The 72,089-nt window shown below is 43.2% G+C and overlaps 1 protein-coding gene and 1 long non-coding RNA gene across 4 annotated transcripts; one reads left to right on the forward strand and one right to left on the reverse strand.

Moving 5' to 3' along the window:
- Positions 1–570: 570 nt before the first annotated feature.
- LOC132485986 (uncharacterized) lies at positions 571–53,144 on the reverse strand. 3 transcript variants are annotated; one of them, XR_009531430.1, is made up of 9 exons: positions 53,060–53,144; positions 49,305–49,483; positions 20,922–21,017; positions 15,547–15,632; positions 7,621–8,813; positions 4,894–5,111; positions 3,266–4,004; positions 2,722–3,163; positions 571–789 (listed from the first exon to the last, which is right to left on the reverse strand). It is a non-coding gene; the product is annotated as an uncharacterized LOC132485986 (long non-coding RNA). The 3 variants fall into 3 exon arrangements; XR_009531431.1 differs by lacking the exon at positions 20,922–21,017 and having other exon boundaries at positions 4,894–5,105; XR_009531429.1 differs by lacking the exon at positions 20,922–21,017.
- Positions 53,145–58,182: 5,038 nt separating this feature from the next.
- IL12B (interleukin 12B) lies at positions 58,183–68,029 on the forward strand. The gene is made up of 6 exons (XM_060092620.1): positions 58,183–58,270; positions 61,907–62,182; positions 62,752–62,869; positions 64,703–64,920; positions 66,394–66,551; positions 67,898–68,029. Exons 1-6 carry the CDS (start codon positions 58,183–58,185, stop codon positions 68,027–68,029), a joined length of 990 nt encoding a protein of 329 aa, XP_059948603.1.
- Positions 68,030–72,089: the final 4,060 nt, after the last annotated feature.

Below are 72,089 nucleotides of genomic sequence, written 5' to 3' on the forward strand. Positions count from 1 at the left end.
GGCAGTTTTGGTTTTCAAATAGCCCATCTTTCTAATTCTCTGTTCCTTATTTGTCAGCCATGATATTACTTTCATTCTACTCTAAAGGGACAGCTATGCCTTGAGAGGAATTAGGGTGACATCCTAGACCCCATGATTTTAGGACTTCAGGTTGCTGTGAGAAGCAGGTGGCTGGAACAGTGACTCAGAGTCAGAAGGGAAGGATTTGGCAATAAACATGGGTTTGAAAGGTCTGACATTCATACACACTCACTTCATAACTTTTCATCACCCCCAAGAGGTAAGTGGGGTAGTCATGCTCTGTCACTCACTTCCACACAAATTACTGAGGCTGCAATTTCTTCTGTTGACAGCCCCACTTCTTTCCCTTGTAGCATTGCCTTTGATGGCCAATGGATCAAGATTGCACCTCTTCAGGCCTGAAAGAACATCATCATGTGAAGTGGGCATATTCAAGCAGCTGGTGGGAGTCCAGTCTACCTGGAAGGGCATTTGGCCATCAGAATTGAGTCTTTAAAAGGCTGATACCCAATAACTCCAATTATACCCAATTTATTAAGGAGCCTCAGATTGCCAGGGTTTCAAACACAAACATCACCAATTGTGTGCTCTCAAACCCTGTTTAACAATGCTTAAAATCATCTTGGTCCAATTGTATTATAGGTTATTCAGTCCCATTTTATTTCTATAGAACTCTGTAGAATTGGGTGTTTTTGCTGAGGGAGGATCACAGAGAGTTATAATGATCAGACGTCAATGAGAAGTAAATCCCCCAAAGGATCTAGAAACCTGGGAAGAGAAAACAGAAAGGTTAGAAGGGGAGGCTAAGAAGTGACAAGAATTTCCAGAAGGAGTTCAATTAATGTTGTCATCCTGGGTGAGGAACAGTCCTGGGCTGGCCTCCTTCTCAGGACAGCAGAAGGCAGGCAGGCAATGGTTAGGAACACTCTCCCTGACCTGGGGTGTGATGCCCAGCTATGCCATTTGGACAAGTTACTTAATTTTCCTTGGCCTCAGTTTCCTCATCCATTATAAGAGAGATGATAATAACATGTACCACATTTGGGATGCTATGGGGATTAAAAGAGGTATCACGACTGCAGTGCCTGGTACACTGAGGGGTTTCAACAAATGGTAGCCTCTGTTATTATCCGCACCCTGAAATTTCTGAGTAATTAATCGTGATTGTGAGCACTTGAATGATTCTGTGTATTGCAATTTACACAGAGAGAGTGTTTTATTGTTTAAAAGCACATCTTTGCAATACAAATTGAAACGTGTCACCATCTATCACCTATCAAATTGGCAAATAATACTGCCCGATGTTGGTGAGAATGTGGGGAAATAGGTCTCTGCTGTTGATGGGAAGAGCTTTTTGCCACTATGTATCAGGTCCCTTAAATGTGTCCACGCTGGGACCAAGCAGGATGAGGAGAGAAGTCACGTGGTAGCAAAGGGTTGAGCAGAGGTGGGAGCAGGATGTCTGGCGGAGGCGAAATGTAGAATCTAGGATGGATCCATGGAATTCACAGCTCTTCTTTAGAGTCCCAGACATTCCGGGGAAGAGATATAAAATGTGTGGTCAAGCAAATCAAGTCTCACAAGATTGTTGTTTGGGTGTTAGAGAGAACGCTAACCCTTTAAGACTGGAGACACACAAAGAACATATCTCCAGCTGCCAAGTGCACACCCCACCTGGAGGTGTCACAGGCATCTTCGCCTCAGCACACCCATGTTGGACCAACTGACTGCCCACACTCCCCACACTCCCCACCCAAAACTAGCATTCCAATCTCAACAAACAACGTAAAAGATACCACAACTTACTGGTTGTTCAAGCCCCAACCTGAGTGCTCATCCTCGATTTCCGCTTTCCCTTCACCTAGTACCACCACCAGCACCACCCCAAATGCCTACGTCTAATTGCTCAACAGGTCCTGTTTCTTCTGCTTCCAAAATATATCCTGAATCCAGTGCCTTCTCTCAGTCTCCATGGCTACTGTCTGATCTAGGCCACCATTATTTCCCACCTGGACAAGCCTTGTTGATTATCTTACTTCTACTCTTAATCTCTCCAAGTCATTCTCCAGGTAACAGCCTGGATGCTCTTTTTTTTTTTTTTTTTTTTTGCGGTACGCGGGCCTCTCACCGCTGTGGCCTCTCAGCAGCCATGGCTCACGGGCCCAGCCACTCCGCGGCATGTGGGATCTTCCCAGACCGGGGCACAAACCCGTGTCCCCTGCATCGGCAGGCGGACTCTCAACCACTGCGCCACCAGGGAAGCCCCTGGATGCTCTTTTAAAAATATAAACCAGATTGAGTCACTGGATTGCCCAGATGAAAACTCATCAATTTCAGGTTGTCAACCTCTTCATCTTTGTCTACCATCCATCTTCCCCTCACCCACCACCCTGCAGACACACACGCCTTCCCTCTGTACCTCGAACAGAGCACACTCATGGCCTTTGCCCCTTGCTCTTCCTTTGGCCCAGGAGGCTCCATCGATGGCTCTTCCCATCCTTCAGGTCTCTCCTCAAAGAGGTCTTCCCTTGCTAGACCAGCCAAAAGAGCCCCTCTAGTCATTATCACAATACCTTGTTCAATTTCCTTCACAGGACTTATCTCCAGCTGAAATTCTTTTATTTGTTGACTTGTACATTATGTTCCCCACCATCTCATACCACTAGAATGTGAGCTCTGTGAGGGCAGAAGCCTGCTTACCTCGTTCATTGTTTATCCTCAGCATCCAGTGCATGGGAAGTGGTCAATAATTAGTGGGAAAACAAATCAGTGAATGAATATCGGGGTCACGCAAAGTTGTGGCACCTCCCACTCCAGGGTCCTACGGTCATTTATGACTTTGATGTTGGTGGTGGGAGAAAGGGGCAGAGAAGTGACAGAATAACAGGTCACCGGTTCTGATGGAAGGACAAGGATGAGTGCTTCTTGTTTAACGAAGGGGAAAACCAGAGGAGGGCTCAGGATTTGGTCCAGGTTACAGAGCAAGTTGACAGCAGGAGGAGAAGCTAAAGTTTCTGGATCCTTGGCAATTGTCCAGTTGATTGCTCCAGGTGTGTCTTGTCACTATCTCTACGGGGTAGTTCACAATGGTATACAATGGGTGAGAATTAACTCCATCCCAAAGGAAATTCTCTTCGGACATCTGGTCACAAGATATGTAGGAAGTTGATTAATGAATAAACATTCAAATGAAGAAATGCTGAAACGTCACTAGCTGGTACATGGCACAACAGAGATCCCTTACCTTAGTATTCAAGGCACACCACTCTTCAGCTTCTTTCCAGATCTGGGGTCTCTTCTGACCTCGATTTCCCCATCAATGGGAAATACAATGAGAAGCAAATAATCAGCAAAGTCCCTTCCAGCCTTGATATTTTAGAATGCTTCTCTTGGACATGAGTTCCTTCCTCAAGCCAAACTGATTTACTTACTGTCCTTCCTGTCTCCTACCTATATGTAAACCTAAAAATATTCGCTTTTGTCTATACTGGCCCTCTATTAATAATGCTGCCATGTCCTCTCTGCTCTTTGAAATACTGTGTAGCCTTCAATGATCAATGGAATTTCTACTCCCACTCTTCTTTCTTATTTCTCTTGGGCATTTATTGTCAAACCCAGGAGTTGATAACTACAGCCTGCAGGCCAAATCCAGGCCATGGGCCAAATATGTTTGTTTTGTAAATAAAGTTTTACTGGAACACAGCCATCTAATTCATTTGTATATTGTCTATGGCTGCTCTTGATACACTACAAGACAGGGTTGAGTATTTGTAACAGAAACAGTATGGCTCACAAAGCCTAAACGTTTACTCTCTGGCTCTTTACAAAAAAAAAAAAAAAAAAAAAATGTTTGCCAACTCCTGGCTAATCCATGCTTCTCAAACTTGAGTACACAAAGATCCAGGCTGGGATCCACATATAAGACATCCAAAGTCACTGGTCAACACAGGGTATCTTCTTGGAGCATCGATTTTACTAGAAGACTGGGGAGAAAAAATGGTTAATAGAATGTAAATGTGGACATTAAAGCAAACATATTTATATTAAGAAGTGAATTCCAGCATTTGCATGAAATAGTATGTGAAAATCCCAAATGTGACCAAAATTCCAAGCTTGGGAAGGGCTGCTTCACATCGCTGCTGCTCCTCCACTGTTACAAATATTTTGGTATAAAATTTTGGGAGGTACCCATCCATGCCATTTAATTTGAGGTGAAAGTACGTATCTTATATGGTTTTGTATCCTCACCACTTCTGACACAGTGCTTGACTATAACAACTCCAGAAGGTCTGAAGTCATTTATCTAGATAAATCCTAAAAGGTCCTCACCTGTCAGGATGGTCAATGGGGTCCTGCCTAATGGCAGAGGAATGGACCAGAGGACTTGACCAGCAGAGGTCTCCTTCGCTATGGGGGCAGGGCAAGGGGCTTCTTAGTGCTTTGACTGTCTCTATGGCAACAAAAAATCTAATAACATTCTGTTACCTTAACAATATTTGCAACAATACGGTCACCAATCCAAACCACTAATTAGTTCCTTCCTGAGCTGAAGGCAGAACCTATCTTATGATGACCTAGTTGCATTTTGTTTATATTTGCCTTTTCTTTTCCTATTTCTTTATTTTGGAGGAGAAGGGAGAGGAGATACTAGAAAGTTTACTCCAGCCCTGGCTGCCAACACCACCACTGTTAGCGTTCCCGCCAACCATTCCCCTCACCCCAAAGCATCTCTCTCTGACTTCTAAGGGCAGAATAATCCCTATTGCATAAAATGGTGACCACTCAGTTTGTTGTTGAATGTTGTTGCTTATCTTTGTTTTGTTTTTTAAAGGCAGATGTCCCTAGGAAAGGATAACACATAAAGTTACTAACCTTTTAGAATCGGGAGGTGTTTTTGGCACTGGGCGAGGGGGTAGAAAGGCAGCCAGACTCCCAATCAGGGTGGAAAGATCTGAGGTCAATCCCATTTCTGCCATTGACCTGTTGGGCCAACTACTTGCCATTTTTGCACCTTCAGTTTTCTTTCTTGTAATGTGAAAGTTGAGAGCTGGGTAATCCCAAGGAGCGTTTTCAGTTGTAAGATCCTACAGCTCAAGGCAGCATAATTAATGGAAAGATTAAGGTCATGACCACATGGATAGGCCTCGAAAACATAAAGCAAACTGGAAAAGGTTAGTGGCAGAATGACATGTACTGTATGATACCACTCTAACTTTTTAATTTAATTTTTGGAATAGGTAACATAGTACATCCACACTGTTCAAAAAAATCTTTAAGGAATTCATTTAAATATGTTCCTTCCCTCCTCTCACCCCTCTTTCCTCCCACATGCAAAATTGTTTTTAGTTTTTTGTATGTAAACTTTCAGACTTTCTTTATGCACATACAAAAACCAGTGGATAAGCAGGCTCATTTTCCCCTTTGCTGCACAAAAGGTAGCATACTATACACATTCTTCTGCACTTTTTTTGTCTTCACTTAAAATGTATTGGAGAAATTTCCATATTAGCATAGAGAGTGTCTTCATTCTTTTTTAGAACTGCAGAGGATTCCATTAAGGGGATGCCCCATAATTTATTCAACCAGTCCCCTACTGATAGATATGTGGATTTTTTCCTAGTCTTTTTTATTACAAGCAATACTTCAATGAATAACCTTAAACACGTGTGCTTTCGAACAAGCACAAATGTATCTAAAGGCAAATTCCCAGAAATGGAATTTCCTTTGTAATTTTCTGCATTTGCTTTTATGATAGAGATTGTCAAATTACCATTTATAGAGATTATACCAATTCACTCACGCACGATCAGTCTGAGTGCCCCTTTCCCCACAACCTCTTCTATGCACTGTTTTACCAAATCTTGAGTGCCTGTACTGACCAACTTGACAGGTTTAAAAAATATCTCAATGTGATTTAATTTGTATTGCTCTTTTGATGAGACAGTGAATCTCTTCTTATAGTTAATAGCCATTTGTATTTCTTTCTGTGTAAATAAATACTTTTAGCCCTTTTTCATATACGTAAAATTTTAAAACACACCATACTATATAACATTTATGGCCATGGACATACATAATGAAGGACTGAAGTGACATTCACTAAGGTCAGTTGACAGCTTGCCTCTAGACAGGAAGGCAGGGGGATGAGACAAGGGAGGGACACAAAGGGAACTCCACTAAGTGCATGACATTTTTTTCTTTTAAAAGAAGATATTAAGCAAGCATGGCAAAAAGAAAATAGAAGAGGAAGAAGGGAAGGAAGGGAGGGAGAGAAGGAGGGAGGGAAGAGGGAGGGAGGGAGGAAGGAAGGAAGGAGGGAAGGAAGGAAGGGAGGGAGAGAAGGAGGGAGGGAAGAGGGAGGGAGGGAGGGAGGGAGGAAGGAGGGAAGGAAGGAAGGGAGGGAGAGAAGGAGGGAGGGAAGAGGGAGGGAGGGAGGGAGGGAGGAAGGAGGGAAGGAAGGAAGGGAGGGAGAGAAGGAGGGAGGGAAGAGGGAGGGAGGGAGGAAGGAAGGAAGGAAGGAAGGGAGGGAGAGAAGGAGGGAGGGAAGAGGGAGGGAGGGAGGGAGGAAGGAAGGAAGGAGGGAAGGAAGGAAGGGAAGGAGAGAAGGAGGGAGGGAAGAGGGAGGGAGGGAGGAAGGAAGGAAGGAAGGAGGGAAGGAAGGAAGGGAGGGAGAGGAGGGAGGGAGGGAGAGAAGGAGGGAGGGAAGAGGGAGGGAGGGAGGGAGGGAGGAAGGAGGGAAGGAAGGAAGGGAGGGAGAGAAGGAGAGAAGGAGGGAGGGAAGAGGGAGGGAGGGAGGAAGGAGGGAAGGAAGGGAGGGAGAGAAGGAGGGAGGGAAGAGGGAGGGAGGGAGGAAGGAAGGAAGGAGGGAAGGAAGGAAAGGAGGGAGAGAAGGAGGGAGGGAAGAGGGAGGGAGGGAGGAAGGAAGGAAGGAGGGAAGGAAGGAAGGGAGGGAGAGAAGGAGGGAGGGAAGAGGGAGGGAGGGAGGAAGGAAGGAAGGAGGGAAGGAAGGAAAGGAGGGAGAGAAGGAGGGAGGGAAGAGGGAGGGAGGGAGGGAGGAAGGAAGGAAGGAGGGAAGGAAGGAAGGGAGGGAGAGAAGGAGGGAGGGAAGAGGGAGGGAGGGAGGAAGGAAGGAAGGAAGGAAGGGAGGGAGAGAAGGAGGGAGGGAAGAGGGAGGGAGGGAGGAAGGAAGGAAGGAGGGAAGGAAGGAAAGGAGGGAGAGAAGGAGGGAGGGAAGAGGGAGGGAGGGAGGAAGGAGGGAAGGAAGGAAGGGAGGGAGAGAAGGAGGGAGGGAAGAGGGAGGGAGGGAGGGAGGGAGGGAGGAAGGAAGGAAGGAAGGGGAAAATAAACTTTAAAATCAATGAACCTGAACTTGAATCTCAGCCCCACCACACATGCTCTGTGGTCTTTGACATTTCTCCTAATCTCTCTCTTTCCCAACTTCGATAGCTGTAGGATACAGATAATGCCTACCTTGCAGAGTTAGTGTAATGACTAAAGATAATCCATGTAAAACCATGATTAGCACATAACTGTGCCTTAACAGTCATATTATAATTCTTAATATTAATGTGGTTATTATGACTCAAATATATAAAATACCTCAAGCTGAAGAAAGTTCTAGTAGCTTTTCTTGGCTCCACTATCTCTTTTTCCTTTGGGTTTCCCAAGGAGTATTCTTGAAGACACCACAGCAATGGTTTCAACCCCTCTAATGCCTTTTCCAAATGTCCTGCCCAGAGCTGCCTCTGTTGGAATGATGTGTGTGACTGGGTGAGAGAAGCCAGGGTGTGGTCAGGGAAGGAGGGGGAGTTTCCTCTGTGTCACAACCTCTGTTCCCAAGAGCTGTGACCTCTGTTAGCACTCGATGAGACTCTGGCTTCCCACTGTGCAGCATCTAGAAGGTCCAAGCCCAACCCATAACTTCTCTGGGAACAAACTGTGAGCAAGAATCTCCCCACCATCCCTCTCCAGGAGGACATGTGGGAGAATTACAACCACCCTTTACTTGAAAATCTATAACCACCTGTGGCCTCAGAAGTGGCCATTTCCTCCCTCTGGCCTTAGTTTGCATTACATCAACAGGCAGCAAACTGCCACCCACTCCCCAAGGCAGTGGTACTTCAGTCTCTTATTGCCTCATCCCCCAGAGAGAACCAGGAAATAGATTCCTTTGCTGTAAACGCAGGCTTCAGTAGTTGTGGCACGTGGGCTCAGTAGGTTTGGCTTGCAGGCTCTAGAGCTCAGGCTCAGTAGTTGTGGCACACGGGCTTAGTTACTCCGTGGCATGTGGGATCTTCCTGGACCAGGGCTCGAACCCATGTCCTTTGCATTGGCAGGCGGATTCTTTTTAAAGAAGATGTTGGGGGTAGGAGTTTTTTATTAATTAATTTATTTATTTTTGCTGTGTTGCGTCTTCATTTCTGTGCGAGGGCTTCCTCTAGTTGTGGCAAGCGGGGACCACTCTTCATCGCGGTGCGCGGGCCTCTCACTATCGTGGCCTCTCTTGTTGCGGAGCACAGGCTCCAGACGTGCAGGCTCAGTAGTTGTGGCTCACGAGCCCAGTTGCTCCGTGGCATATGGGCTCTTCCCAGACCAGGGCTCGAACCCGTGTCCCCTGCATTAGCAGGCAGATTCTCAACCACTGCGCCACCAGGGAAGCCCGGCAGGCGGATTCTTAACCACTGTGCCACCAGGGAAGCCCCAGCACAGTCCTTCTTACACCTTTGGATTATTTCCTGAGTTGAATTGGTTTCTGTTCTTTTCCATTATTTTGATCCTAAAACAACAGAAAACTAGAAAGAAACGAATAGAGGAAGGAGGGAGAAAGGAGGATGGCAAAGAGAGAGAAAGAAAAAGAAAACGACTTGAAACAGCATCTTAGCAAAATAACTTACTGCACTCTGTGGAGAGGAAGATCCAGAAATGACGTAAAGGTCTGTGTCACACACCACCAGGTCCTTGATTAGTGGCTGAAACCACTATAGGAGCCAATGACGGCATTCAGAGCCAATGCCATGAGCTGGGTGAGCCAAAGTCATGCCTGATCTGATAACACCTGGAAGCTTCACCAAGCCAGCAAAGAAAACATCCTTCAATTATTGGTAGCAATGAACCAATAACAACCCATCAATCAATAAATTAAAATCATGGGGCAAGGTATTAACGGTTATTCATGGCAGGTGAAGATTACTTCCTCCTTGGCAGAACAGATCAGAATCAGAAAGGAAACTAAGACACACAAAGTTTAACTTTCTGGCATTTGTTAAGTATTTCTTTCTTCTTTGAGCAACCTGGATTCCACGAAGCCAAGAACCTCTTTCTGTCGCATCCCTCGCAGGCCTGCTAACACATTTATGGCCAATGCCTCATCTCTCTTCCCTTTATCCAAAATTCCCTTTCACTGGCCTCATTTCCCATAGCTCTTTGCTGAGAGAAAATTACCTGCTCTGAGAAGCCAGTCCTTCCAAAGTGATATTGGATGCAGTGGTAGACAGAGTAATAACCCTCCAAAGATATTCATGACTTAACCCCAGAATCTTTCAATTTTTCCAGGGGATTTCATGAGTGGGATTAAGGTTAAGGACCTTGAGATGGGAGGAGTATCCTGGATTATCCAGGTGAACCTAATTAATTACTTGGCTCCTTAAAGATGGAGAACCTTTCTGTGCTGGGTCAGAAAGATGAGAGGGAAGAAGAAGAGTTGCTGACTTTCAAGATGGAGGAAGTGGACACAAGTCAAGGAATGTGAGTGGCTCTAGAAGCTGGGAATAGTCCTCAATGACAGCCAGCAAGGAAACAGCATCTCAGTCCTACAACCACAGGAACTGAATTTTGCAAACAATCCAAATGTGCAAGGAAACAGATCCTTCCCCTAGAACCTCCAGTAATGAACACAACTCTACTGACACCTTGATTTTACCCTGCTGAGACCCATGTCAAAAGTCTGACCTACAGAACTGCAAGGTAATAAATTGGTGTTGTTTAAACCACTATATTTGTGGAAGTTATTTTCTAGCAATAGAAAACTAATACAGATGTTAATATGAGACTCAGTCAGCAGAGCTTTCAGTTAGTTTGCTTTCTGAAGCAACTATTATGGTACCAGATAAGGAAATAAAATCTCTCCTATATTTTGGAACAGGCAGATTATTTTACAATTCGTGGCCAGATGTGTCATCCACTTTGTTCATTCACCTGTTCCATAAATATTTATGGAATGCCAACTAGGTACCAGGTACATATTTCCCTACACATATGGCTCCTTCTAGATCATGTCTACTACATAAGCGGATCCAGTCAGCAAGTCAATCAACAAATGTTCATTGAGCATCTACTGTGTATTAGGTACAAGGGCAACTCAATCAAGATGGTGGATGGACCTAGAGTCTGTCATACAGAGTGAAGTAAGTCAGAAAGAGAAAAACAAATACCGTATGCTAACACATATACATGGAATCTAAGGGGAAAAAAAAAAAGGTCATGAAAAACGTAGGGGCAAGACGGGAATAAAGACACAGACCTACTAGAGAAGGGACTTGAGGATATGGGGAGGGGGAGGGGGAGGGGTAAGCTGTGACAAAGTGAGAGAGTGGCATGGACATATATACACTACCAAACGTAAAATAGATAGCTAGTGGGAAGCAGCCGCATAGCACAGGGAGATCAGCTAGGTGGTTTGTGACCACCTAGAGGGGTGGGATAGGGAGGGTGGGAGGGAGGGAGATGCAAGAGGGAAGAGATAAGGGAACATATGTATATGTATAACTGATTCACTTTGTTATAAAGCAGAAACTAACACACCATTGTAAAGCAATTATACTCCAATAAAGATGTTAAAAAAAAAAAAAGATTCACTGAAAGGGTCTTTTAGCTGCCTGGGAAGGCTGGGGAGCCTGAGATTCCAAATTGTGCAGTGGAATATTGGAATAGACAGCATATGAGCCTCTCTACACAAGAGCTAGGAGGTATTACTGTCACCCTTTTACATATGCAAAAACTGAGGCTCAGAGAGATTAACGGCCAAATCACACTGCCCGTACGTGATGGAGCTGGAATTTAAAAAAATTTTTAATTATAGTTAAACACAAATAACATAAAATTTAGTATCTTTTACCATTTTTAAGTATACAGTTCAGTAGCATTAAGTACATGCACATTACTGTGCGGCCAATCTCCAGAATTCTTTTCATCTTGCAAAACTGAAACTCCATGCCCATTAAACAACTCCCCATTCCCACTTCTTCCTATCCCTTGGCAACCACCGTTCTACTTTCCATCTCTCTGAATCTGACTATTTTAGGTACCTCATGTAAGTGGAACTTTAAAGTATTTGTTTTTTTGTATCTGGCTTATTGCACTACCCACAAGGGTCATCCATATTGTAACATGTGTCAGAATTTCCTTCCTTAACATGCATCAGAATTTCCTTCCTTTTTCAAGTCTGAATAATATTCCATTGTATTTATATACTACATTTTGTTTATCCACTCGTCCATGAATGGACACTTGGGTTGCTTCCACTTCATAGTTATTGTGAATAATGTTGCTATGAACATGGACATACAAATATCTCTTTGAGACCCCACTTTCACTTCTTTTGGATATATACCAATGGAGCTGGAATTTGAACATAGATCTCTCTGACTCTGCTGTTCATTCTCTCCCAGGGTGCAACACACCCTAGGGTGAAGTTATGGCTTTCTGTGCTGTAGCTAACCAGATACGTGAAATTTTTTGCTCACAGTCCATTCTACATAGAGCTAGTTTTATTCTATGATTTTCCAGTGATTAAAATACAAGCAGATTGGGGCTTCCCTGTTGGCACAGTGGTTGAGAGTCCGCCTGCCGATGTAGGGGACATGGGTTCGTGCCCTGGTCTGGGAAGATCTCACATGCCACGGAGTGGCTGGGCCCATGAGCCATGGCCGCTGAGCCTGCGCGTCTGGAGCCTGTGCTCCACAACGGGAGAGGCCACAGCAGTGAGAGGCCCGTGTACCGCAAAAAAAAAAAAAAAAAAAATACAACCAGATATTCTGCACTAAGAACAAAACTCAAACTCCTGGACCCTGTATGATCTGGCCCCTGCCTGTATGTCCAACCTCATTTCCAACCACTTGCTATACTTTACTCGTACTGTCTGTTTCTACTCTTCAAACACAAAGAGCTGTTCCTACCTCAGGGTCTTTGCATTTGCTGTACATTCTCCCTGGTACTTTGCATAACTGGCTCCTTCTTATCATTCAGGTCTCAGCTCAAACGTGACCTCTTCAAAGAGACCTTCCCCCACCACACTTTATAAAGTAGTACCTCCTATCACTATCTAGCACACTGTTCTCCTTTATTTTCTTCATAACTATCTAAAATGTATTTTGTTGTTGTTGTTTTCTTGTTTATTATCTATCTCCCTCACAAGAATGTATTTTCCACACAGAGATCTTATCTATCTTATTCCTCCAGTATCCCCAGAGCATAGAACCATACCTGGTATATAACAGATGCTTATCAAATATTTGTTGAATAAAGGAATGTATAAGGAACTTCATTGCAGTATTGTTTATCATATCCAAAAAATGGAAACTGTGATTTGAATCAAACTGATTTTATAATTTATCACCTAGTACAGGTCACTTAGAGAATGAAAGAGGTTATTGTTAACAATTATACCAGATCTATAGGCAAAATCAGGACTGCATGACGGATCTACCTTAATCATTTATTCCAATCCCCTCAATTTGCAGATGAGGACACTTAGGAGACCCAGAGAGGGAAACTGACTTGATGAAGGTTGCACAGCAAGTTAGGTGCAGAGGTGGAAAAAGCCTCAACTGCTGACACTCAGGCTGGGGCCCTTGATTCTTCACTGCTTGGTTGCTCTGAAGCTCAGCAAAACATGCCCCCCGCCTGCTACTGTGCCCTCACATGACTCTGGGAGAAAACAGAGCTCCTTTTTCGGTCCCAAGAAGCATGCGGTTTGGAGCTCTTCTCTTTCTCTTACTTTTTCTTCTCCCTTTTTGTGGTCGTATACTGGGCTGGCTGGAGGGGAAGCACTTAGGTATCGTGGGATTTCACTGCTGTTCCATTACATAAGTGAAAGCCCTACCAAGGGGAGAATGAAATGCAAAGCAGGGTCATCTGACCACTTCCTTGGCTGGTCCCAGGACTGCCTGGATCACCCCAGGGCTTGGTTCTGGGAAATGCTCATTCAGTACATTCCTCATCCAACAACTATTTCTTGAGCATCTTCTAGGTTCCAGGCTATACTGTGCTATACACATGGTATATAAGAATGGATCAGCAAGACATGATCGCTGCCCTCATGGGGAGCCCATTATGGAAAAGGGTGAGTGTTGGATAATAAACATATACAGAAAAATTAATTACAGACATGGTTAGTTCTAGAAAGGAAATAGAGCAGTCTGGTGAACAGTAAGAATAGCTGACACCTATTGAAGTCATCTTTGTCTCTACCACTTTGTGAGAGAAATATTATTATGATCTTCATCTGATACATGTGGAAATAGAAGCACAAGGAGTTTGGGTGACTGCCAAGGTCACACAGCTGGTATGTGTCAGAGCTGAACTTGAACCCCAGAGACTTGCTTCAGAGCCTGAGTCCTTAACCACAAGCTATCTTGGGCAGGAGAGGGTCAGAGGGGAGTGCGTGCTTTCAATAGGGCAGGGAGGGCCTTTCTGAGGAAGTGGCATATAAGCTGAGATGAACTGTAAAAAGAACTGGCAGAAGAATGTTCTAGGCGGAAAAAGGAACATGTGGACAAAGGTGGGAAAGAGGCTGGTGTGTTCTGTAATCCGTCAGAAGGCCTGGGAGATTGAGGCGGAGGTTGGATTTTATTCTAGATGCCCCTCACAAAGTGTCTTTGCAGACGTATATTTTCTCATTTGATCAAACAGCCTGGTCAGGCCAGTCGAGCAAGTGCTATCATCCATGTTTTACAGAACCCCGTACGTCGTGTCTGGGAATTTGGGGTCAGAGGTAGCCCCAAGACTTTGAACTTGTGTCAAGTGCTCTTTCTACACAACCTCCCCGCTGAGGCCCCAGCTGGTCCTTCGCTGCCCCTATTGTCCCGTAACTATAATGTACCCCTGTCTCCCCAGCACCTCCTCCTCCTCTCACCTCAGAATTTACCTCTTCGGCTGCCTTAACACCTTAATGTCTAGGGGAATCTGATAAACACATCTGTTCTTATCTGCTAATGGGGAATAAAGCCCTGTAGAAACCTAGAGTGAACTTGTTTTTCTATCCCTATGAAAACCTACGACAGCCTTCCTTTCTTCCAGTCCTAAGATCAGCCTCCAGCTATTAGCATTCCCTTTCTGCCAGAGTGGCCTGTTCCCAGAGAAGCCTGGCAGAGTTTGAGCCTTGGGCCTTTGGTTAACAGGTAGCAGCTGACAGATGCCAATAATCCATGCACTGTTCAGATCAGCTAATTCCCTGTCTGTGAATGTGATCGTATGCACCCTCAGAAACCATCCCCAGGAGACGGGGCAGAAGGGCTGTGGGCTCCTCATCATGGCACTCAAGCTGTCCAAGTCCCAAACACTGCCTTCCTCTCCACCTCAGCCTGTCCTGCTTCCTGCCGTGACCTTGGGGCCCAGACTCCCCAGACGTTTCTCACCATGAACTCGGAGCACACACCACGAGCTCTCACACCTGCGTGCTGCTCGCTCTGCTTGTGATACCCTCCCCACCTTCTTGACCGGCTCCCCCCTTGGCCTGAATACAACCCAGATACCGCTCGCCCGGGAAGCCTCCTCCGACTGCACCTCACTGAGCCTTACACTCCCCTTCTCCGTGCTTCCAATCTTAATGAGCAGCATTCTTTGAGTACCTGTAATACACCACACACTCTGTTAAGCTCGTTACACGGATCATCTCAATATGAGAGCATTTTAAAGAGGCAGATTCTCTCATCCTACTATTTTACCACTGAAGAAACTGAATCATAGGAACGCACCCACGGCTGAGCAAAGTGCTGCAGGTGGGATACAACCCAGGCAGACTGCGTTCAGGATCTGCGTCATCACCATCTCCTGTGTTCACCATCACAACTAACACTTATTGGGCACTTACAGTATACCTCCATAGCTCTAAGACATTGACGTACACCTTCTCATTGAACTTTCATAAGTCCTATAAAATTTAGTCACTACAAGGTAGGTGTTATTATGTCCATTTCAAAGGTGAGAAAACTGAGGCCTAGAGTGTTTTCATTATTTAGCTAAACCACACATTGAGCAGAATGCATGGAATACATCACCATGCACTGAAATTGCCCAGATTAGCTGAGGCTGCTAGTGATCTACCCAACACCCCTTCTCCTCCTCTTTTGTAATATCAAAGACTGTATTGTCAGAGATCAATGTGTCCAATTTAAGAAAAAAAATAAGATAAACAAAACCTCTCCCAGACATCTCTGCAGATAGGGTAGCTGAGAAAACGTAAGTCAACACCTTGGTGCGGGGCTTCCAGGAAATCATTCAAAGAGGGTATACTCTGCTATTATGTACCATTTGCATTTGGCCCTTTCTCCTTCCTCCTGTTTGAGACACGAAGACTGGATCTCCAACAGCCATCTTTTGATCATGAAGCAATCCTACGGAAAAAAAAAAAAAAAAAAAGGATCAGAAGAAGGAACCTGGGATCATGGTGACACCATGTTGACAGAGCAACCAGACCAGCCTTGGGCCATCCAGCTCCAAACTTCATGGAATGTGGAAGAAAAAAAAGACTTGTTTAAACCCTGTTGCTTTGATTCTCTGTGACTTGAAGCCAAATGCAATTCCTAACTCACTTACTTTGCTATGTGGCTGACCAACCATCCCACTGAGCTGTGTGGTCCTCAACAGTGAATTCAAAGTACCGCTTGCCTCTGTACCGATGTCAGGAGCACAGCACCTGGGTCACCGTATTGACCTCGACCAACTCTGACTTTCTTGCCATTTTACTCAGCCTCCTTGGAGGCAAAAGAGATGAAGTTAGGAAACAGACATTGCTGATTCCATGGCACAGAATTAAGGGAAGGGCGAAGGAAAGCGTGAAGAGAAGTTGGCTCCAGCACGTGAAGCGCAGACACTGGGGAGAACCAACCCAGCCTCCAACCTGCTCAGGTGTGGGAGGGCAATGCCGTCTGAGTGCCAGGCGCTCCACTGCTCCTCTGCTGCAAGCAGTGATGGTGCCATTTCCATGCCTGGGAAACCCAGGGCCAGGAGCCAATTTAAACCTGGTAAGTGAAGTCAGCAGAGTACCTGAACCAGAGCTGGCTGTCAGCTTGTGCAAAATAGCCAGCCTCTCCAAGTACTGCAATTTGAGGAATTATCGTACATCTCCACCCTCTCCTCACCACACCTGAAATCCAACCACAAGACTGTTGGTGCCAATGAGGTATAAGGCTTGTCATGCCAATGCCCCTAAGACAATGAGTGCACTGGCTGTTGGGGAAGTCAACCTCTGGGAATCTCAGTTTCCTCATCTGTACAGTGGAAATAATACTGCCTACCTCTGTTTCCATATGGGGAGTTGGTAAGAGGATCAAATATCATGATGAACAGGAAAGCCCTTTTGTAAACAGTAAAACATTATACAAACCCAAGATAGTGCATGTATTCATTTTTCTGGGGCCTCAGCTTCCACAATTATGGAAAATTCCTTCCAGATTCTTCATTCTCTCTATATATTTTTTAATAATTATTTATTTGTTTGTTTGTTTGTTTATGGCTGTGTTGGGTCTTCGTTTCTGTGCGAGGGCTTTCTCTAGTTGTGGCAAGCGGGGGCCACTCTTTATTGCGGTGCGCGGGCCTCTCACTATCGCGGCCTCTCTTGTTGCGGAGCACGGGGTCCAGATGCACAGGCTCAGTAATTGTGGCTCACGGGCCCAGTTGCTCCGCAGTATGTGGGATCTTCCCAGACCAGGGATCGAACCCGTGTCCCCTGCATTGGCAGGCGGATTCTCAACCACTGCGCCACCAGGGAAGCCCCCTCATTCTATATTTATTACAATGTTTTCTACACTCAAGTGTATACAGCATAAAAAACTTGAGTGAGTAAATCCTAAGAGTTCTCATCACAAGGAGAAATTTTTTTCCTTTACTCTTTTCTTTTTATTGTATCTGTATGAGAAGATAGATGTTAGCTGAACCTATTGTGGTAATCATTTCACAATCTATGTAAATCGAACTATCATGCTGTGCACCTTAAACTTACACAGTGATGTATGCCAATTATTTCTCAATAAAACTGGGGAAAAATGACTTTAAAGTTGTCATGGTTCCCCCACCCCTGCCACCTCCCACCCCCTATGGTACCACCACATAATATGGAAACCAGAGTTTTTTGTCCAATCATTAGGCTCTGGCCATTTTATTGTTGCCATAATTGCAGGGAAACAAAGCTGGGTCACATGTCAGTTCCTGTCCAGCCCTGTGCTGGGTGCTGTTCCCAGGGTGTAGTTGCAGGGATTCTGGGTATAGAAGTGTGAATTCCCACCATTTGTCAGTCCCCCAGGTCAAGATCAGAAGGGAGGTGCTTTAATCCAATTATGGCATTAAGTCATGGGAAGAGTTGCCCATTAGCTAATTTGCCCACAGTAGTGATTAGCTTATCTGATTAGCTCATTACCACCACCCACTTCTACTGAACAGAAAGCAGAGCCTGAAGAGAATAGAAAAAGGATATGCTAGTTTTGATGGGAGGCAAAAAAAATTAAACATTGGAACTCAAAAGGACCTAAGAGATGATCTAATCAGGATGCTGTAAACTGAAAAACTCTGGCTTTATTTATCCTGTTCACCAGTGTAATGGTGTGTTTTCCTCACACCTGAATGCCTTTATATGCACTTTTCATTTATCACTCTCCTCTCCCTGTTATCCTTTTCCTGACTGCCACCCATAGCCATGTTATCTGCTTGGCCCATGGAGTGGCCCTGCCAGGGCTAGTGTCCAGCCTTTTGGTACCTATCCTGGTGACCTTTGGTTAGGCCTAAGCATCTATAAATATACAGGCACCTAAAGGAGAAGGGGATGGAAAAAGGAGTGGAAGAATTGGACAGACAATACAATCTCTCCAAATCTTAGAAACCTCTGAATATCTCTTATAAAATGGAGTTAATACTGCCCATCCTTAAAAAAATCTGATCAGAGAAGGCATGTGAATTGCCTGGGATACAGTATGTCCTCACTGAACATTTCTTTCCTTTTCTTCCCAGAAGACTCAAGATGCTTTCCAACACTCTTGCCTTGTGACTCTACACCCCTTACCTAAAGAAGTAGGTAAGGAGCACATGTGATCGTGGTGCTTCAGAAGGGTGAACGGAGGCAGAGAATCAGGAAGTGATCTGCCCTTCATCACTCAAGGCAGGCACTTCCACTACAATGGTCACCCAGTTACCCAGCCAACTCCTAACAGCAGTAGGAGCTATGCCGCCAATGCTACCCATGACCTGGGTGCTGCATGGTGTCAATACTACTGCTTTTGGCCACTGATTCCACACAAGTGAACCAGCCAATGGCAGAGACCAGGAACAACAAACAAGCTAAGAGGTTTCTCACTAGTTTCTTTTCCCTGCTTTATTCTTTTGAAGAACAATGCCTCCCCGAGTCAGATTCTTGTCTTTTGGGTTGTCCCCTGGGTCAGCTCACTGTCAGCCCACGGAGCCCCAGCCAGTCATCTCAGCAACCTAGCTAAAACTTCAGTCAACAGGGGCAAAATGATCCTTTGACATCATGGAAAGCCACCACCAAGGGGCTGGGTACTGTCTGGCCTCATGAGCTGGGTGCCCAAAAGGACTGCCCAGCTCCAATTAGCTGGTCCACTGGTGAGACTCCTGTGCCCTGGGCCAGTCTCCTGATCTGTTTGTTCATGACCCTTAACCCGACTTTCAATGACACCCTTAACTTGACTTTCAATGACTAAGTCAATCAGATCACAATAGAAACCAGGGGGGTCCAGCCCTGGCTGAAATCTTGGCATTTTGGTCACTAGTAAGCAGTGACCTTACAGCTGAACCCCACCTCCTCTTTCTCTCTCTCCTCGTGGTATTATCTTTCTTTGGATTTTCCATGGAGTTTCAATGTTTAGCAGCTGGCTCCCTGGGTTTTATCATTTTACACTAATTTCCTCTTTGTCTAAGTCCTGCTCTCCCTCCGCCTCTGCCTCCCTCCACATTACTCTTTCTTCCTCCTCCTCCTCCTCCCTGTCTCCTTTCTGTAAACATTCCTGGAAATGCTTGTGCTCCTGATGAGAACCAAAGAAGTCTGTCGAAGAGAGAGAGCTAGGAGAACTTACTAGTTAAAAGCAGAAGCTCTGGGGACTTCCCTGGCAGTCCAGTGGTTAAGACTCCACGGTCCCACCACAGAGGACATGGGTTAGATCCCTGTTCAGGGAACTGGGATCCCACATGCCACGCTGCGTGGCCAAAAAAAAAAAGCAGATTCTTTGGTATCAGCTTTGAGTTTGAAGCCAAGATTCGCCACTTGGCAACTGTGTAAGTTTGGCCATATGATCTAGCCACCCTGAACCTCAGTTTCCTCATCTTGACAACAGGTGTAACAATACTCATTTCATGGGGTCAAGGGTAACACTGTGTTATGTAAACTGTTTTGTAAGCAACTTGCCTAGCATACGGTATACTCTAAATAAAATTTAAGTTAACACAGTCTTTATTCTATATCGTGGTTTAAGTCAATAAGGTTCCAGCTGGGTTCCTTGAAGGTCTGAGGCTCTAAGACTTGCCAGGGATGGAGAGGTGTGTGGTGGATGGCAACAGGTTGAGCCCTACTTACTCTCCCACTTTCAAAACAGATCCTATTTTTTCTCTTTTTCATGTTGGGTCTCTGAAGAATATTCTGAAAAAAGGATTCCATTGCCGTGAAAAAAATTCTAGGACTGGCTTAAACTGATTTTTCACCTGTCCTTTTCCTAGTATTTTCCTCTTTGTGTTCATTCCAAAGACACTTAGAACCTACTAAATCATTGTTCCACTCCCTGTTGCTTCCTTGAACTTGAACCTCCCTCTGTCCATGAAAAATTGTAACTGACATTTCTATTCTGTAAAGAAGATATCGAGGAGTTTAGCCCACCCAGCAGACTTTCTTGGGAGTTTGTTTCACAGGCCTATCAGATAGTGAAAGACAGTTATTAGGTGCTTGGTTTCATTTGAAAAAAGCTGATTGCCCATTTTCTTTACCATTTGAGAAATGTGGTTACACCCTGAATTTCACACGAGAGCCTGTGGTTGTGAATTAAATCTGAAAAAGCGCTCTCCATACTAGGCAATGTTGTTTCACTACCTTAAAAAAAAACTCTAAAAGAAAAAAAAAATGACCTTACTGAAAACAGAACAGAAAGAAAAGTCACCTTTATGATCTGTAATTCCCTCCATGTTCCCTGGAGGTAGAGGCCCGAGTAACCTGATGCTCACAAACGCATTCAGGCTTCCAGGAGGTTCTAGGCTTCTGGCACATAAGCTCAGAGGCCTCCTTCTCCCGCCTTATCCGTTTTGCATGCCCCCATTTGCATCCCTTGTGTTTTGCCAAGAGAGGTAGGATGTTGCGGGTGCCTACAGAGGAAAGAATCCTACGTGGTTACTCGCCCCAGTGGTGACCCCACATGAAGATGCATGTGGTTGATATGAACCACTCTAGGATTAATGTTCACTAAACATCATGTGTACAGACAGCACTGTGTGAGGACCCAGGAAACCAAGAGGCACATTTGATTGAAAGTTCAATGGTAGCAAAGTTCATGACAATATCATATATCAGTGTAGTCCCAGGGCCTAACACATTGCTGACACATAACAGACACTCAAGAAAGAGCCACTGAATGATGAATGAATGAATGAATGAACAAGAAAAAACAGCTTAGGAAAGAGCCATTCTCCCTTACCTCCCCTGCCTATTCCACAGTAGTTCACAGTGGGGCTGATGGCCTTTCTGCTTCCCCTCCAATCCATCCTTCCATGTTGCAGCAAGAGTGAGTCATCTGACATATAAATAAAGTCTTGTCACTCCTGTGCTTCAAACCCTCCACCTAGGACTTAAAATATATTTTAACCAAAATCTTTGCCTTGGTCTACCAAGCCTGTGTGGTATGGTTCCTGGCTAGCTCAGTGACCTCATCTCCTTTCCTCCTATTCCCTTAATCTCTGAGCCACTCTGACCTATTGCCTGTTGCCTGGACAAACCAAGCTCAATCCTGCCTCAGGGCCTTTGTACTTGCTATTTCACTAGCCTGAAACACTCTTCCTCTAGATTTTTAAATGAAAAGATATTTTCTTGTCATTCAAACCTCATGTCAAATGATACTCCTCAGAGTGGCCTTTCTTGAGCACTCAATCTAAAGTAGCCACCTGTTGGGACTTCCCTGGTGGCGCAGTGGTTAAGAATCTGCCTGCCAATTCAGGGGACATGGGTTTGATCCCTGGTCCAGGAAGATCCCATGTGCCACAGAGCAACGAAGTCCATGTGCCACAACTACTGAGCCTGCACTCTGGAGCCCACAAGCCACAACTACTGAGCCCGTGTGCCACAGCTACTGAAGCCCGCTCGCCTAGAGCCCATGCTCCGCAACTAAGAGTAGCCCCCGCTCACCACAACTAGAGAAAGCCTGCGTGCAGCAACAAAGACCCAACGCAGCCAAAAATAAATAAATAAATGTTTTTTAAATTTTAAAATTAAAAAATAAAAAATAAAGTAGCCACCTGTTCATTCTCTATCACATCACCATTTTCTTTTTCTTCATAGCAATAAGCACTTGGAAACAGTTTCACTCATTTCTTTGTTTTCACAATTATTGTCAGTCTTGTGCTCTAAAATGCAAGCTCCTTCCATTGTGTGCACCACTGATAACTCTCCAATGCCTGGAACAGAATTGCACCTGCAGGTCCTGATGGATATTTTGAATGAATTAATAAATGCAGCCTTGGCATCCTGAGGGTTCTGGGCAACACCAAGTGAATTCTCCCAGGGGGCCAATGCATCAGAAACAGAAGATAGATGCCTCAAATAGAAGAGCCAAGAAGGAAGAAATATAAATGATAATAGCTAACATTTATAGAGCACTTACTATATGTCAGATATTTTTCCAAGCCCTCAATATTTATCTTTTATAATATTCACAACCATCCTTGGAGGTAGGTCAGAGTATTCCTATTTTATAGATAAGTAACTGGTACAAAGAGAGTAAACAACATATCCTCTGACAAAGGTGGAAAATGGAAGATCAAAGAAGCAAACCAAACTATGAACCACTACGCTACAATGCTTTTCTCAAACTGTCTTACTCAGAGCATACATGGGCTAACAGCCACCCTTGGGGAGAGACTGTAGGAGACAAGTAGAAATATGGAGCAAGTCATAACATCAGTAATCATTAGAGAAATGCAAATCAAAACCACAACGAGGTATCACTTCACACTGGTCAGAATGGCCATCATCAATATGTCTACAAATTTGATTATGTTGTAGAGGGTGTGGAGAAAAGGGAACCCTCCTACACTGTTGGGAATGTAAATTGGTGCAGCCACTATGGAAAACAGTATGGAGATTCCTCAGAGAGGTAAAAATAGAGTCACCATATGATCCAGCAATCCCTTTCCTGGGCATATATCCAGAAAAGATGAAACCTATAATTCTAAAAGATACATGCACCCTAATGTTCATAGCAGTATTATTTACAAATAGCCAAGATATGGAAACAACCTATGTGTCCATCAACAGATGAATGGATAAAGAAGATGTGGTATATATACACAATGGAATACTACTTAGCCATAAAAAAGAATGAAATAATGCCATTTGCAGCAACATGGATGCACCTAGAGATCATCATACTAAGGGAAGTAAGTCAGACAGAGAAAGACAAATATCATGTGCTATCACTTATATGTGGAATCTAAAAAAAATGATACAAATGAACTTATTTATAAAACAGAAACAGACTCACAGACATGGAGAACAAACTTATGGTTACCAAAGGGGAAAGGCAGGGGAAGAATAAATTAGGAGCTTGGGATTAACAGATACACACCATTATATTAAAAACAGATAAACAATAAGGTCCTACCATATAGCACAGGGAACTATATTGAATATCTTGTAATAATCTATAATGGAAGAGAATCTGAAAAAGAATGTACACATATATGTGTGTGTGTGTGTGTGTGTGTGTGTGTGTGTATATATATATATATATATATATATATATATATATATATATAAAAGAATCACTTGCTGTACACCTGAAACTAACACAACACTCTAAATCAACTATACTTCAATTTTAAAAAAAGAATTTGCCAATGAAAAAGAAAGAAAAATGAAATATGGAGTAAGGCAGGTATTGATATCAAAGTAAACACAGATGTACCTCCGGGCTGGCAAAGTCTAAAGCCATGAGTAAACCTAATGAATGGTCTCATGTTGATAGAAAATGCTCTGGAGTCTGCATTTAGCCCTTTGACCAAAAACATGCCTGGTAAAACTGCATGTCCACAGCTGTAGCAGTACCTGGGCAGTCTCTCTGCCACCACCCAGGCTTGTGTGGCCTATAGGCTGACAGCCTACAGACATGTTTTGCTTAATCCTCATGGTATGGCCTAAATAAACATTTTTAAAAATTATACATGTGGCCAACCTTTAAAATCAGGATACTTCACATTTAAGTTCAGATTTCTGGCTTCCATCAAAACATCACAAGAACTGGTAACACTAATCTTGGTTTTGCATCTGGCACGGTCAGCCAGAACTGAGTCATAGCTGTCCTTCTGGAAAGGAGCATGTGCATCCAGTTCACCACAGTCCCCATCACTCCCTAGTTTGTCTTTAATACTGAGTCATATATTTCTGCCTACGTGTATTCACTTACATGAGCCGTGTATACTCTAAGTGTTTGAGTTAATGATCCCTGGTGGGCATTTAACACCACACCCTGCACTGCTGGGACAGCTCTGACTGGCCTCCCAGCCTCCAGTCTTTACCTCTCCACAGACATGCTTCCCAGTGCCACCAGATCCCACATAACAGTTAGGGAAGGGATCAGCCACATAGCCATAATTCAAAACCAAGTTCATCCCTGGCACTGTGTTGTTGTCCTCCCCTCCCCACACTTTCCTCACCTTTAAAATGGGAGAATAATAACACCCACCTTGGATGGCCAAAAAGCGTTTTAAATACTAACAAATTCCATGGCACATATGCTATTCTGGGCATCATATATTATTTTTTATTTTTTATTTTTTTTGCGGTACACGGGCCTCTCACTCTTGTGGCCTCTCCCATTGCGGAGCGCAGGCTCCGGACGCACAGCCTCAGCGGCCATGGCTCACGGGCCCAGTCGCTCCGTGGCATGTGGGATCTTCCCAGACCGGGGCATGAACCCATGTCCCCTGCATCGGCAGGCGGACTCTCAACCACTGCACCACCAGGGAAGCCCGCATCATATCTTATTTATCTCTGTCTCTATTGTTCTTTTACCCAGAATGTTCAGCACTTTATTGAAAATAATAAGAGAAACAAAGAAGCAAGAAAAAAAAATACCCTCCTGTCAAGAGATAAAATATGCAACAGAACCAGACCCAGAAATAACCTAGATGTTAGAAGCATCAGACAAGGACATTATAACTACTCTAATGAATACATTAAAGGACTTAGTATTAAAAAGGTGGACGAGGGCTTCCCTGGTGGGGCAGTGGTTGAGAGTCCACCTGCCGATGCAGGGGACATGGGTTCGTGCCCCGGTCTGGGAAGATCCCACATGCCACGGAGCGGCTGGGCCCGTGAGCCATGGCCACTGAGGCTGCACGTCCGGAGCCTGTGCTCCGCAAAGGGAGAGGCCACAACAGTGAGAGGCCCGCGTACCGCAAAAAAATAAAAATATAAAAATATAAAAAATAAAATGGTGGACGAAATGTATGGATCATGGGGAATTTCAGCAAAGAGATGGAAGCTATTAAAAAAGGGTCAGATGGAAATGCTACACATGAAAACACAACATCAGAGACGAAGAACTGCCCAGGCAGGCTTGTCAACAAATGGGACACAGCAGAAGAAAGGATAAGTGAATTTGAAGATAGAGGTTATTTTTACAAATATGAAAAGAGAAGAACAGTCAGTAGAAAAACACCCAGGAGCTGTGAGACCATATCAAACTGCCCGACATAAATGAAACTGAGTGCCAGAAGAAGAGAGAGAATGGGGCAGATGAAGTATGTGAACAGATCATGGCCAATAAGAGAAATAGACAAATCAACAATTATAGTTGGAGATTTCAACTTTTTTCTTGCCAATAATTGATAGAAAAATCAGACAAAAATTATTAAATATAATATATATAGATAACTTGAACAATACTATCAAGCAACTTGACCTAATGTATAGAATACTTCATCTCAGAGAATTTACTTTCTTTTCAAATGTTCATGAAACATTCAAAAGTAGACCATATTCTGGGGCATAAAACTAATCTCAATAAATTTAAAAGGATTAAAAATACAGAAAGGTATATTTTCTGATGACAATGGTGGTCAACTATAAATCAGCAACAGAATGACACCAAGAAAATTCTTAAGTATGTGGGTAATAAACAGAACACTTCTAAATAATCTACAGGTCAAAGAAGAAATAACAAGGGAAATTAAACATATGTTTAAATTGAAATGATAAGAAATCTTAAAAATTTGTAGGATCCAGCTAAAGCAGTGTTTAAAGAGGAATTGATGGTATTAAATGCTCATATTAGAAAGAAGAAAGGTCTAAAATCAATTATCTAAGTTTCCACATTATGAAACTAAAAAATTAAGAGCAAATTAAACCCAAAGTAAATAAAAGGAAGGAGATAATGAAGATAAGAGCAGAAAACATTGAAATAGAAAACAGAAATTAGTAAGCAAAACAATGAAACCAAAAAGTTGGTGCTTTGGAAAGATCAATAAAATTGGTAAACCTCTATATATACAGATCGAGAAAAAAGGACAGAGACCCCAATTACCAATGTTATGAATGAAGGAAGGACCGTCACAGCAGATCTATCAGATGTTAGGAAGGATAATATGAACAACTTCCTGACAATAAATTTGATAACATAGATGAAATAAACAAATTCCTTACTAAGACTCATTCAAGAAGAAAGGGAAAACTTGAGTGGCCTTATATCTATTAAAGAGATTGTATTCATAGTTAAAGTCCTTCCCACAAAGAAAAACTCCAGTTTTACTAGGGAATTCTACCTAACATTTAAAGAAGATACAGTATCAATTCTACATGAACTCTTTCAAAAAATAAAAGAGGAAAAAACACTTTCCAACTTGCTTTACCAGGTTGGCATTACCCTGACGTTAACCACACAACCCAGCAATTCTGTTCTGAGGAATTTACCCAAGGGAAATGAAAACATACGTCCTCCCAAAGATTTATACAGGAATGTTTATTGTATCTTTATTCCTAAGAGCCCCAAACTGGAAAAAACACAAACGTCCATCAGTTGGTGAGCGGATAAAGAAATTGTGGCATATAGTGGAATACTACTCAGCAATAAAAAGGAACAAACCAGTGATTCATTCAGAAACATGGATGAATGTCAAAAGCAATATTCTAAGTGAACAAAAAGACACAAAAGACTACATACTGTATGATTCCATTTAAAAGACAGTCTAGAAAAGGCAAAAGTATAGGGACAGAAAACATATGAGTGGTTTCTAGGGGCTGGGAATGGGGAGAGGGGGTTAACTGCCAAGAGGCAGGAAGAACCTTCTTGGGATGATAGAAATGTTCTGTCTTTTGATTGTGATAGCAGTTACTCAGCTGTATATATTTGTCAAAGCTCATCAAACTGTACACTTTAAAAGAGTGATTTTTATCCTATCTAAATTATACCTCAGCAAATTTTAAATCTCTTTAAGAATGTTACCATTAGGGGAGACTGGGTAAAAAGTACACAGGATTTTTCTGTAGCATTTTGTACAGATGCATGTGAATCTACAACTATAACAAAATAAAAAATTTTAAATAATAAAAGCTTTTTAATTATAAGAGACTTTAAAATCTCTTTAAGAGAAGGATGCAGCAGAAAACGTTACTTCTATACATTAAAATAAGAAGAAAACGGTTTACACTATAAATCAGGGCTCAGAAAGAATGTAGATTACACCCCTAGGTAAAGAGTTCAAGGTAATTTACCCAAAGTCATACTCATGAGAGAGAGGGCGATGGCGTCCCCCCCTGAGCTTGCTCAAGTTGCCATCAGAAAGCCACTGCCAGTTATGATTCAAAATGTTCCCAAAGATTAGAAGGAATCCTGCAATCCTCAACAACAAACTTCAGCTTGCGATCTTACCAAAAAAGCTCATGGTGACGCTCGTGCCAAGAATCAAAGTCAAACAGCAACCATTCCAAATCTCCCAGCTGTACTTTCCACCAGTAGAGAAGGCCAAGACAGGACAAGTGACCTTTGCCTAATGAGACACTGGTGAGCCACAAAAATACTTCCCCAAAAGTCCACGGGGGCATGAAGTGCTAGAGCAGTTGGTGAACTTCCTCTTTTGGGTTCCACATCTGCCTGGCAGACTTCCTCCATTTGGTCTGGCAGACCAGGTTCCAATAACCACAGGCTGGCATCACTATGGACCAAGCAGGGGATGAGGCATTCTGGGAGGAAGCAAAGGGGCAAACGGTCAAGGAGGGTCTGAACTTTGGTTTGGGGACAAGGCCCTCCATGCATTCCTCTAGAAGCTGGAACTTGACTTTCATCAGAGGACTTGAGGTTCATCCTGGCTTGGTTATTGTGGGACCTTGTGCAAATTCTTTAACCTCAGAATTCTCAACACTGATGGTCATAATACTTCATAAGAGAGATATTAAGATGTAATGAGGTCATGGTTATTCAAATGTTGGATTTCTCTTTTTCCCTAAGCCAGTGTTTCCCAAGGTGTTGCACCAAAGGGGTACATCAGAAAATTTGGGGTTATAATAGACTTTTTAATTTTAATACTTATAAACTTAATTTAAAGGGTATTATAAAACTAGAACTAGCCCATCTACCTTGCTAAGATGAAATTAAGTTTAAAATGGAATCCAAGGGACTTCCCTGGTGGCACAGTGGTTAAGAATCCGCCTGCCACTGCAGGGGACACAGGTTCCGGCCCTGGCCCGGGAAGATCCCACATGCCGTGGAGCAACTAAGCCCGTGTGCCACAACCACTGATCCTGCGCTCTAGAGCCCGCAAGCCATAACTACTGAGCCCACGTGCTGCAACTACTGAGCCCGTGCACCTAGAGCCCATGCTCCACAACAAGAGAAGCCACCGCAATGAGAAGCCCACACACCGCAACCAAGAGTAGCCCCCGCTCACCACAACTAGAGAAAGCCCACACACAGCAACGAAGACCCAACGCAGGCAAAAATAAATAAATAAATTTATTTTAAAAATCAAATAAAATAAAATGGAATCCAAGTGAAACCTATGTTAGAAATATATTAGGTTAATAATTTTTTAAATGTAGTAAGTAGATATAGCAGAAATTATAAAGATGATTAAAGGTTGAGAAATAATACTGCCAGGGCTCTGAATCTCATCCTTGGGTCTCCTGGAAGGAGCACTTGAGGGCTTTTACATTATATAACACAGAACTCTCTTTGTAAGAACCCAGGGACACATTGGGTCAGATGCAGTTGTACTTCTCCCAAGGATTTGCTTTGGTTTATCTCATGAACACTGCAAACTGTGTAATCAATTAGGTTTCCGTGTTTGCACTGACAAGAAAGCTTAAAGCCTAAATTGGGGACCAGTTATCACATAACGTATAGGACTGTATCATATTCACTGTTTATGAGCCTCACTCCTAACTCTTATTGTCATTTATTTTTTCAGTTCTCTTCTACGTTTAACTTATTGTCTTCCTATATTTTCATATCCTTTAAACCACCTTAAATCTTATTTGAAATAAAAGAGGAGATAAATTGTTAAATGTCCTAAGTTCTTTTTCTTTTCTTAAAGACGGCATAAGCAAAGTTTGTCCTTAAACTCCAGGGATTGTTCTTTCTGAATCTCTTGGTGTCCCTCGGTTAATATAGATTCAAGCGTGCTTTGATAAGAGTGAGACAATCAGCACTCAGTTTCATTTTGAAATCAGCCCTTGTCAAAAGTCATCCTTGTCAGTGTTACATCCCTGAGGTACAGTTATGACTGACTTCACACCTGGGTAACCCCACGGACCTTAAGTAAAATGGGAAATAGGTGCTGTGGTGGAATTGGGTTTCCTCCTTTTCCCTCAAAAGCCAAGCTTTTGCTGACAAAAAAAACAAAAAACGAAAAACGCAAGCTAAAATGATACCAAATTTGGCATCAGAGCACTCAGAATACCCACAGCAATGGAAAGTTACTTTATTCATAGTTTATACACTGAGTTTCCTAAACTAGCAGACTTTTCCTGCCTGCATCTCCCTGTACCTACCAGTGTTTTCTCCAGTGTGAGAAATTTTGGATCAACTTCTCATATTTTTCAGTGTCTTCACTACATTATATTTTCTGAGCCTCATTTTCTTCTCTATGAAATAAAGATAATCTCTATTCTACCTATTTCAACATGAAGTTACAATAAAACAAAATACACTACAATATTCGCCAGGACTCTCTTAGTTGCATGTGACAAAAATTCAATTCAGACTAGCTAAGGGCAAAAGATAGATGGGGGGTCGGGGGGTGGAGTGGGGGAGGAGATTATTTAGAAATTCATATTCATATGAAGATTGAATAACCAAATCAGTGCTTAATAGTGGATCTCAGAGACCTCTGGAATCAGAAACTTAAATGCCACCAAGACCCTCTCTGTATGTCTCATGTGTTTCATTCTGTAGGTCAACTTTATTCTTTCTTGAACTATACTCATAGCTTCCATATCTCAAATCTCACAATGCACAAACCCACAGAGGAACTGAGACTTACTTTCTCCAGTCCCAAACTCAAAAACCCTACAAACAGATCTAACTGGCTAATCTTGGGTCAGCTACCCACCACTGAACTCATCAACTATGGTTGTAAGTTTGGGTATTAGGACTGGCTCATATCAGATCAAGTGCCTATCTGTGAGCCATTAAACACTATCTAGGACAAAGATCTTTAAAAAGATGAAGCTCCCACTCAAGTCACATTTTTTAAATTAGTGTAGAGAAAGAAGAGAAGAGATATGGAGAAAGATAGACTGTTATGGGCAGAAAAAAAAATAAGAGAGAATTACTAAAGAGTGTTTAGGAAATCAGGATTATGAGACGAACATATGGTTTTCAAGTCACCCAGGACTTCAAGACTCATATCAAGTGCCACCTGCTCTAAGAAACCTCTCCTGATAATTACTGCCAATTATGAAACCCTTCCCTCACTGGCCTACCCATTATGTTTATGTGAAATACAACTTCCACTAATTATATTTAATTTCTCATTTGAGTATATACTACATTAAATTGCCTTCTAGCACATTGACTATTTTAAATTTTGTCTTCTCTGCTTGATTATTCCCTGATGATAGAAATTGGCTGTTTCTTGCTGATGCAGTCATAATGATTGGTGTTAACTTATTATTGCTCCCAGGAAAGATATTTGCATTTTAACTGGGGTCTGCCACATGCAAAGTCTGAACCCAAAGGAGTAGTTTTAATGTTGGGAATGTTACACCTACAACAGGACATCTCTGGCAGTCTAACCTAGAGCCCAAATGCTGTCAAATCATATATAACCACCACCATATTACTACATTTATCATCATCATGCTGTCATCATCAATTTTGGTTTGTTGATAAACTTAACGGCAGTTATACATCCAGGACGTACTATCTGGAGATGGGGAGGGGCGGGCAGCACTGCATTATGGTTAAGATCATGGCCTCTGGAGCCAAGCAGACCTGAATTTGGTCTAAGTTCTGCCACTTAGTTGTGTGACTGAAGTCAAATTACGTCACACTGCTGAACATCGGTTCCTCGCTATAAAGTGTGTACAACAATAGTACCTACCTCAAGGAGTTGTTTTCAGAATTAATAAATGAGATAAGATGTCTAAAGCCCCTGGTACCTGGGAGTGTACCTGGTACATAGAAAGTGCTCAATAAATGGTAGTATTTCATTAAAGTTCTAATTCAAATGATGTGTCCCATTCCCGCATAAACATATATATTCGTCAAGATACAACATACATACACACATACACACACACAAAAGATATATGACACAACTTTTAGTTGGAGAATGCAATAATTGCATCTAAACTCTATGTGGAAGGGGTTACAGAATCACAATAGTATATTCAAGTATATTCCTACATAAACTCTAAAATCTTCTGCCAGGACATAGGACTGCAATTATCTTATAAAACTTTATTAAATTTATTAAAGTTGTTTAATTCAGACTTCCTACTAAGTCCCACACACAGACATATATAACACAACTATTCCTGCCCCCATCCCCTGGAGGGTAGCATGGACTCACAGCATACTTTATATGGACAAGAAACTAACCTTTTCTTGGTCACGCTACTGAAATTTTGAGGTGGTTTTTTTTATTGTAGCATAACCTATCTTTACCTGACTAATAAAAGACTTCTTAATTTTTTCCCCAGTGTGCACTTAAAACTGCCCTTCCAGAACTTCCTCTCCCCATGCTTCAGATCTTTACTTGCTGCTTTCTCCATTGAAACACACCTCTCCTATATCCCATGCCTTCAGGGACAATGAATTCTATGTGAATTCCTGCTGACTTGTTAAAGCTACAGAAGCATAAAAATGTTATCCTTTCCAGGAAACATACTTATAATTTAGCTAGAGCCAAATGCAACAAAATGTCTTATCCCAAAGAAGTGAATTTTTAATAGCATGGAAGTCTAAAGAGAAAGAAATTTAAACATGTTAAGACATTTCTGACTATCATATTAAAAATGTCTCGTTATAATTTTATACTTCATAAGGAACTTGTATATTCAGTATCTCAGGGCAACATTATTATCCCCATTATACAAATAAAGGAACTGGGGCTAAGAAAGTTTCATTTGATTGCTCAAGTTCACATGGCTGATAAATGATAGATTCAGAAATATTTAATCCAGATCTTTTAATCCAGATCTACTCCAAGCACAGAGTCCATTCATTCAATGAATAACTGTATATTATCTACTATATCCCAGACACTGTTCTAGACTTTGGAGATACAGCAGTAAATAAAACAGAAAAAAAAATCTCCGATCTCACAGAGCTTACATTCTAGAGAGGGGAGATGAGGAGAGCCAAACAAAACAAAACAAAAAAAACACATAAATTTATTTGGTGTCAGTTGGCAAAAGGCATAATGAAGAAAAATAAACAATGGTAAGAGGACAGAGTATGCTAGAGGGTGCTATCTTATATAGGTAGTCACAGAAGGTCTTTATGAAAAGGTACATTTCAACAGAGACCCGAATGAAGGAAAGCAGCAAGCCAGGCATCTATTTGAAGTATAGCCTTTCCAGATATGGGGGGCAGCAAGTGCAAAGGCCCTGAGACAAGAGTGTATCTGATGTTTCCAAGGAACAGTAGGAGGGCCAATCTGGGATGGATACAGGAGTGAGTAAACAATAGGAGATGAAACCAGTGAGGAAGTAGAAGGCAGATCATGGAGGGACAAGTGGGCCAATGCAAGGATTCTGGCTTTCTCCTGAATGAAATAAGAAGGCTTTGGAATACTTTGAACATACGGGAGACTGGGCACTCTGATAGGAACTGGTGATGTAACAACAGATAACCAATAATAATTAATTAATTTGGGGGCACCAATTAAGATCAAGCTTATAGGGAAACTTATAATCTTAAGACCCTTATATTAAGAAAGAAGAAAGACTGAAAAAAGTCAATGATCTATGCTTCCATTTCAAGAAGTTAGACATGAAATAACAAATTAAACCCAAAGAAAGTGGGAGGGGAAAAAAATGGTAAGAGTAGAAAGTAATTGAATACAAAACTTATCCCTAGTGAGACAAATTGAGATCAAAGAGAAGACACAAATAACGAATATCAGAAATGAAAAGGGCATCACTCTAGATATTTTAGACATTAAAAAGATCATAAGGGACAATATATTGAAACATATTTCTAAATTCCAAATTTTTGAAGAAATAATCAAATTCCTAAAAAAATATAAATTATCAGAACTGACACAAGAAGAAAGAGAAAATTAAAATAATACTATAACCATAAAATAAATTAATTACATAATTTAAAATCTTCCCAAAAGAAAACTGTAAGCCCAGATAGCATAACTGATGAGTTTTACCAAACATATAAAGAAGAAATCATGTCAGACTTTACAATAAATAAAATGGAACCCTCATCAACTGGTTTGGAGGCCACCATAGCCTTGACACCAAAAACTGAGGAGGGTATTCTGAGGAAGGAAAATTACAGACTAATCTTACCCATGAACACTGATACATCAAAGCCAGCAATATGTAAAGAACAATGTATCACAATCAAGTAGAGTTTATTCCAGGAATGTAAAGTTGAGTTGACATTTATAAACCTATACATGTAATTTACCATATTAAAAGAGTAAGCAGGGCTTCCCTGGTGGCGCAGTGGTTGAGAATCCGCCTGCCTATGCAAGGGATATAGGTTCGTGCCCCGGTCTGGGAAGATCCCACATGCCGCGGAGCAGCTAGGCCCGTGAGCCATGGCTGCTGAGCCTGCACGTCTGGAGCCTGTGCTCCGCAATGGGAGAGGCCACAACAGTGAGAGGCCCGCGTACCACAAAAAAAAAAAAAAAGAGTAAGCAGAAAAATCATGATTATCTCAAGAAAGAAGGGAAAAATGTTGAGTACTTCAAAGAGGAGAAAAATGTTCATTCATCATATTTTTCATATGGGTAATGTCGCCTATTTCATTTCTAATTTTATTTATTTGAGTCCTCATTGTTTTTCTTTGTAAATCTAGCTACTGGTTTTATCTATTTTATCTTTTCAAAAAAACAGCTCTTGGGGCTTCCCTGGTGGCGCGGTGGTTGAGAGTCCGCCTGCTGATGCGGGGGATGCGGGTTCGTGCCCCGGTCCGGGAAGATCCCACATGCCGCGGAGCGGCTGGGCCCGTGAGCCATGGCTGCTGGGCCTGCGCGTCCGGAGCCTGTGCTCCGCAGCGGGAGAGGCCACAACAGTGAGAGGCCCACGTAACGCAAAAAAAAAAAAAAAAAAAAAAAAAAAAAACAGCTCTTAGTTTCATTTATCTTTTCTATTGTCTTTTTAGTCTCTCACTTATTTCCACTCAGATCTTTGTTATTTCATTCCTTCTGCAAACTTTGGGCTTAGTTTGCTCTTCTTTTTCTAGTTTCTTAAGGTGTAAAGTAAGATTATTTCTTTGAGATCTTTCTTTTTACTTAATGTAGGTGTCTATCACTATATACCTCCATCTTAGAGCTTTAGCAAAAGCAACAAAAGAAAAAATAGATAAATTGAACTTTATCAAAATTTAAAACTTTTGTGCCTTGAAGGTCACCATCAAGAAAGTAAAAAGGCATTCCCTGGTGGCGCAGTGGTTAAGAATCCGCCTGCCAATGCAGGGGACACGGGTTCGAGCCCTGGTCCGGGAAGATCCCACATGCCGCGGAGCAACTAAGCCCGTATGCCACAACTACTGAGCCTGTGCTCTAGAGCCCGCGAGCCACAACTACTGAAGTCCGTGCGCCTAGAGCCCGTGCTCTGCAACAAGAGAAGCCCCCGCTCGCCACAACTAGAGAAAGCCCGTGTGCAGCAACAAAGACCCAAAGCAGCCAAAAATAAAATATAAATAAATAAGAAAGTAAAAAGACAACCCACAGAATGAGAAAAATATTCATAGATCACATACCTGATAAGGAATTAGTATCTAGAATACGTAAAGAACACATATATCTACATAATAGAAAGACAAATAACCCAATTAACAAATGGGCAAAGGATCTGAATAGACATTTCTACAAGAAAGGTATTAAATGGCCACTAAACACATGAAAAGACACTCCATATCATTAGTCATTGGGGAAATGCAAATCAAAACCACAATGAGATACCACATCACACCCACTAAAGATGGCCAGAATCAAAAAGTCGGGTAAACAACAAGTGTCGGTAAGACTGTAGAGAAATTGGAACCCTCATACACGGCTGATGGGGATGTAAAATGGTATAGCCACTTTGGAAAACAGTCTGGCAGTTCCTCAAATGATCAAGCATCGAGTTACCATATGACCCAGCAATTCCAACCCTAGGTAACAACCCCAAGAGATATTAAAACATATGTCCACACAGAAACTTGCATACAAATGTCATAGCAGAATTATTCATAGCAGCAAAAAGGTGGAAACAACCCAAATATCCATCAACAGACAAAAGGATAAACCAAATGTGATACAATCATACAATGGAATATTATTTGTGCATAAGAAGGAATGAAGCACTGACATATGCTATATATGGATGAAGCTTGTAAACAAAAGAAGAAAAGAAGCTAGTCACAAAAGACCACATATTATATGTTTCCATTTGTATGAAATGTCCAGAATTGAAACCTACAGAAACAGAAAGTAGATGAGTGGTTGCATAGGGAAGCAACCAGGTTATTAGGAGCATAACAGCTAAAGAATATGGGGTTCATCTCAAGTTGATGAAAAGGTTCTAAAGTTGACTATGGAGATGATTGCCCATATGTGAATGTACTAAAAATCATTTAATTGTACACTTTAAATGGGAGAATTGTATGGTATGCGAATTACAGTTCAATAGAGCTATGTCTTAAAAAAGGAAAAAACATTAGATTTCAAGGACTGAGTACAAAAAGGAATGTAAGGTATCTCATTAATTAATTAAATTTTTTGGCTGCATCAGGTCTTCGTTGCTGTGCACGGGCTTTCTCTAGTTGTGGCAAGAGGGGGCTACTCTTCGTTGCAGTGCGCGGGCTTCTCATTGTGGGTTTCTCTTGTTGTAGAGCACAGGCTCTAGGCGTGTGGGTTTCAGTAGCTGTGACACACAGGCTCAGTAGTTGTGGCTCACGGGCTCTAGAGCGCAGGCTCAGTAGTTGTGGCACATGGGCTTAGTTACTCTGCAGCATGTGGGACCTTCCCAGACCAGAGCTCAACCCCGTGTCTCCTGCATTGGCAGGTGGATTCTTAACCACTGTGCCACCAGGGAAGTCCCTCATTAATTAATTTTAACATTGATTATATTTTGAGACGATAATGTTCCAAGTTGATAAAATATATTATTAAAATTAATTTCATTTGTTTCTTTTCGCTTTTTTTAAACATGACTACATGAAAATTCAAAATGACATATGTGACCCACATTATATTTCTATTGGATGGTGCTGTTTTAGAGATCTTACTTAAAAGACAAACTCTCTGAGCCTCAATTTCCTCATTCTTTATGAAGCAGTTATAATAGTACTGACCTCAGAGGGCTGTGGCAGGGATTAAATGAGATAATGGTTTTAGAGAATTTAGCATGTGAACCTTAGCTCTTATTATAAATGCTGGGTCTTTTTATCAAGGAAGCCCCTGGGTATTACCGAATACAGCCATCATATCAAAAACCTCTAGCAGAAACTTTGAATTTATTTTACTATCATAAACTTATTTTTAGAACTAAAATGGATCTTAGAAACTACCGCATCCAAGGATCGCCCATTGTCATCTTGCAGATTTATTGTTTAGACGACACCATGGTTTTTAGAAATTGGATCTGAATATCTTTATTGTGAGACTGTGCTCTCCACTTGGCCACAGGCCCAACCACTCCCAATTCCCTTGGCAGAGCCTTACATTTGGGTCACCTCTTTGGTGCTGAAGGCATTTGAGTTTGGACTTCGTCTTCAACTGGTCCAAGCTCCTCACTTATCTGCTGAAGAAACGGCAGCCCATGGAGGAGGACACTCAGCTGGTAGGTGCAGAACCAGGACTATAATTCAGTCTGCAGAGAGCCAGGCCAGCACCTCCTCCATACACCCCCATGTGTGGAAGATCCTGACTGAGGGGGCAGGAACACAAGATGTCCAGCTGTTGTTAGAACATGCAACCCTTGGAGGCCTTGGTGGGACTGTGAGTTGCTCTTTAGTTTACCACTGGAGCAAATCAATCATTGTAGGTTATGATAACTTTACTGGAGACCAGTGGGTCATCCTGGTGGGGAGAGAGAGAAGATGGTACCTGGAAATCAGTACTTCCAAATAGCCTGGTCTAAGATGCCCCAAATCCAGCCCTCAGTAAATCTGCCAACTAGCCCTCCCTGCAGCATTATTTCCTTCCTCACATTTGTTTAGCAAATCAAACTTAACAAAGCTCAATCATTTGATTCCCAGAGTAAACCCACTGAGAAAAAGGTGACCTGGAATAATTATTTCCATTTTATTTTTGAGGAGACTGGACCAACAAGAGGTCAGATATTGTAGCACGAAGCAAGGACCCAAAGATTTCCCAAAGTTCACTCCATGCATATTTTGTTTTTACCATATCCAAATGCCATCTGCACTATTCCATTTTGTGGGTTTTTTTTTTTAAAAATGGGCACTTACTAATTTTCTTAAGTCAATTGATACTGAGAAGAAATTTTACTTCATTACCTGAAACAGAAAACCAGCATCACTTGCCAAAAGTAGATTAATAAATACAATGTAAAATTCTAATTAGAAACTGTTGCCTGGAGAGCTTTTAGAAGTCCCAATTTCCAGGCCGTACCCCGGGACATACTAAAACAGAATTCCGGCGGAGGGAGGAGAAGACCAGGCAAACGTAACTTTTAAAGCTCTTTTCAAGAAATAGCAGTGTGAGCCAAGGATGAGACCCTCTAGAATTGATACTTCTGCCTTCTAAAACCTCTGCACCTGAGGCCCACTCTCTGTTACAGAGATCCACAAGTGGTGGAGAGGCATTAAAGACACATCTAGCCCCAAACTGAAACCTCCTCCTCAATGGCTTCAGAAAAACTTTGAAATGGAAAAAAGTTCTCATTTGTGATTTGTAACTGTTTAATGGGTTGTTCCCTTACAGTCTAAAATCACCTCACATAGCACTTGCCCTTTGGAAAACACGGGACCAGAAGACCCCAGGTGGTCTGGTTTCTATTTCTGTGCACATTCCACTCCCACTTGCCAGCCAAAGACTCCATCAAGGTAATTCTGGAGAACCCCTACTCACCTCTGTGTGTTCTCCAGGAGGGACTCCAAATGACTGCACTTACATCACACTTTCAGGCCCATCTTTCTATTTCAAAATGAATCCGTCTAGCGGTTCACATTAGAAAATCTTAAGGCAAAACCACATCTCTGTCTTCTTTCATTTCCTCCCAAGAAGCCCCTCATTTTCACCCAGGAATGTCTGGCCCTGGAGATGATTTAAGTCAGCTGTGCCCTTTTGGATCTTAAACGGAAGTTTCAGCAGGAGAGATGGTGCAGAAAGCCACAAGACTCGCAGAGGGGCTTCTGCTATTCAGTTTCTTTTTCTCCCTTCATCTCTGAGCACACACAAGCACTCAGTGACAGCCTGTCCTGATCAAGGGATGAGTCTAGAATGAAAGCTGGACTTTTGAGTGGAGACTCCTGATCTCCAAGACACTTCCTCTTCTGGCCTGGGCAGCACCCCTAGAACTGGGTACCTGGCTGCACAGACTCAAGTTTGCAGAGCTGCCCCCGGAGGACAGTATGGCCTCAAGAGCAGGCAGCTTGGTTCACAAACAGAAAATTGAACAAAGCTCTGATCTCCTCACTCCTTATATTTAAAACTCAAATGCTGATACACTACCACCAGCTGAACCCTTCTCTCCTGTTTCCCTTAGAGCCTATGATCCAGCCTCCAGGTCTCCTCCCTGATTCTCTACCTGAAAGCTGCAAAGCTCCTGCTATGTCCGTAAGTCTAAAATGTCCTTCTGCTCCATCCCCACCTGTCCAAAGCCCACCCACCCTCAAGGCTGATTGCAAATGTCACCTCCTCCATGAAGCCTGAGATGACTTCTCCAGTCAAATAATAATAATAATAGAATTAATAATAATAAAATTAATATTAACAGCTAGCATTTATCAAGCGCTTGCTATTGGCAGGCACTAAGCTAAGAGCTCACATGTTTGATCTTGACCAAATCATACACTAGACAGTATCTCATTATCCCTGTCCTGCCATTTTCTATCTCTATGACATCTGTCAAGTTACTTTGTCTCTCTATGCCTCATTTTCCTCAGACATCAGTGGGGATTATAATGTATCTTCCTCATAAGGTTGTTGTAACAATAAAATAAATTAATGCACATAAAGCATGACACATGGTTTTTACTCAGTAAGTAGCATTAGCTCTTGTAAGAACATTACAAGAAGTAAATAATAATGTGTTAGTATTATCCTCATTTTACAGGTGAGGAAAGCAAGGCACAGAGAGTTTAGGGTAAACAGCCCACCTTCAGGGAAGAGCAAGAATTTTACTTCTCTCTCTCGTCCTAAATTGGGCTTTGCTCATAGTGCTCAACTGTTCTTGTCAATTATTTGCATACCTGTCTGCTGTCATCTTTCCAGCTTCATTGTTTCACTTTTCCTCCTGTGGACACTAAACTCCAGGGTAGAACAAACGGGTGTCTCCTGGACACTGGGCCCCTGCATTTTCCTAGCCCTCCCCGACTGACCCTCTTCTCCTCGTAACAGGACAGCCTCTCCTTCAAATCTACTGTGACTCCTCCTCTTTCATGTAATCTTGCCTTCAACCTCCCAAGTGGGAGTGGTCTCTCCACCCCTTCTGTTCCCCTAGCGGTTCATTTGGACTTTGAGCCTTCTCTCATCCTGTCCTGTTTAATAGACATCTGAGCCCTTGGCTTATTTCCACCGCTAAACTGTAAACTCCTTATGAAAAAGGATTAGGGACTTCCCTGGTGGTGCAGTGGTTAAGACTCCGTGATCCCAATGCAGGGGGCCGGCCAGGGTTCGATCCCTGGTCGGGGAACTAGATCTCACATGCATGCCACAACTAAGAGTTCACATGCCACAACTAAGGAACCAGTTAGCCGCAACTAAGGAGCCCACCTGCCGTAACTAAGACCCAGCACAACCAAATAAATAAATAAATAAATAAATATTTTTTTTAAAGAAAAAGAAAAGGGATTCACTCTCAACCAAACAATACACTAGGAATTCAATAAAAGTGTGATAGATGAAGGAATGGCTGAGTAAATAAATACATAAATAAATGCACTTGTTTTCATGTTTTCTTGGAGAGGATCCCTAGCTTCCTGGATGTGTTTGGTACCTGCATTGCATAGAAAACACTTTTGTCCTGAGCATTTTGAAGAGGAGATAACTGTTCATTCATCGTATTTTTCATGTGGACCAAGGAGATATCAAGAGAAGTTATATTCACTATGATTCCTAGTGTAGAATTCTGAGCTGTACTATACCTCAGCAAGTTTTATGCACTCTTTCCAGAGGTTACAATCAGTCAGTACAGTCAAAATCCACCCATAGACATGTTTGTTGTAGTGATCACAATATTGTTTTTAAAACTGAATTGAGGTATAACCACTTTGGAAGACAGTTTGACAGATTCTCATAAAACTAAACATACTCTTACTATACAAGCCAGCAATCATGCTCCTTGGTATCTACCCAAAGGAGTTGAAAACTTATGTCCACACAAAAACCTGCACATGGTTTTTATAAAGTTTATAGCAGCTTTATTCATAGTTGCCAAAGATGTCTTTCAGTAGATTAATAGATAAACTATGGTATATCCAGACAATGGAATACTATTCAGCACTAAAAAGCAATGAACTATCAAATCATGAAAAGACACAAAGGAACCTTAAATGCATATTTAAAGAGTGAAAGAAGCCAGCCTGAAAAGGCTACATACTATATGATTTCAACTACATAACATTCTGGTAAAAGCAAAATTATGAAGACAGTAAAAAGATCAGTGGCTGTGGGCTTCCGTGGTGGCGCAGTGGTTGAGAGTCCGCCTGCCTATGCAGGGGACGTGGGTTCGTGCCCCGGTCTGGGAAGATCCCACATGCCGCGGAGTGGCTAGGCCCGTGAGCCATGGCCGCTGAGCCTGCGCGTCCAGAGCCTATGCTCCGCAATGGGAGAGGCCACAACAGTGAGAGGCCCGCATACCACAAAAAAAAAAAAAAGATCAGTGGCTGCCAGGAGCTGAGGAGGGGAGGGATGAATAGTTAGAGTGCAGAGGATTTTTAGGACAGTGAAAATACTCCACATGATACCACAATGATGGATACATGTCTTTACGGATTTGTCTAAACCCACAGAATGTACAATGCCAAGAGTGAACTCTAATGTAAATTATGGGCTCTGAATGATAATGACATATCAACGTAGGTTCATCAGTTTTAACAAAGGTACCACTCTGATGGGGATGTTGATAATGGGGGAGGCTGTACATGTGTGGGGGGCAGGGGGTTTATGAGAAATCTCTGTACTTTCCCCTCAATTTTGCTGTAAACCTTAAACTGATATTAAAAATAAAGTCTAAATTTTGAAAAATTGAATTTGAATGCATTTAGATGGGACATGACTGTCTTAGTATTCTGATGTCTCCAGGACTATCCAGAACCATCACGGCACCCTTCACTTGTTTACCTTTTTTTTTTTTTTTTTTTTTTTGCGATACACGGGCCTCTCACTGCTGTGGCCTCTCCCGTTGCGGAGCACAGGATCCGGACGCGCAGGCTCAGTGGCCATGGCTCACGGGCCTAGCCGCTCCGCAGCATGTGGGATCTTCCCAGACCGGGGCACGAACCCGCGTCCCCTGCATGGGCAGGCAGACTCTCAACCACTGCGCCACCAGGGAAGCCCTAGATTTTGTCATCCTGCAAGTTTAGGCTAATAAGGGGTCTTTACTTCAAGCGTTAGCTCCAAAAAGTTCCAATAGAACAATGAGATCATCTCAACAAAGAGAGAATACAATATTCAGGACTTCCCTGGTGGTCCAATGGTTAAGAATCGGTCTTGCAATTCAGGGGATGCTGGTTCCATCCCTGGTCTGGGAAATAAGATCCCACATGCCGCAGAGCAACTAAGCCTGCGCACTACAACTACTGAGCCCGCGCACTCTGGAGCCCATGTGCCACAACTAGAGAGAAGCCCACACACCACAATGAAAAGCCCATGCACCGCAACGAAAGATCTCATGTGGGGCAACTAAGACCTGACTCAGCCAAAAAATAAATAAATATTTTAAAATAAATAAATACAATATTCAAGTGGATATTGAAGAAAATGAGATATGAGCATCTGGAACTGTAATCAAGGACTATCTTGGTGTGTTTGTTAGTTTTATGACCAAGTACCCTGAGACCTCTTGCAACTTTCAGGAGTGCCTAAGTATTCACTGGGAAATATTTTTATAAGTTATTAATCAACAGCACCAATTTTGTGCTCAACATTGTTCTAAAGATTGAAAGACTTACAAGAGAAAGAGAAAATAGGCATCTTGGCTCAAAGAACCTTATAATCTATTTATCTAGTCCTGGATGACAGGAGTCTCAAAAACAAAAAGAAAAAAAAACAAGTGCTGAATGTCTGTTGTAAGCCAGGTCCTGTTCATAGAGCACATGAATCCTCTTTGTGCAGTATCTCCTTCAATCTTCACAGCAGCCCTCTGTGGTAGGTACTAGAAAAACCATCCCCATTGTAACACGAGGAAAGTACAGCACAGGAAGATCGAGTACCCTTCCCAACGCCATATAAACAATAAATGGTAGTCGGTGTTTAAGCATCCGGGCTCTTAGAGACCATTACGTTTAACTATGCCCTATATTCCACCTCAAAAGGTAGCACGAGTTTACTTTAAATGTAATATGTAGTGAGGAAAGGTGGCTCCAGTCCAGGTCATCCATGTTCGAAGGGATACATCGCTATTTTCCATCCCCACTCCCAGTCCCCAATAAACACATGCTTTTTTAATTTTGTTAATTGACCACTGGAACCACTCTCCATGTGGCAAACCGTGACAAGTCAGTGGATCCAGGAGAGAACTCAGATGACTACACCTTGCAAAGAGAACTTGGACCCTTCAATATGCCAACAAGTGCAAAATTTCCAAGGCTAGGGATTTCCCCCAGGGAAGTCTCTCTCTCTCTCTCTCTCTCTCTCTGATCATCTACCAGATAGAAGGAGATGGCCTAAGCCAACCTAAGAGCGCTTCCTCATTCAGAGTGGATTTTCTCATGTCTAAAGTGTTGACCAGTGAGGACACATTTCACCTCTGAGTGACACAGTGGATTCTCCAGCTGACTTCCTGGGTCCAGCCATCACAAGGATGACATAAGGTTATCTCCATGCAAACTGGTTTCATCAGTGTCTCAACCAGCCTGGAAAATTTGCATATATGATGTCATGCAGAAAGAGAAAGTTAAACTGCCTTAAAGTCAACTGGTTCTACTGGCTACTGTTCATTCATTGAAACAACACGGAGCTTATACTGCATCAAGGTTCTGGGGCATTCCAAAGACAGGTCTGCTCACCTGCTCACTAATCCTCACACTTTCTCTCAGTCACCAAGAATGGCATCCAGCTAAAGAAACGGATGAGAGCAACCAAAGGAATGTGTTGCTGGGTGTTGAATTCCTTTTCTGCATGTTCTAGAATGGTCTTCTGGCCGGATGTTCCTGATTACGAGGGGCAACGCCCCGAGGCTTAGCCAGCCTAACTGCGGGTTCTGACAACAACCAACCCTTCAGAATCCTGGCATTCATTGCTTCATCTCTATTGCACATTGCATACTCATTTCCTCTGTTCAACAGCACATGCTTTCATGCTGTTGCTGAAGATCTGTACTCACTTCTCACCTTTTCCCTCCTCTCCTCTATCCAAAGCAGCCAGGCTGGCTTAGCACTCTGGGGCGACCCCTATTGATTTATGCGCAAATAGGACACAATTTCCAGAAAGGCGGCGATTTTCCTTCCTGGAATTCTCACACACAGTGTTACTATGTGCTCAAATACGGATTTGAGAAAGGATTTAGCGGCAAAGGAATATCTTCGTTGCATACTCTGAAAGTAATATGTCTATTTCTGTGGTCCCCCAACTGTATACCAAGTCACCCCAAGGCACCATATAGATTCACGGAAGTGCGGGGAGATACTTGAAATCCCTAAGGGAAACGTGAAATACTCAGCATCTGTTGAACACTGCACCAATTTAGGGTTGTTCAATGTCAACATTAGATCATGCTGCATTCCTTTCAATGATGGCATATCTTTGCAAAATCATGTTTTCTGCAGTAACTGTGATAAAAAAAAAAAAAAGTCCCATAAGGAAATCTGTGGAACAGGAAATGAAGGTGGCAGCGTCCAATCTGATTCAAAAGTTTGAGTTGTTGTCCAGTGCCCAACAGGCATGTGCATCCCATTAGTAACCAGGTGATTTAACAATGCAATAAAAATAGGATTATTTTCTTTCAATTTATGAGTATCATTCTTTCAAATGACTGCTAAAAAGTTGTTAGGACATAAAGACATTACATTGTTTGGACCTATGTACTTAATAAATGGAACCATTATGTATTTCTTTTGGCCTAAGGGCACCATGAAAAAAATCACTGGGGTACTAAGGGCTCCATAAACTGAGACGGTTTGGAAACCTCTGGTCCAGTCAATAATGCTTTGCAGCTCTCAGGGACCTCATTTGTACCTGATCTTGGTTTGGATGTTGGGGCTGCTTCAGCTCAGTGGCTTTTCTACCTTTTGGTGCTCAAGGTGCCAGTACACAAGGTCTTTGTGATACAGCATCTAGCCCAGGCCTGTCTCAGCCTTGCTGGGCGTCCCTCCTCTCTGTTCTCCATGCTCTGCTCACACTGACCTCCTTTCAGTTCCTCACACACAGCAAGCCCTTTCCCATGATGGAGATGTCTCTGGCACATCTTGCTGTCTCTTATCCTGGTTTACTCTCAGGTCCCATCTTAAATTCCACCTCATTAGAAAGGTCTCCCCTGACCTTTTTTTTTTTTTTTTTTTTGGCCACATTGTGTGGCAAGTGGGATCCTAGGTCCCTAATACGGGATTGAACCCGTGCCCCCAAGATGTGAAGCGCAGAGTCTTAAACACTGGACCACAAGCCTCCCCTGACCTATTACAGTGAGGTCTCCCTGTTATCCTGTCTCACCCACCATTCATTTCCCTCATATGATTTTATCCTCTGCACATACATGTTTACCTCTGTGGGGACAGAGTCTGTCTGCTCACGGCTGTGTCCACTGAACTTAGCACAGTGACTGAGCATGTAACTGTCATTCAAGAAATCGCTGCGAAGTAAACAAATGCCAGGATTTTGACTATGGCCCTGTCAAGCCCAAAGCGTTCAGGAGGCTTTTCTGGCAAACAGTCCTTCAAATAAAAATGAGGGCCAACGGTATCACCATCCCTGGGCAGAGGTGGTCCAGGGCAGTGTTTGAGATCATGAATCCCAGCTCCACCGCCCCTTGCTGGCAGACACTGGGCAAGTTACTCATTCTCTCTCGCTACCCGCAGTGACTTTCCTTGTAAAAGGGCTGTTATGAAGACTAACTGCAAAGCTCTGAATTGATGTCTGGCAAGAAGCAAGTTAATAGAAGTTTGCTGCTCTTAATAAAAGTTTGCTGCCATTATGAGGACAGCATTCAAGGACTCCCCATGGAGCCCCACGTATCATTCTGAGGGTACGTTTCTGCCTCAGAAACTGATGGGTCCAAGTGACTCTTGCTCGTTTTAGAATATATAGATCAGTGCAAAAAGTGATACATAAGCAAGCAAGCAGTTATTTCCTAGACCCATCCGTGCTCCTGGCTCTGCTCATGATTGGAACCAAAAAGAATTCGTATGAAACTTTGATTAGCCACTTGGATGACAGAAATGGAAAGTAGCAGCTGGGTTATTGCTAATTTGTCTAGACGTGGCCTGAGCTGTGGCCCCAAGCACTGAGTGTGTTTGCTTGATCCTCCCAACCCTTTGCTTCCTCCCTCTTAACCAGCCCTCTTCATGTTCTAGGCTTAAAAGTAAGCCCAGTGTACCGCAGTGTCTGCCCAGCGGTACCTGTGGAGCCCACCATCACAGAGCAGATACGTCACGCGGCTCCCCTCCTGGCAGGGGGAGGAAGCATGAGGCCATCCTCATCCATTCACACTGGATTGCTGGGCACTCTCTTTCCCGAGCCTTCTGCCCCAGTCTCTCCCCACCCAACCCTCAGATCTGGACGCGTCATTCTCAGAAACCACTGGAATCAGATCACTGTTCTCCTCGAGGCTCTCTGCACCTCCTATTTCACATGTATCCACCTCTCAGAAGACCACTTACCCCTTTGGCCTCCCATATATGTATGGTTTAGGTGAGGATGATGCCTTTCCTGCTAACCTGAATTGCCCTCACTGTACAAACATAACATAGGGTGGCCTTTCATGACAGGTGAGACCAATGAACTCAAACACGTGATGTGTTTTGATCCCAGTTTCTCCACTTACTAGCTACATTTTTTTAAATATAAATTTATTTATTTATTTATTTTTGGCTGCGGTGGGTCTTTGTTGCTGCACGCGGGCTCTCTCTAGTTGCGGCGAGCGGGGGCTACTCTTCCTTGCGGTGCGCAGGCTTCTCACTGCAGTGGCTTCTCTTGTTGCAGAGCACGGGCTCTAGGCGTGCGGGCTTCAGTAGTTGTGGCTCGCGGGCTCTAGAACAAAGGCTCAGTAGTTGTGGCGCATGGGCTTAGTTGCTCCGCGGCATGTGGGATCTTCCCGGACCAGGGACCGAACCTGTGTCCCCTGCATTGGCAGGCGGATTCTTAACCAGTGCACCACCAGGGAAGTCCCACTAGCTACATTTTCTATGGCAAGTGAACTATTATATCTATGAGCTTCTGCTTCCTCATCTGTAAAGTAGGCAGGATAGTACCTACCTCATAGTTTTGTTCTGAGTACTAGATAAGAAAACACAAGTGAGACACCCAGTCCCATACCTAGTAGACAGGAGTGCACTCAAAAAGTTAGCTGTTATTGTTTCTCTTACAAACTCCTCATTCTTCAGTCCTCAGCTTAGATATCACGTCTCCTGGGAAGCCTTCCCCAACCACCACCCCAAAAACGCGTGTGCTTCTAAATCACCCTGCCCCGAACACCATAGTAAGATGTGTTACACTGCAGTGTCCTTGCCTCTTGGCTTTTTGGCTGCCCGCTAAGGTCCTATGACACATCACTAGCGGGGATAGTGTTCCTCCTGCACTGACATAGCACCTGGCACAAAGTAGGTACCCAGTAAAAGTGTGGCCAAATAAAAAGTAATGAATTAAATAAACAACCAAATAAAGAGAAAATAATTGTTAAAACTTTGCTGTGTCATCTGACCTAATGATCACTCCAATGTAAGACCAGAGGCTTGTCTGACAACCAACCACATTCCTTTTTTATATTCTTTAATTTTGTTTTGTTTTGTTTTGCTTTGCTTTGTTTTGTTTTTTGGCCTCGCCCTGTGGCATGCGGGATCTTAGTTCCCCGACCAGGGATCGAACCCATGCATCCTGCAGTGGAACCACAGAATCCTAACCACTGGACCGCCAGCGAATTCCCTATATTATTTAATTTTAATAAGAGTTACCATCTATTGATCCATCTTGTATGCAAAACATAATTCGATCCTGATAGCTCCTCTGAGGTAGGTACTATGAGCAATGCCATCTTCCTCAGATGAGGACACGGAGGCTCAGAGAGTCGAAGGAATTTGCCCAAGATCATCCAGCTAGTAGAATAGAGCTGAGGCCAAAACCCAAGACTGTTCAATTCCAGGGTCTGTTCACTGTGCTGCTTCTTGCTATACTTGAGGATGCTGTTTTTCCTTTTTGCTAAATTTCTCTGGCCTCTCAATGCCCACAGAGTGGTGTTTCATCACCACTGGTGCTTTTACACCACAAACATGATAATGCCTTCTGCATAAATTCATCTGGTTACTAGTCACCCACTCAGTGCCTTGCCACATTTGTGTCTTGGCATCATATAACCTTCATGCTTTATCAAGTCTACCCAACATGAGCATAACCTGTTGGTGGCAGTGCCCAAGTCTTACAATTCTATCTCCCAAGGCCTAAAAGAACATGTTTCACCTGGTAAAAAAACATAAATAAAATAAAGTTTCTGTCTATTTGTTTGTTACATATTCAGGTACAATGACTAAGAGATTATCCCCAAATGTGAAGGGTAAGTTTAGCACAGCCTCACTTGGCTGTGGTATAAACAATTTCACACTGGGGAGTCCAGGAGGCACCTCAAGAAAGTAAACACATTTAATAACCTTCGTACTATTTGATTTTTTTAAACCAGAAGCATGAGTTATTTTTTTTTAAAGCACCATCAAAAATAAAGATAGATAGGGCCTCCCTGGTGGCGCAAGTGGTTGAGAGTCCGCCTGCCGATGCAGGGGATACGGGTTCGTGCCCCGGTCTGGGAGGATCCCATATGCCGCGGAGCGGCTGGGCCCGTGAGCCATGGCCGCTGAGCCTGCGCGTCCGGAGCCTGCGCGTCCGGAGCCTGTGCTCCGCAACGGGGGAGGCCACAACAGTGAGAGGCCCGCATACCGCAAAAAAAAAAAAAAAAAAAAGATAGATAAATAGACAGGATTTTTAAACCCAAACACTGGCGAGAAAATGACAGGGTAAGAGACTAGGGTCAATAGTTATCTTCCTGAGCAGACTTCCAGAGAAGATATAATAACAGCCTAGAAGAATATAAATTCCTATGAATAGAGAAATGAATGTAGCCTCAAATGGGAGTTCCAAATCAACAGTCACAATGGAAGATACACCAAATCACAGGCCCTGATTTTTGGTCATGTTACTTCTTGGTTAGAGGATTCTATGTGCACCAGGATGAGTAGCAACAGGAATGTGCTTTATTAAATGGTGGTTTAACAATTCATCCTACAAATGCAGGGGTGGCCAGCTGATATGCAATAATTGTCTTTTGGTTTGAGTTGATGTAGAAAGGGACCATCAGACAGTAGATGGTAGGGCTTTGCCCCAGATGCCTGCCCTCTCCACCTTTGTCCCACTTTGCCTTGTTCTACCTGTCTCTGATAACTGCAAGACCAGACCAACTGTTCCCACACCTTTCTAGCATAAGCATTTAAACACCTCAGCAATTCTACAGCCCAGAACACACCCACTTCCTTCCAGTTGTCCACACACCCATTCCTTTCACTGGGATTGACATAAAATTGCACTTAGAGAGGAAGAGAAAAAGATTTCCATATTCAAATTGAAAAATCAATTTCAGAGTGGAATATTTGACTTACTTTGCAGTCAGTCCAGTAGAGCAGGTCAAAGATGCCCACTTGGATGATGAACTTCAGAAGTGACTACATCTGAAAACCTGCTGCCTTCAAAGCACAGGCCAGGGAGAGAAGGATGACACTATAGAAACGTGATCAGAGTCTTGCTGAAGGGGAGGTGGCTGGTGAAGACATCTTAGTCTCTGTAAAAATGAAGCTGACTTTAGCGATCTTTTACAAAGCACTAAAACAAAAAACAGGCATTTGAAGGACACTTGAAATAATTGAATGAGATTACTTCAGGCAGTCTTCTGCCTCTAGGAAACATCATACCTAGGACAGACGCCTCTCCATCACTACCCATAAAGCATAGCACTTCACAGTGACTTGGCAACTTTCATCCCAGGAGAAGGTTATAATCCAGGAGCACATTCAATTATATTTGACATACGGATCATGTTCTAACCCAGGTCTGTCTGGCTGTAGAAGGCAAATTCCTAACCACTAAACATTCTGCCTTTTTTGTATATTTCATTCATCTCTTTTTTCAGTGACATTTTTCCAATTAGAAAAGTAATACAAGTTCATTGTGGACATATTGGCATATTTAGGAAATCACAAAGAAGACAAAAATCACGTACAGTCGTTACCACTCAGATATATCAATATACGGTTAAATTTTGTCTATAAAATCTTCCAGTCTCTTTTCTGAGAGAGCACACATTTCTGAGATGGCAGGTGGGAATTACTGCCAATGCCTTTAAACTCCAAGTGTCCCTTCAAAAGCAGCTGACCATTTGGGGGAAGAAGACTTGGTCCTCATGAGCCACAAAATGGCCATATTTCTTCACTTCATTGGCAGCACTAACCAGTGGGGCTCACCTATGAGACACATTTGACTCTTTGCTGCACTGCCATTTCCACCTCATTGGAGTATCCACTCCTGTGGGATCTTGATCCGCTAACAGCTCAGGGGCAAATCTGACTTGTCTAACACTTTCAGTGTATGCCCATCCTCTTTCTCAATGATTGACTCAAGGGGACCAAGCAGACAAGGAGAAGGCCATGGGAGCTTCTGGGACAAATTCTTTGCTCCTAAGAGAGACACACCAGAAAAGACAGTCTTTTATTATCCCAGATGATGTCCTGTGTGGATTAATGCCTAGAATTGAAGAGCCATTTTAGGAGCCTGAGAGAAGCTGGCTGGGGAACAAAGCCTGAAGTGATAGAATACTCTAGATGACCTGTAGGAAGACATAGGAGGCTGCCGGACACAAAACAGACTATCATAAGGAAAGAGCAATTTGCAGAAGAATATGTACAGTATGATCCCATTTAGATAAGGAAGGAAGGAAGGGAGGGAGGGAGGGAGGGAGGGAGGGAGGAAGAGGAAAGAAAGGCATAGAAAAGAGCCAAGAGTAGACTCTGGAGTAATATACATCAAAGTGTTGGCACTGGTGACCTCTGGGAGCCATGTGAATCAGGGCCTCAACTTTTTATTCTATCTTTATTTGCGTGGTTTGAAGGTTTTACAATAGCATGCATACATGTATTGCTTGTGTAATTTTCTAAAAATATTTCAATTTTAAAGAGCATATGTGGCTTCCCCTTTATTTAAAACTTTAGAAGTTCGGAGCATTCTCCTAGGAAAAAAAAAGGTTTGTGGTCAAAAAATTCTTTAAGTTATTTTCAGTTTCTAGGGGGATCCTTTCTATCTTACAGCTCAGCACTCCTGCTGTTTGTTAGCAGAGCTTCCTTTCCCACAGGAAAAGCCACAGGGAGATCATGAGCTTTTGGTTCAGTTTGCCTGGGGTCAGTGTCTGAATGGTGAAGTGGGACAGGGTGATAAACCTCTTCTGTGAAATCAGGACATGGGCATTTGGCTAACATCACCAGAGTGCTGGCTGGCCTTGTAGGGTATCCAGAGATGAGTAAGGCATGGGATGTATCTCCAGGCACCACAGCACAAGGGTTGTGTAACATGTCTCAAAGTGTGGACCACAGTCCCCATGTCAGAATCACCTGCAAACTTGTTAAAATGCAAATTCCTGCACCCCACTCCAGATCTACTGAGTCACCATCTCTGAGGGTGGGTCCCCCAAACCTGAATTTTTTTTCTTATCTGTAGATAAAGTATGAGAACTACTTTCCTCAGTGGGTGAAGTGGCCTCATCAGAATAGGTAGTCAGTCCTCTGGGGCAGAGGTGGCCCAAGTACAGGTTCTTCTTTCTCATCCTGGCTACCTGGATGCTCAGAGCCAAAGTAATGGCCCAACTGTAGTCATGTGGTTTCACAGCATGAGGACGATTAGGAGCCCTAATCCTGGTGCCTCACATTAATTCCCTGACTTCTTTCATTCCTCTTGCCACCATCACAGAGCAGATATGTCACGCGGCTCCCCTCCTGGCAGGGGGAGGAAGCATGAGGCCGTCCTCATCCATTCACACTGGATTGCTGGGCACTCTCTCTCCTGAGCCTTCTGCCCCAGTCTCTCCCCACCCAACCCTCAGATCTGGAGGCATCATTCTCAGAAACCACTGGAATCAGATCACTGTCCTCCCGCCAGTGAATAAATGAATAAATGAGTAAGAGCAGTGGTTTATTAAGCGCTCAGCCGAATGCTGTGCTAAGTGCATTGCATCGTACCCCATTTAATCTTCACAACAAACCTAAGACCAGGTACTATTATTAATCACACTTTACAGGTGTGGGAACTGAGGCTTACAGAAGTTAGGTAATTTTTAGAGCAGGTGCTGGAATCTAGGTCTCTAATTCCAAAGCCTATGTTCTTAAACACCTACTACTTGCCCTTGGCATTGGTGAACAATGGTGGTCCCACACTTTTCATACAAGACTCACCCTGGGGCTGCAATCTCAGCGGAAAAGGGGGGCCAAGGCTAACCTTGAAGTTTTGTTTGCATAACTAGGACGCTATTTTTACTTAGATTTTATGTTTCAGATCAATTTTTTAAAATTTTGAAGATGCTTTTATGAGCACATTTTTTAAATGTTTTGTCTTATTTTACATATGTATATATTTACGGAGGGTCACAAAAGGCCTCATCTGTAGTGGTGCTGCCATTGTAAATGAATTAGTGGAACTATTTCATGTCAAATTCATTTTAAATTTTCTATTCAGTAACCGTTGATGATTTGCAGGGGGAAATGAAAGCCTTTTTACAGGAAGAACCCCCCCCCAACTTGGTACATATTTTAATACATATTTAATACGTCTGTGTATCATATAACAACAACAGCAACAACAAAAAGTCAAACTGTGAAAAGGTCCCATCACCTCCTAACTATACTCCTCAAGGACGCCCACTGTAAAAAGCGCATGCGCTCTCTCTCTCTCTCTCTCTCTCTCTCTCTCTCTCTCTCTCTCTTTCACACACACACACACACACACACACACACACAGGATCATACCACCAAGATGCAATGCAATCTACTTTGTTCACATAACCATATATCTTAGATATATGACATTTGCTTTGTTGTTTAACTTGAGAAGAACTTCCGTTCCCCCTTCAAGCCTAGAGGGCAGAGGAGACAGGAGAAGGCCCTCTGAGCTGGAGGTAACGTCTCCGCCCAAGCCAGAGCTCAAGGCCGGATAACCAGTGGGACTGCCAGCTAAGCGGGCCCCCGCCCTCCCACGGCCCGGACAAATGGCGGGAGGGAGGAAGTGTGCAGCTGGGAAGCTCCGCCGCTCTCGCCCGGGTTCCCCGTTTTCCCTGACTGAGACTGAGAGGAAAGTTAGTGCGGAAATCTGCACCCACCTTAAACCCGGCCGGTCCCAGGAACTTCCCCCGCCGCTGGGACCAGAGGCCGGGATGGAGAAGTCACCAGAGGGTGCGCTCCCGGGCCCGCGTCGCCGCGCGGGGACCGCGTCGCTGCAGCGCCCTCTGTCGGCAGCGTACGTATTTGAGTACGGCCCGCATCTTTCTGCCTGTAGTACTTGGTGTAGGTGTTCGTGTTAGTGTTCCTGTTCGTGTGCAGATTGGTGTCGGGGTGTCTAACGCCGGTGTACGCCTTTGCACTCCTCTTAGCAATGTGAAATTCCGCTGGAAATTTCTAGATAGTTCTGCTAACTCTGTGCATCTGTGTAGAGCTCCTAGGGACATAGATTTGTGTGAAAATGAGTGTGAAGATATAGTCTGGGTGCCCAAAGTGGTGTGCCTTGAGTGTGGCATCAGTTGTATATATGCCTGTGGATATTTCACTTTCTGCTTCCATCCATCTATGAGTGAGTACCTATGAGCATAGGCAGTATTCCTACAGATTTGAATGTTATTAGTAATACACACATTTATCATCTTCCGAGGGCTGTGTCTGTGTGAGTGTGCGTGTGCATGTGTGTGGCGCATGAAGCACAAGGGGTGGTAAAAGTGTGTTTCTGAAATCCAGATGTTAAAGGAGTAATGCTGGGGGAGGATGCTCCGGACATACTAAATCGTTTGCACTTCTTCTCATCCTCTTTAATCTCAGGAGAACCACAGATTTTGCTTTTGGACCCTCTAGCATACAACTGCTGGATCCTGACCTGAACTCATCCTCCTGCATGACCTCTCCTTGGCCTTCCTTCTCCTCTAGTCTGTGGAGCCCAGGGAGGCTGCCTGTTACTCTCTCTAAGCACCTTGGCCATGATGTCAACCCAAAGAAGTGACCATCCCATCTCCTTCCTTTTTCTCCACCCAAAAGTCATTTCCTCTTAGTTCATTACCTGGGATTTTGATGCCTGTGTTCCCTCTGCCTTATTGATACACACAGAGAAAAAAAAAAAAAAAAAAAGGAACTTCTTGAAATTCCCCAGAAGGTTGTGAGAGTTGTTTTCAGTGTTGCAACTTGGAACAAGTCAGTTTCTAGTTTAAGTTTCCATCAGAAAGCTTGGTAGGAGTAGGGTATATAAGCTCCAATAGTAGCAGCAGCAGAAGAAGAAACAAACGGTTTCAGACCCAAGGAACACTGCAGCCTGACCAGAAGCAAGGTAAGTACTTGCCTAGGCCCTGCCACCCCTTCCACAGGCCAACAGGCTGTCCAAGGGTAGACACCATTCATGTGCTACCCCTGTACCAGGCACTGTGGAGTGGGTGAATTCCTGGAAGCATTCCTGGTGACTTACCTACTGGGACACTAGTGAAAAGTCAGTGCTTTGGGGATTAATATACAAAGTATTCATTTTAAAAGTCAACTAATAATAATTGTATATTAAAGTCTGTGAACAAATGCACATTTTATAGAAAGGTTTGTCTTGTTTTAAAGTGGTATGTATATAAAAGTGTGTTCCTCAATATTAATGCTCATTAGTTAAAGGATTGTATAAAGTGAGTGGTGCTTCCCTTATTATTGTAAACTTTTTAAAAGCCTTTTATTCAGTAAGTAATAATGAATCCAATAAGTAATTGAATTCATTCTTATACCTCATAATTGAATGTTATAAGCAGAGTTGGTCCCATATTTGTCGTGGGCTTGTGACAGTCAACTAGATTGACAGTTAACTTATCCAGATCTTTTGGATTAACTAATCACTTAAAAAATGGAAAGCAACACCAATGTTTAAAACTACTTTCTGAAGTTTAAAATCTGTGAGAAGGAAAAAAAAAGATAATCTTTACTGTGTCTTATAGTTGCCTAGGTAAATCGTGTGCAATAATTTTCAGGTTAAAAAAATAATGATCAGTTTAAAATATCATTTTAACAAAGAGATTACTAAACCTGAGCTGATGGCCCACTTTTTTCAAATAAGGAATTTCAAGGTATTAGAAAGAATTTGGGCAGCTTCTTAGAGTTCATTTTACTGGGGTCTGAAATTTTACTATTTCTGTCCATTCATTCATTCTTCTAACAATTAATGAAATCCCTCTGAGCTAGACTCTCCCTGCTAGACTCCAGGGACAGAGTGTGGAATAAGACAGGCATGATCACTGCCATCAGAGAGCTCAGTGTGGTGGGGAAGACAAACATGAAAGAAGTAACTATATGATTGCAATTGTGTTATATAAGTGCTGTCAAAGGAGGAATGTGGCTTTGAGAGGAAAGAGCCAGGAGTCCTGACCTCATCAGGGCACCATGCTGGATACTTTATGTGAATTCTTTCATTACCTCTTCATCACAGCAGGGTTCCCATTTTACAGATTAAGAGTATGAGGCTCAGAGACATCAAGTGACTCGTCCAGAGTCACACGCCTAACAAGTGGCAGGGCTGGGATGCCAACACAGCGCTGCCTGTCTCTAGAACTGGGACCCTTTGCATGTGTTACACAAGCCTTCTGTGACTATGTCTTTTTATTTTTAAATAATAATTCTCTTTTCTAATTAAAAAGAAATGAACAAAATAAAACTTGAAAAAGAGATCCCTAGTCAAGTGTCACTGGCATGCCCATGTTGGCACCAGAGTTAGGGAGCCTTAACATACCACAGGACCTGGGGTCCCTGCGTCCCTCATACAAGGGTTTCAAGAGTTTAGAAAACCTATGAAATTACATTTTAAAATGTTTAATCTTAAAACTCTCAAATTAAGCAGGCCGAGAAAATGTGATCTGTGGGATACAACCAAACAACCAAACAACCCTTTGAGATGGGTATTATGTCCATTTTACAGCTGAGGAGACTGAGACTTAGAAAGTAATTTGGCCATTATCATATGATTAGTGAGTGGTCAAACCAGAATCCAAGCCCTTGGTATCAGATGATCTAGAGAACAACAGGGTAACTGCATGCTGCCCCTTTTTGGTTTCCCCTGGGTTTGATTAGGAAAGTGACCCACCACCATCTCTACCTTCTGCCAGTGTCCTGTGGTTTAAAATGTAGGTGATACAAAAATGGGAGCTGTTTCTTAGAACCATCACCAGGGCTCCCTTGACCCTGAAGTGTTGTTCACCTGAAATTCTCAGATGCATCTGAGACCCAGAAGGGAAGTGCTGGGCACTTAGCCAAAGGGAAAATCCCAGTGTTAAGAGAGCACAAAGGATTCACCAGGAGGTGCCAGGAATCTCTACCATTTCCATTCCCAGAGTGCTAACATCTGAGTTTTATAGGCCTGTGTAATTGCAGTACCTCTGTGGGCATTTCCCTACAGCCAGGCATGACTTTTTTGTTTATCCATCACAGACAACCCAGAGAGAAATCAAATTGTTCCTTTATCTCTTCTTCTGGGTACAAGCTAACACATTTGGTTGGCTTCTATAATATGTCATTTCATTGCATTCTCCCAACAACCCTTTGAGATGGGTATTATACCCATTTTGTAGATGAGGAGACTGAGGCTCAGAGAGTAATTTGGCCGATCTCATACAACTAATGAGTGGTGCAACCAGAATTCAAGTCCATGCTGCTGGACTCCAAGCCTATAAATGTACTAACTGGTGCTCCATGGCAACTAGAACTTTGCTACAGTCATAACTTGGACTAAATTGATAGATGTGCCCTTGAAAGTTGCCTGCTGCAGTGACAAGAGTGCTGACAGTGTACGGGAAGGCCTGACTTCTGCTCCTGACGCTGCCACTCGCAACCTTTATGATATGAGGGAATAAAATACATGGCAAAGTTCCCCTAGGGTTAGCAGCAGTTCTGACAAAGCCGTGATTTGTCAATATTCTGTTACCCCAACCAAGGAGTGCTTATTTTTAAGGTATTTCACAGAAAACTTTGATTCTTGTTCTTCATATAGCCCAGTGGTTTCTGAAACCATGTTCCTACAGAACATTGGTGCTCTCCAAGATGGATGGAGGTGTATCAGACTGAAAATAAATAATAATCATCTCCACCTAATTCACAGGTGGGGTGTAATTGTCAGTCTGAAGATTTTCATAAACCCTGGATACTAATCTAGACTGAGTTTCATTATAAGTGAAACTGATTTAGCACAAAAGTATGCATTTCATTTTCATGTTGAATATATCGATATTCTATAGTCTTCTCCCAAAGGACATCTTGATTTGCAGGGGCTCTGAACCCTGAACATGGATTAAACCAATGGATCTCAAAGAGTAGTCCTCAGACCAGCAGTATCAGCTTCCCCTGGAAACGTACAGGAATGCAGACTCTCAGGCCCCGCCAGACCTGCTGAATCAGACATTCTAGGGTCAGGGTGGGAATGGGGGCCAGCAATCTGTGCTTTAGCAAGGCTTCCAGGTTATTCTGACATATGCTCAAGTTTGAGAACTACTGGTTACCTTATGTGGGAGGAAGTAATCTTTGTGTTTGGAACAGTTACAGTCTTAAGCAGGGAGAGAAAGGACACCTCACCAACAAGGGCTGGACTCATTGCCAGAACTTGAAAGATCACTTCAGTATTATTCCCTCTGCCCCCCAACCCAAGACCTTTAGTCCTGGGTGTCACCGCACATACTGCCTTGTGCTGCTGTAATACGGGTATGTAGCTTATCTCCCCAACTGGAGGGTAGGCATTTAACACACTGACTTAAGAAATATTTGTTGAATGAAAGTATTTGCTCCTAGAAGTCGGGGTCCAGGTAAAAATCATTTTTCACTCTCAGCTGCTCTAGCTCAGTGCCCTTTACACAGGAAGTACCAAGTAAATAATGACTGAATGTTGATCTAGACAAGTCACATTCCTTCTCTGAGCCTTAGGTTTCTCATCTTAAAAATAAGAGGATCATATCAGATAGCTGGCCATGAGGATCTTTCAGCTGCAGATCGTCTGCGGTTCTCTATTTGGAGATGTTCTTACCCAGAGACTGGCAGAGGGCTCCTGGAATTCACTGAGTATTCACCTGACAGTAGAGAAGAAAGAGGAAGATAAAGATTAAAGACAATGTACATAGAATGTGAATATGGTTTCCAAAGGTGATCGCGTAACTACTGACATTCTCTCTTCTCTTATCCCTCCTCTTCTTTCTCTTTTCCTCCGTCTCCTCCTCTGTTTCTCCCCCTCCTGCAGATGCACCCTCAGCAGTTGGTTGTCTCCTGGTTTTCCCTGGTTTTGCTGGCATCTCCCATCATGGCTATATGGGAACTGGAGAAAAATGGTAACCAGCCTTTCCTGATTCTCTATGAAGGCCCCAGGATCTAAGACAGGCCTGTCAGGCAGCCCCTGCTGGGAAATCAGACTGAAATGGGCAGGCCTTGAGTCTTCCTAGTGAAAGCCATCACTCTGGGATAACACGGGCCCTGTGTCCTTGTTCCACCTTTGAGGGTATCTATTACTGTATGGCTTGAGGGTATCTATACTGTTTGGCTTTCACGTTAGATGCCAGAGAAGAAGCTTTTTATGGACTATGGTGGGAAAAGAGATATGGATTTTGCCAGTATTACTAAAAACCAGCTGTATCATATGATTAAGATTCCAAAGTGAAAGATTAGAAAAGTATAAGAACTATGTTCTAACATCTTCCACTCCACCATGCAATATTACCCCCTCAGTTGGCACCGAGATGACTTACCTCTGACCAAGCACTTGGGGGAAAGCATGGAATTTAGACCCACACTGACTTGGGTTCAAGGCTGATTCTGCCACTTATTGGTTATGTGACCTTGAGCTGGGTCACCTCTGAGCCTGAGTTCCCTCGACTGTAAACTGAGGATTACAAAGTGATATCTACTACATAGATTTTTTTTTTTTTTTTTTCTTTTTGCGGTATGTGGGCCTCTCACTGTTGTGGCCTCCCCCGCTGCGGAGCACAGGCTCCGGACGCGCAGGCCCAGCAGCCATGGCTCACGGGCCCAGCCGCTCCGCGGCATATGGGATCCTCCCAGACCGGGGCACGAACCCGTATCCCCTGCATCGGCAGGCGGACTCTCAACCACTGCGCCACCAGGGAGGCCCTACTACATAGATTATTAAATGTACTAGTGAATGCAGAAGACAACTCAACAGCTGATGAAGTGACGGTAAATGTTAGCTAGTATTATTGTTTTGGTTATTTAAAATAATGTCTCTGGTGATTCAAGAGAACCTGTTTATTTTCCCAGTGATCAATAAAAATTATTAGTACAATAATAGATAGGTATTATTATAATAAGGGGTTCCCTCTATCCTTCTAGTATCTCACACACGGTAAGTATGTATTAACAGATTGTTAGTTGTTCCTGAAAGACGCTCAGATATTTCTCATTGAAGCCAACATAATAATGTTGGCAATTACTGTCTTTAATAATAAAATAATAATAGTTGATACTTATTGAGGCCAGCATCTCATTTAATTCTCACCACAACCATAAGAGATAGGGACTGTGTGTACCCCATTTTACAGATATTAAAAATAGAGGCTACAGAGATTAACTAACTTACCCAATTTCACATACCTGGTAAGGGTGGAACAGGAACTTGATCCCAATTCTGTCTCACTTCAACGCTTATGAACTTAAGTATTTGAAGAAGGTTTTACCAGAATGACATGAGCAATTGTTTCCTCTGTCCTTGGACAGCTGAGCAAGAGGAAATAGGCATACATTTAACATGAAGACATTGCAGCTGATGATGAGAAATGATCTTTCAATAGTGAGGAGAATACAACACTAAAATGGGTCCCTGAAAGAAATCTGGGGCTCTTCCTCCATTCTTAAGAATTTCTGGAAGATGACAGTCCAGCCATCCCTGCTCTGCCCCAGGAGGTTCTGAGTGTTTTAGACCCTCCTTTGAATAAAGACAAAGCCCTGAGCCAGATGATTATGCCAGATTCCTTCCAACCCTGGGATTTTTAGTGAGCTCAGGAGCTTTGGCCCTTTCATAGTACACCCTTAGTTACTTCTGATTTAGTAAACCACAGAAATTCCAGAAAGTCAATGTGAGAAACACTGAGAGGGCATGCAGCTTTGGAGACAAGATGAGATGCAGCTAAGCATTAGGTTCTAAATGTGCCTCATCAGGCTGCCGCCTGCAGCTGTTTCCCCTGCCCTTGAGCAAGGGTCTTCGGCTTCTGAATCTTAGTTGTGACAGGAAAATAGCCTTGCTAGTCAGTCACCAGTGGGACAGAGAGAAACCAGAGAAAGCCAAAGGTGCCACATGGTTTTATGTCAGCACAGATGACCATTTTCCAAGAGTTGGGGCCCAGATGCTTTTTACCTCTTGTCTCTGTTACCCATTCAGTAGTTTTAAATCCCTTTGATGTCAAGCAGGAACTTTATATTCCACAACAGCTTTACATTTGGATGCCAATCACAAGAGCCAGCAGTTACAGCTCATTTAAAGGCAGTGTCAAGCTCTTATATGAATTAGCTTATGTGATCCACATCTCCACCTTCTGGATCAAGTACTAATATGTTGCTTATTTTAAAGACGATGACCCTGAAGCTTAGAGTAATTGAATGCCTTGCCCAAGGCCACAGGCCAGTGTAAGAGATAGAGCTGAATCCTAACTCAGACCTGTGTGATTCCAACATCCAGGCTTTTCACCGCTGTGGCTCTCAAACTAGAGTGGGTTTCAGAATCATCTGGAGAGGTTAAAAAGAGGTGACTGGGCCCGTCTCAAAGTTCTTGATTCAGCGACTGAGAATTTGCAATGCCAGCAGAGTCTCACGTGCTGCTGGTAGTAGTTGGATGATCATGCTTTGAGAAGTACTGCATTAAACAATTCTATTTAATTAATAATTGATGCATGCATGAATGGATGAAGATTTGATGTGAAATACTCTTTGAAATACTATATTAGGCCATTCCTCAAGTGCCAGTTTAGATACTGGTATTAAAGGTTCAATGCAGGGAATTCCCTGGTGGTCCAGTGGTTAGGACTCTGCACTCTCACTAGCAAGGGCCCGGGTTCGATCGCTGGTGAGGGAACTAAGATCCTGCATGCTGCGCGGTGCAGCCAAAAAAAAAGATCCAATGCAAAGCTGCAGAGACAGAAGTTCTGAGATATAACTCTTGTGCTTCTCACTTGATGTAACCTTGCATAACCTCTTGGTCTCAGTACCCTTCTCTATGAAATGGAAAGATTAAGATCTACTGAACTGCCTCCTAAGAAGGTAAAATAGCTTTTAAAAACAGAGAGAGAAATGAACATCTCCATTGGTGAGTTTCACACAGTCGGAAATAAATCCTTCAATCCCCATGGGAAATTGGAAGGCAGTTTCTCATGCAGTTGTCTGACCTTTGGTGTGTGCATAACAATAACAACCAATGCTGAGTGATAGGTTCTGTGCTAAGTGTTTTACACGCTTTTTTCATTTAATCCTCACAGCCAAACCTACAAGGCAGATACTATTATTATTGTCATTTTACAGACAAGGAAACTGAGGCTCATCGTAATTAAGTATCTTTCTCCAAATTCCCCAGCCAGCTATTGGGGACAGGATCTCAGTCCTGGTCAGTCTTTCTCAACACTTATTCTCTATGAATGTAAACTGTGCTGGAAGTTTCTTACATCCACCAGGCCTTTGGGAAAGAATACTGTGCTGTTTGCATTTTTCAGTATATCAAGGTTTTCCTCATCTGCCAGCTAATCAGAGATTCATTGTTCTCGGCAGCCTGGCAGTTAACGAGTCTATGGCAGCTATTAAACTCTTTGCTTCTCTCTTCCACAACCTTGAACTCAAGTGGTGTCCAAAAACCTGAGATCATCTTAGCAAGCATTTGCTGTTATGAGCAAGGTTGTGCTGCTTTAGCCATCCAGATACCGGGTGATACAAAAAACACAGTCTGGTTCTCCAACCCCTGTGCTCTCCAGTTTATGTTGTAGAATTGGATTGGTATCCTGACGCCCCTGGAGAAATGGTGGTCCTCACCTGCGATACCCCTGAAGAAGACGGCATCACCTGGACCTCAGACCAGAGCAATGAGGTCTTGGGTTCTGGCAAAACCTTGACCATCCAAGTCAAAGAGTTTGGAGATGCTGGGCAGTACACCTGTCACAAAGGGGGCGAGGTTCTGAGCCATTCGCTCCTGCTGCTTCACAAAAAGGAAGACGGAATCTGGTCCACTGATATCTTAAAGGACCAGAAAGGTAATTCCATTCCCTTGGGTAGCATCAATTTTCTCTTTTGCTCCATATGAGATAAAAAAATTAAAAATTTAAAAGGCAAGACATGGTTAGTATAGTTAATGAAGTAATACCAAGTCCCTTACTGAAACCACCCGAAACCTACATTTTCCTTTGTTTTTCCTTTGCCGTACACTTTGGGTTATCAACCATCAAAATCTCCTGTTGAGAGAGTTTCATGGGAAGTCTAGTCCTGAGGTTCTTTTTAAATAACAGTGATATTATTGGATGGCTAATGGGGGTTAGTTAATGTGCATAGTGCGTAACTCAGCACTGGGCTGATAGCCTTGAACAATATTAATACCTCCCTCCGATATGTTGGGTGTGTGACATACAGAATCAGCATCCATTTGGGACATTCCCAGTCCTCGCTGACTGTCTGCCTGGGGAAAAGCAGATTTTCCAAGGAAATAAATGGAAGATCTTCACTCTTGTACCATTTGGTGGCCTGTGATTCATCGCAATAAAAATCTTTGCAATTTTAAAAGAAAGAAAACCCCTAAATATTGAATTCTTGTTCTTTTCAAATCCAGAGCCCAAAAATAAGAGCTTTCTAAAATGTGAGGCAAAGAATTATTCCGGACATTTCACCTGCTCGTGGCTGACAGCAATCAGTACTGATTTGAAATTCAGTGTCCAAAGCAGCACAGGGTAAGTGAAACCACTCGGGTTTCTCAGCATTTTGCTAGAACTTTCTCATTAAGAAGATAAGGGCAGGGCTTCCCTGGTGGTGCAGTGGTTGAGAGTCCGCCTGCCGATGCAGGGGACACGGGTTCCTGCCCCGGTCCGGGAAGATCCCACGTGCTGCGGAGCGGCTGGGCCCGTGAGCCATGGCCGCTGAGCCTGCGCGTCCGGAGCCTGTGCTACGCAACGGGAGGGGCCACAACGGTGAGAGACCCGCGTACTGGAAAAAAAAAAAAAAAAAAAAGAAAGGCAACCTAGCAGTGGCCTATCAGTTAATGCTAAGGGAGAAAATAAAGCCAATCCTATATTTTTAACCCCCCATCCACACACACACACCCTTGCCTAAATCAGGGAAAGAACAAGGAGATTTAAGCTAATTGCTTGAACAAATGTATGCATTAGAACAGGATATTACTGGGGCCTGAGAAGAGCCTCTGCTATGTTTGAACCCACTCATCCAAATTGCCTGGCAATGTCTCATTAAGGTTCATAGCACCACCGCAGTAGGGGTGGGGTGGTGATAAAAGGGGAAATTGAAGCTGTGAAGGACTTGCCGAAATTGCACCTCCAGTCGAAAATAGAAACAAGAGCTCTAGGGCATAGATCTTGCAAGCCCTGAGGCTGACTCCAAAACTCTGTGAGGCCTCTAGAAATTTTCCCAGGGCCACTTCAATTCCTTTTTCTTCTGCTGACACCACCAATCTGAAGTTCACTGTTTGTCCTATGCAGCTGGGCTTACCCAGAGAAACCAATTCCCTTGGTACAGAACCTACATTAACCCTCTGTGTGACTTCCTTCCCTCTCATCAAAGTTCCCAAACAGTGTAGGATAACAGAGTAAAGCCTAGGTGATCATCCTGACCTGGCCACTATTTAACTGAGTAAATTAACCTTTCGGGTCTTTCTATTCCATCTTTAACATGAAAATGCTTACTAAAGAAATGCTTATACAAGTGCACAGAGACATAGATGCAAGAGTTCATTGTGGTGTTCTTGGTGATCAGCAGGGCAAATGTTAAGTAAAGTGTGCTACGTTATACCCCAGCTTAATGTGCAGTCCTCAAAATGAATAACCCACTCCATGTGGTCTGTCATGGAGCACTCCCCATAATATGTTCAGAAGGGGGAAAGATGGTTGCAGAATTATGTATACCAAATTTTATATATATATAATTTGATATTATTTCATAAAAATAAAATCTCTGTGTGTATATATAGATAAATATGTGTGTATGCATATATATTGATACATGTGGCTATATGATTGCTTTGAATATTCACAGAATAATGTCTGGAGGGATACAACAAGCCAGGAATAGTATTTATATCTAGGGGGTGACATTAGGGTTAAAAAGGGGATTAGGGTTAAAAGAGACATACACATTTCATTTATACAGCATCTTTATCTTTTTAATTTTTTAAAATTGGTATGTATTGATTTTGTCATTAAAATCCAGAAAATGAGTTAAAGATTTTAATAAGGAGATTTAACCAGGAGCTTTGGATCTAAAAGTTTTCAGATTCATTTGGGCCAGAGGCAAACATTTGTATTGGGTTGGCCAAAAAGTTCATTAGGGTTTTTCCGTAAGATCTTATGGAAAAACCTGAACGAACTTTTTGGCCAAACCAATTATTACCTCTCAAAGCAAAGCTTGTCCTCATGGGGAGGGCAGCTTCTTACCCCCTTGAGAGAAATCAAACCAGTTGGAGAAATTGTGTCCTCAGACAGCTGTCTGGTTACAACAGCTAGGGACGTGCCTGCAATCATGCGACACAGGATAATATCTGTCTTTGATTTCAGCTCCTCTGACCCCCGAGGGGTGACGTGTGGAGCAGCGACACTCTCAGCAGAGAGGGTCAGAGTGGACCACAGGGAGTATAAGAAGTACACAGTGGGGTGTCAGGAGGGCAGCGCCTGCCCAGCTGCCGAGGAGAGCCTGCCCATTGAGGTCGTGGTGGAAGCTGTTCATAAGCTCAAGTATGAAAACTACACCAGCAGCTTCTTCATCAGGGACATCAGTGAGTTTGCTTGATTATATGTGCTTAATAAGGATAGATGCCATTCATCACATGTTACAATGCCCCATGCACTGGGGTTAGGGGTTTATATGCATTATCTCTTTTATTCTGCACCCCGCCCCGAAAAATAATTATAATGTAGATACAATTGTCTGCATTTTAAGGAAGAGGAAAATTGAGTCCTAGCTAGGTTAAACAACTTGCCCCAGATCTCACACTTAGCAATTCAGACCTGGATCTGCCCCGCTAGAAAAAGCAGGCTCTTGGCTACACTTCTATTCTGCTGCTCAGGCACCTTCCATGATGAATTCAAGAGCAGCCCCTCAAGCATAACATTCATATGCAGAACCAGAGCTTCCCCTACTAACTGCAATTATTCCCAACCAATCTTTCTCTAGCATTTGAAAAAGAAATTTTCAAATTTCTTTATTGGAATATAAACCCCTCCAAAATGGATGTCTGTTTTTTTCAGTTGGAAGATGGAGATTTTTGCCATTTGTCATTTCCTTTACCATTTATCCAGTGAACATGCATCATGAAATAAAAAGTGATAGAATCACAGAACCTGCTCTAGCATTTGTGGGGAGATTGCCTTTGGTGGAAAGGAGAGGGTGGGGTCTTGTTCACATAGGGTACCAGGGAAGGCCTCTATGAGGAGGTGGCATTTAGCTGAGTCCTAAAGGAAAGAAAATGCCATTGTGTTGAGAAGAGGAAAGGATATTTGTGGAGCATCTGCTAGGAGCCTTGGTCTTTGTGTGGAGAGGTGCTAGATCCAGAGAGCCCAAGCCCATTCCATGGACTCTCTCCCCTCCCCCTCCCTTCCTAGAAAAAGGCACATTACTTGAGGACAGAGTCTTTCTGACACTCACTGTAGTGCTTCCCACGCACAGTCCAGTGGCTGGCACATAATGGGGGCTTTTTATTGAATGAATGAGTGACCGAGCATAGAGACAATTTGGCTGTAACTGCCACAGGACAAGTCAGTGTCAGATTCCACGAAAGGGCTAAAGAAAGAGCACTAAGTGGAAAATCTCTCATCTGGTCCCCAGCAAGAGGCTCAGCCCAGTTCCGAGTTTGGTGCAGAGGGGGATTGATTACAGAGAGGGTGGTCCTTCACTGCAAGCCCAGACGTGAGCGTCTTGTTGTCTCTAAGAACTTTCCTCTGAGCACCACGCAGAGGTGGTTCTACCACCAGGGCCCCTGTGACTGCGCAGGGATGAGAAGGATTCTGAGCCTCTCTCGGGTTCAGCCGTAGAGGAGGCGGCGCCGTTGGTGAGGGCTGCCTCGTACAGGCACCAGCGTGAGCGCCAGCTGCAGGGGTGCCTCACGTCTGCCAACCAGGCGCTCAGAGAAGTTAAGTAACTATGGTATGGACTCAGAGCTGGTCAAAGGCGAAAGTGGGACCAGAAGCCAGAACTACCTTACCCCAAAGCCCCATTAGCAAAATAAAGGGTGTTTCTCTCTCTTCCACAGTCAAACCAGACCCACCCAAGAACCTGCAGCTGAAGCCATTAAAGAATTCCCGGCATGTGGAGGTCAGCTGGGAGTACCCTGACACCTGGAGCACCCCACATTCCTACTTCTCCCTGACATTTTGTGTTCAGGTCCAGGGCAAGAACAAGAGAGAAAGGGTAAGATGTGATTCAGGTGCCGTCTATTCTGTAGTCAGGTTTATGTAGGCCCACATCAAGGAGATTAATGATGATAATAACAGCGAATGTTCATTTGGCACTTTCTATGGGCCTGAAACTGTGCCAAGGGTTTTCCCTGCGTATCTCACTTAATTCTCACAGTAACCCTAGAAAGGCAGGCAGTGTTACTCGTACCACTTCACTAGTAAAGATTTTGAAGCTCAGAGAAGTTAAGTGACTTGCCCAAGGTCACCCAGCTAGAAAGTGTCAGAACCAGGACACAAAGGCCATGCACCTAACACCCTACTGCCACCAGTATGGTTGAACATTATCTTGCTCTCAGAATTGGTCCTGATATAGGAAATCTGGGCTCTAGGAGCCTAAAAATGTTTCAAATTGACAAATATAATGAGTGATAGAACATTCATGCTGTGTCTCACCCAAAATAGATAATTCCCGGCTGTTCCATATATTGTGAAATTATCTTATTGAACAGAATGTTGGCTAAGACAATGGCTTTCAAACTTTCTTGCCTGAGCATCATAATTCCAAGGTTCTAGAGGCCCTCTTATAGAGCCTGAGACTCCTTGGACACCAGTTTTAGAAATCACTAAACAAAGGCCTTATTCGGCATAGTGTTTAGCACGTGGTAGAAATTCAGTGATTCAGGTACTCCCTGAGAATTTTTTTGTGGAAGGGAAGGGCTATTCTGGAGTAGATTTTACGTAAAAATTATTTAAAATCTTGATATGTACTTCCCAATATAAAATCTATATTATTAATAGGTAGTATTTATAGAGCACTTTCTACGTGGTTAAATACTTGCTACTTTAACTTTTACAACTCCACGAGGGAGTAAGTATTATTATCCCTCTCTTACAAATGAGGAATTGAGAAACAGAGAGTCTAAGATATTCTCCTGTGTCCACATAGCTAATAAATAGCAATGCCTGGGCTTGAACACAGATTTTATTCTGATAAAAGGATCAGGATATGGAATTTCAGAATATCCACGGGACAGCTAGAGCAAATCTGTCTCAGTCCCACCACTGACCTAGTACTGTGGTGAGTGCACATGGGGCCTTCATGCAAGGCAACTGTGCTAGAAAGATGAAAACTGGACCAAACAATTTCTCCCTCAGGGCTTTGGACTTATAAAGGAGAAAAGCTGCGTCTGTGTTGAGAGCTTCTGTCAGTAGGTGGCGCAAGTTCTACACACACCCCTATGAATTGCGAGTGTGGTGCCCTGAGACCAAGGTGTGGCTGTTTTGGGAGATTGTACTTTGCCAAAATATGCCCAGCCCACCTTGTGATTGCGTTGCCAAAAATTTCCCTCTCCTTTGCAGAAAGATAAACTCTTCACGGACAAAACCTCAGCCAAGGTTATGTGCCACAAAGATGCCAACGTCCGCGTGCAAGCCCGGGACCGCTACTACAGCTCATCCTGGAGCGAATGGGCATCTGTATCCTGCAGTTAGGTGAGCAAGCCTGCGAAGCCCAGCCCAGACCTGCACACTCAGTTGTACCCAGGTGCAGGACAATGGTGGGGGCTGTGTGGGACAGGAAAGAGGGGGTGGGATGCCCAACACGCAGTCACCAGAGGCAGAAACATACATTTGTTCATTAACAGATACTTATTGATGCCCATAGTATTCCAAGCAGTATGCTGGGCACAGGGACACTGCAGTAAAGAAAGCAGGCGCAGGTCCTGCCCTTCCAGAAGGGTAGGCAGTGGGAAAGAGAAGTAGCCAAGAGTCAGAGCACAGGTGTCCTGCAAGCTGTTTCCAGGAATTAGAATCTTATCTGGAGACCACTGGGGGCCACTGAAGGGCTTTAAGCAAGGAAATGACATGATCAGATATTCTTTTAAGAAAACTCTCGAGACCTCCCTGGTGGTCCAACGGTTAAGACTCCATGCTCCCAATGCAGGGGGTACGGGTTCAATCCCTGGTTGGGGAACTAAGATCCCACATGTCTCAAGGCACGGCCAAAAAAAAAAGAAAGAAAAGGAAACTCTCAAGATAGCCTCTGGTAAGCATGGTATCAGCAAAATCCTAGGCCACATAAGAAAGGGCTGGACCCTTCTGACAAGGAACCCCCAAAATCCAACTGCCCCAGATAATGTGTTGTGTGAAATAAGAAGGGTTTGCTACTGAATTTCAAATCCACATAGACACTCGCCATTCTTTTTCAGGTTCTAATCTCAGGATGGAACTTTGGAAGAAAAGTGGAAGACATTATGCTAAATTTTTAAAAGATGCAATGGAACAGGACCCTCCCCCTAAAGATATTTTCTACCAATTTGCTTTTTTTTTTTTTTTTAGGATTATAAAGATGTCTTTGCTGTATTTTTATATTTAAATGCTAAATGCCCACCGAAACAATCAGCAAATTTATTTATATAGTTTCCAGCTAGCAGGTCACAGCTGACTTTTATGTTATTTACCTATTTAAGTAATTTATGTATTTATTAATTTATTACTGTTATTTAACATTCGTGTGCCAAGATATATGTTTCATATACTCATGACCTGATTTATAAGGAATGGGCCCTATTATGCAAAATGTGAATTTATGTGTTATTTATACTGACAACTTTTCAGTCGAGGCTGCCAGTGCATCAGTTTTATGGCAACCAGTAAGAACACAGTGTTCTGATGCCAGTGCCATAATATATTTGTGATGGATAAGAACACAAGAGATAGTTAAATAGACATGGAGACACAAACTCTTTGAGGAGGCCCTGGAGAGCAGATATTAGTTCCCGTGTCCATGAAGACTTCCTTGAATTAGTGGTGATAATTCAGAGCTGCTTGCACCTCTAAGCAAGTTTAGTCTTTGGATGCCTGAAATTAGAAAGAGCTAAAAATGATGATTGGAATTGAAATTCATCTTCACCCTTCCTGGCAGCCCCTGCCCCCTTCTATCTGTAAGACGTAGGAGAATGACACGGAGATATCTTAAGTGTCTGGAAAGTAAAAAGATCTTACGATTCAAGAGAGAAGACAAGTGTAGTTATGGCTAAGGACAAAATTGTCAGAATTGCCAGTTGTTCCTTAATAGGCACACAAAGAAGCAGACAGATGCGGAGAAAACAGCCATGAATCTCTTAATTGTCAGCATGAGGGAACATGACAAGTGGATATGACTAGAAAGTGCCGAGCCATTAAAATGCTACTTTTAAGTAATGAATGTGCTTTTTGTAAAATGATTCCATTTATTTTCTGTTTACTTATTTATTTTTATATTCTGATGGTGAACTAATAAAAATATAACTCTTCTTTGCAATAATATTTTGGGCTTTCTCAGTTGACTGGGTATCCTGTTCCCACACTTACCAGGGCTGTGTTATTTTTCCCTTACCATCGAAGGATTGCCCCACCGTGAAGCAATTTCATTTCTGGTTTTGCACTATGGGCCCTTTCCCTTTATAGGAAAGTCAGTGTCTTGCCAAGCTCAGGAAATGTCCCTGTGATCTGACCACGGGGGACTCTGCAAGGGCACTAAACTGCATTATGCCCCTTCAGGGGTTGGATACTCTTGCTTCTGTCACCTTCTAACCTGGAAACAACTCTACTGGTTTCCAAAGCATCATGAAACAAATTTCCCACCTGGTAGAGCCATGGGCAGCCCATCCCATAGGTCCAGCTCCAGTGTTTATGGAGGGTTTGCCATCTGTCTGGCCAACTGCTAGGCCCTGGGGTTGAGGAGTTCCAAAACACCTTGGGTTTGCCACCCTGAAACAGTGCCCACTCCTGGCAAAGCCTATAAGACTGGGATGAAAAGTTAACTTCAGTACCACTAAATGTGAAAATATTCAGTGTACATGGTGTATATGGTGCCCTGGGGTAAGAATGAAGAAGGATCAGTATAATCTGGAGTCACACAGGAAGACTCGATAGAGAAGGGGAGGTGCCCACTCTGGGCTCAGAGGATGGCCAGGGCCTACCAGTTCCGAGGAACTGGCAGGCCCTGGCCATGGAAAGAACAAGTGGTGGGATCAGAGAGAATGGTGTCCATTCTCTGCTATCGTCAAAAGCCAAGTGCACACATCTGGCTTCCTTGCAACGGCAAGGTAATTATAATAGGGATGTTTGTTTACATTCCTTATTTTAAGTGTCACCTGGACCCCTTATTACACTCTACTCCTGGCCTGGAGGGATAGTGTAAAATTTCTATCATCCTAATCCAACATTTGAAACATACCATCTTGTGTTAATAAACCCACACCTGATAGCACATGGCTGGTTAATAACAACTATGCATTCTTCTAAGGGCCTTTCATCTAGGGATACCAAAACGCTTACTGGGCACTTAATGAACAACACTAACCAAGAAAAACATAATCACATTTTATAAGCACAGAGACCTGGGGACATTTCCCAAAACTTCCGGCAAGCCTGGGGCACCGCTCAGGTGCCCTGGCTCCACCAATGCTCAGTGCTTTCCTAACAGAGCCTCTTAGCAGTTGGTTAATTTCAGTTACATGTAAGCAATGGAGAGTTTTTGTTTTTGAAAAATATTCTCCAGGAAAGTCCTTTCTATTGGGAAACTAGCCACTACAAATGCATCAAATGTCTTAGCAAAAGAGCTCAGGGGGCTTCCCTGGTGGCGCAGTGGTTGAGAGTCCGCCTGCCTATGCAGGGGACGTGGGTTCGTGCCCCGGTCTGGGAAGATCCCACATGCCGCGGAGCGGCTGGGTCCGTGAGCCATGGCTGCTGAGCCTGCGCGTCCAGAGCCTGTGCTCCGCAACGGGAGGGGCCACAACAGTGAGAGGCCCGCATACCGCAAAAAAAAAAAAAAAAAAAAAAGCTCAGGATGGGGCACCAGGAGCCTGGGCCCTGGGCCTACCCAGCCCTGCTATGTGACCATCTAACCTTTGGCAGGGCACTGGACACAATCAGTTCTCACTCCCAACTGCCTTCTCCCCTGATGTCCCTCCTCAGCTCAAAGGTTGGGAAGCTAAGTAATCACTTTTCCAGTTGCTCTTGCTGCCCAGCAAGGCCATGAGACCCAGTTCTGGCTCATGAGATGTAAGAAAAGTCTCCTGGGGGTTTCTCTGTTAAGAGACAGAGCTATGGCTTACATCTCACTTCCCCTCCTTCTTCCTCTCTTCAGCAGATAAAATTTAAGAAGTCTCAGAGGATGCCTTGCACCCAGGATAGAAGCCATCATGCTAAGACAGGAAAGACAAAAAGACTCTGGGACCCTCGTGATATCATCAAGGAACTGAACCAACTCCTGTAAGTACCTACCCCAGATGTCTTGTTGTGTTAGAAAAGCAGACCCATATTTGTGTTTTTTTAATTGTGGTAAAATACACACAACATAAAATTTACCATTTTAACCATTTTTAGGTGTAGAGCTCAGTGATATTAAGTACATTGTTGTACAACCATCACCACCATCCATCTCCAGAACTTACTCTTCTTCCCAGACTCTGTACCCATTAAACAACAACTCTCTGTTTGTTTGGTTTTTTTGCGGTACGCGGGTCTCTCACTGTTGTGGTCTCTCCCGTTGCAGAGCACAGGCTCC

This window comes from Mesoplodon densirostris, chromosome 3 (genome assembly GCF_025265405.1).
Source record: "Mesoplodon densirostris isolate mMesDen1 chromosome 3, mMesDen1 primary haplotype, whole genome shotgun sequence".
NCBI classification, from domain to species: domain Eukaryota; kingdom Metazoa; phylum Chordata; class Mammalia; order Artiodactyla; family Ziphiidae; genus Mesoplodon; species Mesoplodon densirostris.

Coding starts and splice junctions, on each gene's coding strand:
- IL12B (XM_060092620.1), top strand. CDS start 58,183: ATGCACCCTCAGCAGTTGGTTGTCTCCTGGTTTTCCCTGGTTTTGCTG. Junction 58,271..61,906: donor ATGGGAACTGGAGAAAAATG/GTAACCAGCCTT, acceptor TGTGCTCTCCAG/TTTATGTTGTAGAATTGGAT. Junction 62,870..64,702: donor AGTGTCCAAAGCAGCACAGG/GTAAGTGAAACC, acceptor CTTTGATTTCAG/CTCCTCTGACCCCCGAGGGG.